At 36.8% G+C, this 72,089-nt stretch overlaps 1 protein-coding gene across 2 annotated transcripts; it reads right to left on the reverse strand.

The window, feature by feature from the left end:
• Window positions 1-27,957: 27,957 nt before the first annotated feature.
• LOC143883619 (auxin-responsive protein IAA16-like) lies at window positions 27,958-32,494 on the reverse strand. 2 transcript variants are annotated; one of them, XM_077386962.1, is made up of 5 exons: window positions 32,074-32,493; window positions 30,310-30,542; window positions 29,631-29,772; window positions 29,339-29,400; window positions 27,958-28,332 (listed from the first exon to the last, which is right to left on the reverse strand). In XM_077386962.1, exons 1-5 carry the CDS (start codon window positions 32,358-32,360, stop codon window positions 28,295-28,297), a joined length of 762 nt encoding a protein of 253 aa, XP_077243077.1. In that variant the 5' UTR covers window positions 32,361-32,493; the 3' UTR covers window positions 27,958-28,294. The 2 variants fall into 2 exon arrangements, with proteins under 2 accessions (XP_077243077.1, XP_077243078.1); XM_077386963.1 differs by lacking the exon at window positions 29,631-29,772 and having other exon boundaries at window positions 32,074-32,494.
• Window positions 32,495-72,089: the final 39,595 nt, after the last annotated feature.

A 72,089-nucleotide genomic window follows, 5' to 3' on the forward strand; every position in this document is an offset into this window, starting at 1 on the left:
GAGGTTATTTAATTCAAGTTGAGGATTTTATTATCCTAGGATTTCATCTAAGATGCTATATGATTCTTATCTAAATGCAAGTTGTTCCTTAGACTAATGCAGGTTAGCCTACATCCTAGTTCACTAGGCTTGTCCTAGGGAAAGATTGGGTGACTAGTGTAACTAGACCTATGGCACGGTTGCTATCTATGGCAAACGTACGTGATGAGGCTGGACTCCTAACTCTAGGACTTCCTAAAACCTGAGACTCCCTAAAACTTAGGACACGACACGACACCAGTGTTCCTAAATTGGGCTCTAATGGTTCTTATGACGGAAACCATAATCCAATGGTTCCGAGAGACACGAGATGAATCGATTTCAGTTCTTGAGGTTAATTAATTTCAGATTTCAAGGATTTTCAGTTTTTGGACATTTAAGGAATACCAGAGGTTCTAGGGTTCACCAATTTCAGCCCAGAATAGCATCCACGGAAGGGAATCATGCGCTCTTTCCTTGTGCAATTTAATACTTAGGTTATAGCATCTTATTGCCTGGCATATCTCAGGATTTCCGTGGACAGTAAGCTCGGAGCCAACAACATGCTATAGCTTAAATATTCAAATTGTCAGAGATCGGTTGCAATTGAGTTACGATTATGGATGCACTGGCCATTTTTCCAGGGAAATCTAATGATCCAAAGATTTCTGTTTCAATGGATTAAGGAGTTAATATGTGACAGAGATTTAAGGTTCTTTAGAGATTTTCAGATGAATTTCAATTAATTTCAATATTTTAATGGATTTTATCAATTTTAAACCATATGAGTGATTTTACAAGTGAAACTGTTGCAAACGAATTCAAAATGAGTTGAAACTTCTACAGCAGCAAGATATGATGAGATGTAGCTTACTGGAAGATTTAACAGATTTTTACATTAAGCTCATATTTAATTTTGATTTAACAATTAATTGACCAGATTACAAAAATAAGACAGAAACTACTAGAAATAGAAATCTAAATTCAATGAAATTTCTACAGTAGTAAGATATAAGTAAAAATAGCATGCTGTGAGATTTCCGTGAATTTTAGGAATTATATACTATCAATTTCGGATTTTTCAATTTTCAGACCAGATTATGAATTAAGACTACATCCCATATGAAACAAGATCCAAATCACTTGAAAATTTTACCAAAACAAGAAATATGGAATATAAGACTACTGTAAAAATTTTGAGAATTTTATCTGTGATCTGATGTCAGTAAAAATTCTCCCAAAATCTGATAATTTTCAAAGAAAGCATATATTTATACCAAAAAAATTCCAAAAATTCTCAAAAATTCATGGTAGAATGTATCAGTATCATATTATTTTCCCATGAACTTTCATTAATTTTGGAATCCGTTTAGTATATAATTTATGTTTCTTCGTCAAAAAGATATTTTTGAAGAGTTTTCTATTTTTAAAACACGATTTTCGAGAAAATTACGACTCCGAAAAATGTCCTTTAATCTTGTTCTGATATGATGAACACAAAAAAAATTTAAAATTCCAAAAAATAGATCATCCTGAGATGGCTATTTTTTCGAATTTCGTAATTTCTAGGCCATTATTTTAAATAAAATTCCACTCTTCACTCAAATTCTAAAAAACCTTTGATCCAATGTCCGATCCGATCCGATAGTTATTTTACTCTATTTAAGTAGAACATTGTATTAAATTTCGGGACGAAACGGATTTGAAGCACTCATGCAGATCATGATTTTTAGCTCACACATATAATATTGAATTAAATTCAATTAAATGCTTAAAAATCATGCAAAATACATAAAAAATACCAAACAATCCTGGAAAAATCTTAGAATCGTGTACCTACCTGTAGTCGAGATCCTCGCCCAATCCAAGAGCCGAAAAATCCAAAAATTCCGCCGACGTGCGATCCGACCTCCTTTCTTTCTCTTTATTTCTTTGCTTTTTTTCTTTATTTTTTCCTTTGTTATCTTCACTGTGGATGGGGAGAGGGAGATAGATGGAGATAGAGAGAGAGGGATAAAGATGAGTGAGGCAGAGAGAGCCCGAATGAGAGACAGAGAGAGTGGGAGAGAAGCCGAGGGAGAGAGGCCGAGAGAGTGTGAGAAATAGATGGGGAAAGAGAATGAGAGAGAGATGGAAAATGACAGAATAGTAAAGAGGGTGGGAGTAAGAGGTTGATGAGAGGAGAGTGAAAAAGAATAGAGAGATTGAGAGAGAGAGAGAGAGAGAGAGAGAGAGCACAAGATGCTCTGTTTTTCTCGTTCTTTTTTTTTTCTTTTTTAAAGGGAGGTGTGAATGAGAGGGAGATGAGATGGTTGAGAGGGAGTGTAAGAAATACCCAGACAGAGGGATAGAGAGAGTGTAGGAGATAAGGGAGGACAGAGGGAGAAGGATGTTCGAAAAATCATAGTGAGGGATTGGATACGTGAAACACAGAGGGAGAAAGAGAAAACCACGGCACTCTGTTTTCGGTTTTTTTCTTTTTTACAGCAGATTCCTCGTTTAGAAAGTGTAGAGGGGATGTGAACGGGAAACAGAGAGTGAGGGATCAAGAGATGGAGGGCGGCCGGCTGAGGAGATATTGCTCGACCACCGAGAGAGAGAGAGGAATGACAGAAACAATCTACGGCACTCTGTTTTTCTCTTTTTTTCTTTTTTTTCTTTGCTACCACAGAGTTGCTGTTAATGGGTGGGAATAGATGAAGGATAGTGATGGGCTGTGGAGGGGATGGAGAGATGGAGGTTAAGCCCCCAGAAAAACATGACCACACCGCAACAGAGCTTTTTTCCTTTTTTTTTTTTTAAAGTCTGCTATTGAGGGAGGTTTAGAGAGGAGATGAGAGAGAAGGAGTTGATGGAGGATTTGATTATGTTGAGGAAGAGGGGAAGATAACTGTTGAAAGAGAGGGAAGATCTCGCCCGCACCGAGTGAGAGAGAGAGGTAAAACTCCCCACCACCCCAACAGAGCCGGTCCTCTCCTCCAGGAGTAGCTTGCCCTTTTTCTTTTTTTTTCTTGAAAGGCTTGCCTTTTTCTTTTCAAGAAAGAAATTGATGCTTGCCTTTTCTATCTCCCCACATCCACCGAATAACCCTTTCTTTTTTTTAATATTTGGATGGCCTTCTCTTTATTTTTAGCATCTCAATATGGGTAAAGGAGAAAGAGAAGATTTGCCATATGAGCCACATTCATATGGAGATAGAATGTTTCCTATAGGGCCAATTTCCCTTAATCAAATTAGCGATTCCTTTGTCATTTCCCATATCCAAGAATATCTTGACTTCTTAAGAATATATTAATTCCACTAGATTCCAAACGAGCGAGGTAGATTCCCATATGTGTCGGGTTCCTAAAATGAATGAACCTTGGATTAGACTAGAGGGCCCACCATATATACAGCGTTTCATAACACCCCCAATTCGTTTTTTCCACCAAATGATCCATACCGCTCACTTGATTGGTCACAATGACAATCGGTTGTGTCTAAAACAGTTCCCATTGGCTGATCAAAGCCACCCATGTAATCAGCTGCGATGTAAACTAATTGTAGCCTTAATACCCCAATATAGTTTTCGTGAGATGATCAGGATCCTCCAATTATTGGGCGCATGCATGGATTATCTCCCCCCATGAAGTCATTTCCATACGATGATCAAAACTGTTCGATTGATGGGCCCACAGAAATTGCATCCCAAAATATTTCCATTGGATGATCTCAGCCGTCCGATTTATGGGTCACGGCCCAAATAGATTGCGCGCCCCAAATCACTTCCATAGAATGGTCTGAACTGTTCATTTGATGCAACATAATGTAGATTGGTTGCGCCCCTCTAAATCATTTCTGTAGGCTTATCCGAATAACTTAACTTGATGATCGTAACAACATTGGTTGTTAAAACGACGTCTCTGAGATCCTGACCGCTCCCTTGATGGACATCTTTATTCATTAGATCGAAGCAGGCTCAAAACTCATTTTTCATTAAAACCATATGCGGGTCTCCTGATTGATCCGAATTTAAACAAATGTTCAATGCGGGCCTACCGACGGGTCCAAGTTCTCCCTTGCTTTAATTCTTGCGAACAACCCCTCTCAATAATTATCAGGACGACGTAAAACATGACAGAAATAACCGAAAAGATCGAGAAAACAAGAGGAGCGGACACGGGAATGGAAAACACTGAAAAAGACTGATAACAAGAACACTAACTTCTTTGTTGATTAAAGCAGAGCGAAATGGGGTGTCTACAGAACTCTATCGTTAAAATCCAGGGGCACCAGATAGGTGCATAATTAAAACAAGAGATTCACACACTGCACATCATATGTTATCATATTGTTTATTCTTTACTTTTTTCCATTGTTTTTCATTATTCTTGGCTCTACGAAAATAGATACAGTGTGTGCCAGACTGGGATGTCACTACCCTGACGGGACTGTTGTATCTATTTTCAAGCTATGCGCCGGTGCTGCAGCCGTAGACATTGGGCGTACTTTTGTCTACAGCAGCCGATGAGTAATGAAGCATACTATGTATAACATGGGGCGTACTTGTGTTATACATGTTAAGTATGTTTCATACGCATAGTACCCGATAGATTGAGTCCAGAGCCCTACTTTGTTTTATATATTATGTATATACTTACTGACCTAGTGAAATCCAACTAGGAAGTACCCGTGTTTATATAAGTATATTGCATTCATATAGGGTCGAACATGTGTTGCTCACACATGTGGAGCCTAGAGTTAGGTGCTTTTGTCCCATTTGTAGACTAAGGTAGCTCATTTTATATGGCTACAACACGGTCCTAGTACACTTATCAGTCTGTCTTGAGTCGATATTTTCTTGACTCAGTTAGATTAGATTAGGGCTGGTGCCCCTGGTTAGGATATATGTGTATGTGTATATACCTATATATACTGATTCTATATATATTAGGGTTCTCCTCTTAGTTAGAGTTCCTTTTTTATTTCAATTGGTTATATCCATTCGTTATTCAGATCTAGATCTAGTCAGTGGCTTTTGATTGCCATTACCTTGGCCAGGTTTAACCCTTGATCTATTGATTATAGGGTTTGACCCGTTATTGTATGTTCTCACCCTTAGTCAGTCCTTCAGTTGATCACCTCTCTCTGGCCACCATCATTCATATACCTTTGGTCGAGTCGTGAGGATCCCTTTTATAGCTGTTATGTTGCCGAATTTTATCCAGAATATTTTAAGCATAACCGCTATTTCTTAGAGTTAGGAGAACCATGAGTTTACCTTACCTTGACTTTCTTGTCTATCGTCGTTATGCTGCCGGATTTTATCCAGAATATTTTTGAGCATGACCGCTGCTTCTTGAGTTAGTTAAACCATGAGTTTATCCTACCTTGACTTTCTTGTTTAGCCGTTGTGCTGCCGAATTTTTCGCAACACATGTTGAGCATGATTGCTATCCTTTGGAGTCAATTTACCTTATCTTGATCCCCTGTATAGCTTTGATAGGAATTTCACTAAACTTTGATGATGTTACAAGAGAATCAATTAGTGTTTATATAGAGTACTTAGATGATAAGTGTAGAATATTCTAATCTAGCCTAATTACTAATCCAATCTAGTTGCCTAATCTAGCTGGGTTGCCTCACTTAACTAACTTGCCTGGTCTACCACAAGAAAATCTAAAGGTCCCAATCTAATGTTGGATCTCACATATTCTAAGATGCCCCCTCAAACGTATGTGAATTGAATGCCCCACCAAATTTTCTGCACGCTGATGAAGGAGATCTTTCTGCACACTGATGAAGATCTCCTGATGATGGTGATATTGATCGCTGAAGAAGATGATGATTCCTGCCTGTCGCTGAAGAATATGTCGCTTGGAAAATGAGCCACGAAGTGGGCTGATGAACCTCATCAAATGATTGCTTCAATGGGCAGAATAGAACTCAAGCCTCGATGGTCATTTTTGGAATATCGATCCTCATAAGAGTGGGTCACTATGGACCAATGCCTGAATGGGCAAAAAGAAAGCCTAGCTGGGCAAGTCATCATGGGCCGATCCTCATGGGATTAGACATCATGGGTTGATCCTCATGGAATTTAAAACACTCTTTCAGTCACTCACTTCAAAAAGTAATAAAGTACCTCAACTGAAAAGAAGAATAATTTCAGGCACGCATCTCAGCTGAAAAAAGAGACTAAATTTGAAAGAGAATAAGATATTTAAGAGAGTGAGAGGATAGAAATAGACGAAAGAGCGACAACTAACGACTAGGATGAGGCGACGACACATCATAGGAAAGAGAACACATTTATGAAGTGATTTCCCTTTTTTTTTTGTGTGTGTGTGTGTGTGATATAAAAAATGGGAGTTTTGCAAAGGGAAGAACAAGGAAATGGAATCAAAGGGGTGTACTTATCAAGATTTACGAGCTAGTCAGATGGTGGGGGTGTGTAATGAGACAATCGAGTGATGTGAGAAATATGAAAAATTAGAATGAAAAGAGGGGTGTCTTTATCTTGGGATAGCTATTTTGCTAAGAACTCAACAGAGGTATAGTGAGATTAAAAACAATGGTGTACTAGTTTCACCTGTTGGGTATATAGTATAACCCTAATTAAGTTCTAATATAAGCCCAATAAGATAATGGACCGGAGTAGTGGGCCTACATGGGCTAGAGTCCATTAACCAGTCAAAAATCCTAGTGTATCTCTATATATAGGGGCTGGAGGCAACAAACTAGGTATTCCAAACTAGATACCTAGGGTGTAATGCTTCAAGCAACCTGACATAACAATCTTGAAGCATTAATCGAATTCCTCTTGCTCGTGGGTTTTTTTTTCCAACTCGTTGGAATAAAAAAAGTTCAAGAAGGGACGATCAAGGACGAGAGATCCGATTACGGAAGGCTTTTTGTTCACCATCTATACAAACTGAAATACTCAAGAGGGGGGGTGAATTGAATTTAACTCAATATTAGGCCTTTTGAAAATTATCTATAAACCCTAATTGGAATTTTTCTTCACTTAAATAAATATTTGGTTAGTGCAAATATAATTGAAAGAACAAAGTGAAATGCCAAACCAAAACAATAATGGAAATGCAAGAGTGAGAAATTGACACACCGATATATAGTGGTTCGGCCAACGGCCTACTCCACTCTACTCAAGGTCGCACTTGAGGGATTCCACTATAGGAGACCTCCACGATGCCCGGCTCCGAGGCGGTTACAAATCCAAGGGATATTAAACAAGGATGCCCTTACACCTTTACAAAGACTCTCCTTCTCCGCCGAGTTCTAAGCGGTTGCTCTCTAGGGAATTAAAAAGGGAATGCCCTAGCCACCTACACTAGATTTGAAAGAGAATAGCTTGGCTTCTTCTTGAAAGCTTGATGCTCTTTGTAGACCCTTGATTGCTCTTCAAAGATGGTGATTTGCAAGTGAAAGCACTACTATATCCAAACTCAAAAGATTCACAAGTGAAAGGCAAGTTTGGGATGAAAAACAAAAACTCAAGCTAAAATGGATTGCAAATGTTTTTGATGCTTAAGGATGTTTTTCAAAGATCAAGAGAGAGTAAAAAACTTCTCTACATGTTGTATATATAACCACACCAAAGAATATGACCGTTTGGGGGTGGACATATCAAAAACCAACAATTAATTTGAATCCCAACGGCTATTTTTTAGTCTGTCGCGAGGTTCTCGGAGTTCCGAGAACCATTCTCGGAGTTCCGAGAAATATTCTCGGAGTTCCGAGACAACGGCCAGAAGAAATAAAATTTCTACTGGACCATTTCTCGGAGTTCCGAGAAATTGTCTCGGAGTTCCGAGAAAGTGTCCAGATGCTACTGGACCTTTTCTCGGAGTTCCGAGGGAACTCTCGGAGTTCCGAGCTCGGAGCTCCGAGAAAAATTCTCGGAGTTCCGAGAAGCCTAAAAATCCGCACTTTTTGATTTTTATTGCAAATTTGATTTTTAGCTTTTGGAACTCAACTCCTATGGTTATTTTGGAATGTTTATGAGGGTCCCAACATGTTGGTCCACCACATAACCATTCACTAATGCATTTTAAGTTCTTAAGTGTTCTTTGAAAAACAAGTTGAAAACACTTTGCCTTGACTTGGAAATCTAAAGAGAAAGGATGTACAATGATACCTATGCAATCTTCAACTTCTCTTTAGTCTTGGTCTTCAATTGATCTTCCATCTTGTGTATGCTTTGCTTGAGAGATGAGGTGAGCTTCACTTAGCTCCTTTGACTCTTGTATGGGATATCTCCAAGCATGACCATGTTGTGTGTTGGTTTCTTCAATGATCAATCCTATCTTAAACACAACACTTCAAAGCAAATTGATTAGTATTCAAAAACACAATCAATTATGTTTAGAATCATCAAAACAAGATAGGAGATTAGACCCTTGGGCTTACAATCTCCCCCTTTTTGATGATGACAAACAAAATTGATTATGAGGTGTGTGTGGAGTGACATAGTAGGCAAGTGAATACTAGAACTCCCCCTCAATATATGCACACATATAAATGATACAAGTTATAAGCAAGTGGTGCATATAGTCAATTGAATAGATAATCAATTTCAAACTTCTCCCCCTTTTGTCATCGACAGAAAGGGTGTAAAAAAAAATAGGAGTGGATAACTCCCCCTGAATCAATGCTTATGGTATAAAATTATATAACCAAGTAATGCACATATACCTGTTCATGATCGAGATGTTGACATATGTCAAGATGTTAGGTATTTTAATTAAGGTGAAGATACCTCTCCAACTTAGAAAAAACTAAGAAGGCTAAGAATATCAATTGAGTGATTTTTAAGATTAAAAATTTGACATCTCATTCATGCAGATACTACCAAACAAAGATTATATATATAAATACTATATAGATAAGCTGGTTAAAGGCACAAAGTATTTATTTGGCAATTTCTTTGATTTGATCCGCACTCCATATGTTTAAGGCACTTCGGATATAGCAAATTCTATCATCACTAAGGGGTTTTGTAAAGATATCCGCTAATTGTTCTTCAGTGTTGATATATTTTAAGCAAATATCCCCTTTTTGTGAGTGATCTCTGATGAAGTGGTGCCTAATCTCAATGTGTTTTGTTCTTGAGTGTTGTATGTGGTTCTTTGTTAAGCTTATAGCACTAGTATTGTCACATTGGATGAGAATATTTTCCATTTTGATTGCATAGTCCATCAATGTGCTTTTCATCCATAGGACTTGAGCACAGCAAGCTCCAGCTGCCACATATTCTGCTTCTGTTGTGGACAGAGCTACTGAATTTTGCTTCTTGCTAAACCATGAAACAAGTGATTTACCCAAGAATTGGCAAGTCCCACTAGTGCTTTTCCTATCTACTCTACATCCAGCAAAGTCTGCATCTGAATATCCGATGAGAGAGAAGGAAGATGATCTTTCATACCACAGTCCTAGACTTTGGGTTCCTTTTAAGTACTTGAAGATCTTCTTAATTGCCGATAGGTGAGATTCTTTAGGATCCGATTGAAATCGAGCACAGAGACAGACAGTAAACATAATGTCTGGTCTGCTGGCTGTCAAATAGAGCAAACTACCTATCATACCCCTATACAATTTCTGATCCACAGATTTGCCAAATTCATCTTTTTCTAGCTTAGCAGTAGTACTCATGGGAATTCTTGATGTCTTACTGCTATCCATGCCATACTTCTTTAATAACTCCTTTGTATATTTTTCTTGATTTAAAAATATTCCATTTTTGTATTATTTAATTTGGAGTCCTAAGAAGTAGGTTAACTCTCCCATCATGCTCATTTCAAATTCATTTTTCATTAAGGTTGCAAATTCATCACACAATTTTTGATTAGTTGAGCCACAGATGGTATCATCCACATAGATTTGGACAAGGAGGATATCATGATTTTCTCTTTTGATAAATAAGGTTTTATCCACCTTTCCCATCTCGAATCCCTTTTCAACTAAGAAAGTGCAAAGCCTCTCATACCAAGCTCTAGGAGCTTGCTTTAATCCATATAAAGCTTTATCAAGCCTGAAGACATGATTTGGATGTTTGAAGTCTTCAAAACCTGGAGGTTGCTCAACATACACTTCCTCTTGGATATAGCCATTTAGGAAGGCACTTTTGACATCCATTTGATATAGTTTAAATCCTTTATGAGATGCATATGCCAAAAGTATCCTAATAGCCTCCATACGGGCAACAGGAGCAAATGTCTCATCATAATCTATCCCTTCCTCCTGATTGTACCCTTGGGCTACAAGCCTAGCTTTATTCCTAGTGATAATTCCATTTTCATCCAATTTATTTCTATACACCCATCTCGTGCCAATGACTGGATGATCACTAGGTCTAGGTACTAGCCTCCATACCTTGTTCCTTTCGAATTGACTCAACTCTTCTTGCATGGCCATCAACCAATATTCATCCTTTTCTGCTTCCTTGATGGATTTTGGTTCTAATTCGGATAGGAATGCCAAATTATTGCTCACACTACGATAGTATGATCTAGTTCTTACTGGCAATGTGGCATCACCTAAGATTTGGGATTCAGGATGATCAACCAATGTTCTCCTATCCCTAGGTAATGAGGCATCATCTTCATTTTCTACTTCCTCACTAGGTGGTGTATGACTAGTAGATGCATGAGGAGGAGCACTCAATTTTGGAAAAAGATGTTCAACGGGTTCATCCTCATCATGTGGCATTTCTTGAGGTGTTGGCTCTCTTTCATCAAATGTCACATGCATGGATTCTTCTACTACTAGGGTTCTCCTATTAAATACTCTATATGCTTTGCTATGAGAAGAATACCCTAAGAATATTCCATCATCCGACTTCTTATCAAATTTATGTAAATTATCTCTAATGTTCAAAATGAAGCATTTACATCCAAACACTCTAAAATAGCTTATATTTGGTTTCAAGTTTTTCCAAAGCTCATAAGGTGTTTTCTTAGAGATTGGCCTTAAGTATACCCTGTTTATGATATAGCAAGCGGTGCTAACCGCTTCCGCCCAAAAATATCTAGGGAGATCATTTTCATGCAACATTGTTCTAGCCATTTCTTGGAGAGTTCGATTCTTTCTTTCTACTACTCCATTTTGTTGAGGTGTTCTAGGTGCGGAAAAATTATGTTTAATGCCATGTTCATTACAGTAAGTGTCAAAGTGTACATTTTCAAATTCCGTTCCATGATCACTTCTAATGTGGGAGATGGCAACACCTTTTTCATTTTGAATTTGATTGCATAATGTTAGGAAGTTTTCATAAGTTTCATCTTTAGGTGCAAAAGAGCTTTTCAATTGTTTTCCTAATTGACAAGTTCTACAAATGTGATCCTTGATGAATTTGAACTTAGGCAATCCTCTAACACTTTCTTTTGAGGAGAGGGTCGAAATGAGATCCATTCCGGCATGACCCAACCTCCTATGCCATAGCCAAGAATCCTCACTAATGGCATTTAGACAAGTCACTTTTTGGAGTCTAAGATCATCTAGTCCAATTGTATAAATGTTATTGTCTCTAGACCCTATGAATTTTACTTCTCCATTTATCTTATTTTTAACAATGCATTTGTCGGGATTGAAGACAACTTCAAAACCATTATCACATAATTGACTAATGCTAATAAGATTATGGGACAAGCCATCAACAAAGAGTACATCATGTATGTGAGAGGTAGAGTTACCTATGGTGCCTTCACCTTTGACTTTTCCTTTCTTGTCATCTCCAAAGGTAACTTCTCCACCATCCTTGAGTGATAGGGATGCGAATTGAGTGAGATCTCCGGTCATGTGTCTAGAGCATCCACTATCAAGGTACCATGTGTTCCTCTTGTTGTGGCTTTTAAGGCATACCTACATAGGAATAGGCAAGTGAGATCCCTTAGGTACCCAAATCTTCCTAATCTTGCTATGTTCATTTGTTTTCACTTTAGAGTTCAATTTGATCTTATCTTGTTTAGCATGCAAGCAAGCAACTTTATAATGACCTAACAATCCACAATAAAAGCAAATTTTGGTACTACTAGAGGAGGTCTTTTCAAGTTTGTTTTTATAGTTAGATATTGTGGTATTCCATATATGTCCAAGTCCACTTTTGTCACTTGACATTCTTTGAAGATTTACAAGTTTATCCAATTTTAATGAACTATTTTCAAATTTTTCAAAGAGTTTCTTGAGTTCATCATATTCAAAAGATAGTTTACCGTTTTCATGCTTTAGTTTGTTATTTTCAATAGAAAGATTTTGTCGATTTTCATTCAAAGTCTTAATGGTAGCATTTAGCTCATGAATCTCTACTTTGCATTTTTCATTTTCATTATCTAAGAATTCATGATCCTTTTTTAACCAACCAAATTCTTTTGTCATGTTAGCAAGAGAATTTTCAAGTGATGCAATTTTATCAAATTGAATTTCAAGTTCATCATTTGCACTTTGTAAGGAATCTAAAACTTCTTGTAAGATAATGACATCATTTAAAGTGTTTACCTCATTGTTGTCATTTGTTGAGGCCATGAAGCACACATTTCTTGCTAATAGGCAATCTTCCCCATCATTTTGTTCGCCTTCGCTTTCAATCTCCTCATCCCATGTGGCGGACATTCCTTTCTTGCCTTCTCTTCTCTTGAAGCGGTTGTTTGAAGTAGGTTCATTGTTGAGTGGACAATCCGGGCGAATGTGTCCAAGCTTCTTGCAACCGTAACATCGGGGTTGAGAAGATCCATCACCAACTTCTTCTTTCTTCTTGAATGGAGGATTGGTCCTTCTATTTCTCATGCCTCCCATGTTTCTTTGCAAGAACTTGATCCTTCTTGTTAGGAGAGCTACTTCATCCTCGATGTCTTCCTTTGCATCTTCACTTTCACCTACATTACAAGCAAAAGCAATTCCTTTTCCTTTTTCGATTTTAGTTTCGATTTCGGGTGCTTTTGTTTTGAAAATCATTTCATGTGTGATCAAGGACCCTATAAGTTCATCTAGGTTCAAAGTGTTCATGTCCTTGGCTTCGGTGATTGCGGAGGTTTTGGATTCCCAAGACAAAGGTAGGGACCTAAGAATTTTAGTTACTAAATCTCTATTGGAAAATTGTTTTCCAAGTCCCCTTAATCCATTTACAAGGTTGGTGAATCTAGTGTACATGTCGGCAATTGTTTCATCGGGTGTCATTTGAAAAAGTTCGTATTGCCGAAAAATATGGTTCATTTTAGATTCTTTAACTTGATTGGTTCCTTCATGGGTGACTTCTAGAGTGTCCCAAATTTCCTTAGCCGAATTCAAATTTGATACTCTATTGAATTCTCCGGGAGATAGAGCACAAATGAGAGAATTCATGGCTTTGGCATTATAATTCGAAGCTTGTTGTTCGGCTTCGGTCCAATCATTTAAATTTCTTGTGGGTAGGATATATTCATTATTAATTGCTCTCCACATTTGATAGTCTTGAGTTAAAAAGATTTTCATTTTAGTTTTCCAAAAACCATAATTTGTACCATCAAAATAGGGTGGCCTAGTGTTTGAATAACCTTCATGATGTTGAGGGTAGTTTGCCATTTTTGAATCTTTACTCTAAACCGGTTAGGGTTTTCAAAAAAAATAGAGACGAGGCTCTGATACCAATTGAAATACTCAAGAGGGGGGGTGAATTGAATTTAACTCAATATTAGGCCTTTTGAAAATTATCTATAAACCCTAATTGGAATTTTTCTTCACTTAAATAAATATTTGGTTAGTGCAAATATAATTGAAAGAACAAAGTGAAATGCCAAACCAAAACAATAATGGAAATGCAAGAGTGAGAAATTGACACACCGATATATAGTGGTTCGGCCAACGGCCTACTCCACTCTACTCAAGGTCGCACTTGAGGGATTCCACTATAGGAGACCTCCACGATGCCCGGCTCCGAGGCGGTTACAAATCCAAGGGATATTAAACAAGGATGCCCTTACACCTTTACAAAGACTCTCCTTCTCCGCCGAGTTCTAAGCGGTTGCTCTCTAGGGAATTAAAAAGGGAATGCCCTAGCCACCTACACTAGATTTGAAAGAGAATAGCTTGGCTTCTTCTTGAAAGCTTGATGCTCTTTGTAGACCCTTGATTGCTCTTCAAAGATGGTGATTTGCAAGTGAAAGCACTACTATATCCAAACTCAAAAGATTCACAAGTGAAAGGCAAGTTTGGGATGAAAAACAAAAACTCAAGCTAAAATTGATTGCAAATGTTTTTGATGCTTAAGGATGTTTTTCAAAGATCAAGAGAGAGTAAAAAACTTCTCTACATGTTGTATATATAACCACACCAAAGAATATGACCGTTTGGGGGTGGACATATCAAAAACCAACAATTAATTTGAATCCCAACGGCTATTTTTTAGTCTGTCGCGAGGTTCTCGGAGTTCCGAGAACCATTCTCGGAGTTCCGAGAAATATTCTCGGAGTTCCGAGACAACGGCCAGAAGAAATAAAATTTCTACTGGACCATTTCTCGGAGTTCCGAGAAATTGTCTCGGAGTTCCGAGAAAGTGTCCAGATGCTACTGGACCTTTTCTCGGAGTTCCGAGGGAACTCTCGGAGTTCCGAGCTCGGAGCTCCGAGAAAAATTCTCGGAGTTCCGAGAAGCCTAAAAATCCGCACTTTTTGATTTTTATTGCAAATTTGATTTTTAGCTTTTGGAACTCAACTCCTATGGTTATTTTGGAATGTTTATGAGGGTCCCAACATGTTGGTCCACCACATAACCATTCACTAATGCATTTTAAGTTCTTAAGTGTTCTTTGAAAAACAAGTTGAAAACACTTTGCCTTGACTTGGAAATCTAAAGAGAAAGGATGTACAATGATACCTATGCAATCTTCAACTTCTCTTTAGTCTTGGTCTTCAATTGATCTTCCATCTTGTGTATGCTTTGCTTGAGAGATGAGGTGAGCTTCACTTAGCTCCTTTGACTCTTGTATGGGATATCTCCAAGCATGACCATGTTGTGTGTTGGTTTCTTCAATGATCAATCCTATCTTAAACACAACACTTCAAAGCAAATTGATTAGTATTCAAAAACACAATCAATTATGTTTAGAATCATCAAAACAAGATAGGAGATTAGACCCTTGGGCTTACACAAACATCCGGCTAGCAACCTTGCTGAGCATTGGAAAATCGATCCTCATGTAATATTCGGCAACTTTATTTTATTGCTTAGAAGGAAAAGGCAACCAGCTCTCTCATGGTGAAGAAAAAGACAGGCAACTCTCTCTCTTCACCCTTCCCCCAAGTTTGGATTTTGACCCAACAGACCTTCTAAATCATTCTTGGAAAATCCGAAACTCAATCTCCGATTCTCTATTGTCCTTTTCACATACACAGATCCTTTGGGTTTCTTTGAAAAAGGCAGCAGCTCTCTCTCTCTCTTTCCCGGGGGTGGTAGAGTAACAAAAGAAGAAAGTGGGGCTGAAGTTTGTTTTGGTCAAAGAATCCTGATCGTCTCACCTTTGGTCGAAAACTCGAAATGCTTTGGATCATGAAGTAATAGCCTTTCTCTCTTTCTACAGGTGGTTCCGACTAAATTAGAGTTGGATCGGATTGAGTTTTGGGCTACAAACTCAGTGAACACGTGCAAGATCTTGGCGTGACCGAACATTTCGGGTGTTGGAGATTGGCGGACTAAATCCCTTGTACGCCAAATTATTCGATGATCGAAAGTGATGGGGTAAATCTTTGAGGCCGAATTAATTTTGGTGGACAGTTCGCAAAATTACCAAACAAGCTTGGATAGGATCTTCATCAAAGGCAGATAGGCAAAACGGGCTCCTTATTTTCTGAAAATCCGGTGCACTCTCTCTTACTATTTCTTTCCTCTTTATATTACGATGGATAAGAACACTATTCCATTTGAGATTATCAAACTTCAATCTTTTGGGGGGTCTGAGGAAATGAGGTATGTGCAGCTGCACAGATAAGCTATATGTGCATGGCTGCTCAAACCATAGTGGGGGCCACATTTTTGGGGGGATCCAAAGCATTCATTTGGAAGGCCCTTACATGGATAGGGTGTGTACCAAAAATCAGCCATTTAAGATCATCCTAATCCTTCATGGAAGCGAAAGACTCAATTCGGTCTGAAACATTTGAATTGCTTCTACACCGTTTTGAGTACCTTTGCTGATAAGGTTGAAGGAGTTGATGAATCTCAATGGCTTAGGGATGAGGATTTCTGCAAAGACTACTTGTTAAATTGTCTTTCAGTTCGTCTTGCAGAAACCTATAGCAAATTTACAACTACTAAAGAAATTTGGGATAATTTAGATGCTCAATTAAAAAAGGAGGAGTTGTCCAAGACCATCTTGTGGACAAATTCATGGATTTCAAGTTTCAAGAAAACAAGAAAATCACTCCTCAAGTGAGTGATCGTGAGAATTTGAGATCTAAATTAAACAATGAGAAAATTGTTGTCTGTGATTTGTTTCTTGTGGTGCAATCATATATAAATTACCATTTGCATGGCACTCTTTTAAAACTGAAATGTATAGAAAAAAGGTGCAAGTGGGACTGGATGATCTCAAACGATTCATTCGAATCAAAGATGAGAATCGAGCCAGGAATAACTTGGAGATGGTTAGACAACACGAGTCTGCTGCTAACGCTGTTACAAATCCCAAGAAATTTCCTAAGAAATCCAAGTCACCTAAAAGTGAACCCAAGTTGGATCCTAAAAAGACTATCTTTACGAAAAAGAAGGGCAAGTGTCACAACATTGGGAAATGGGGTCACTTTGCAGCAGATTGTAGGCTACCTAAGAAGCGAAATCTGACACATCACAGAAGGAAGCTCATATGTTGGTGGGCAAGGCTGAGCCTGATAGATTTGTTGCCATGTTAGGCAATGGTAAGGCACCTCTTCAGACTGGTGGTTAGATACATGAGCCACGTGTCATGTTTGCAACAACAAGAAACTCCTCACTGATGTTGTTGAAGCGAAGGAGACAGTTACATTGGCTAGTGTAGCAGAGGCGGAGGTGACTCACACTAGCACTGCGAACTTGGTCCTTTCTTCAGGTAAACTTCTAACTTTAAAAGATGTTAAAGTAGTTCCTTCTCTTCAAAAGAATTTAATTTCCATTAGTCTTTTAGATAATGCTGGCATGTGCACTTCTTTTTTGGGTGGTAGAATAACTTTATCTGTTAACTCTTATTATTTTGGCTGTGCTTTCTTGATCGACGGTATGTATAGATTGAGTTTAGCAAATGAAACTTTTAGTCAGGTTAGTTCAACTTTTAGTGATCCTAAGTTGTTACATAATCGATTGGGACATGTGAATTATAAGAAAATGGTTCAACTTGTTAAAACTTTTAATATACCTTTAGATACGTCGATTAAATTTGACAGATGTGAAGTGTGTGCACAAACCAAGATCACTAGAAAACCTTTTCATTCAGTTTCTAGAAGCACACAACTTCTTAAACTTATGCATTCTGATCTCTGTGATTTTAAAACTTTCACTACTAGAGGTGGTCGAAAGTATTTAATCACTTTTATAGACGATTTTCAAGATATTGTCATATTTATCTGTTAATACCGAAAGATGAAGCTTTTGATAAATTTAAAATTTTCAAGAATCATGTTGAAAATAAATTGAACTTAAAAATTAAGAGATTTAGGAGTGATAGAGGAGGAGATTACACTATGACAGAGTTCAAGGAATTTTGTGCCTCTCAGGGCATAATACCTAAATCTTGAGCCAGTTGAGACTTGCAGTTTTACAAAGCTTCTTAGTTGTCTACGTAACATTAAGAAGCTCGTACTCGGAAGTGATTTCCTTAAGGTAAAGAGCATTCATGAAGTAATTTGGAATTCATTTACAATCTAAAATACTAATCTTCTCTTTTTTGTTTTGTTTTGGTCCTAGGTTTTTGCTTCTACTGATGTGCCCTTTTACATTTGATCATTTAAAGGAACTCTATTTGGACATAAATCTTGAAGACCCAAATCAGATCTTGGCTGTTTTTTGCTTGTTAAGAAGTTCACATAATGTAAAAAAACTTTGGATCTAGGTGAGCCATATAATTTGTTTTCTTTCATATCGTAGTCTAGAATAGAGATTACTCTGAATGCATTTGATGATACAGCTTAATTCGAATTTGGATAAGATGACTGTAACATTCTAAATGGAAACATGGAATGGTTCTTTTCAAAAGAAATTATTTATGTCTTGTTCTTATATTGAAACTTGACAATGATGCTTATTGATTTTTTATTTTTTTCAGCCAATATGAAATGTACTAAGCTCTTCTGGTAGAACTAGATACTTTAGTATTTTACACAAATGATTGGATTCATGTTTTCATGAAATTCATATTTGGTAATTTACAGGAATTGGCGAAAATGAAGGAGCTTGCCTCGATTTGGATTTTGATGAGGATGACTTACTTGATGAGTGAATCCTTATAGAGCAGTGGGGACTATTATTTTCTTTTCAGTTGAATAAATAGTTCACATACATATGAAATTGCTTTTGTTTGAGTTTAGATTATTTCTAAAACTCTTGGTTATTCTTAAAAGTATTCTCGTTTTCAATTGGATTACGAATCTTTTTTAATATGGTGATATGGATGATTTAATATTTGTTTGGACATCACATTATCTATCTATTGGATTGTGCTTTATGTAGAACATAGGAGGAGATTGTTGGGTATATAGTATAACCCTAATTATGTTCTAATATAATCCCAATAAGATAATGGACCGGTGTAGTGGGCCTACATGGGCTAGAGTCCATTAACCAGTCAATAACCCTAGTGTATCTCTATATATAGGGGCTGGAGGCAACAAACTAGGTATTCCAAACTAGATACCTAGGGTGTAATGCTTCAAGCAACCTTGCTTGACATAACATCACCTTCTTACACATCTCAAGAAGGTTAAAGATATTTGGGTTCTCTTCCTTTAGATATATGTAGCAGGTTAGGATATGACCTGTCACACTTCCCTTTTATAGCTACTAACATGATGCAACATTGATGGGAGAGGACATAAAGGAAAAAGGAACCATTACTAAAAGAGATGGGTGAATTCCTCTCCAGTATTCTCTTCTACACATGACTGGTAACGAAGGTTGAAAATGGTTGCAGATTGATGAGGTGCCATGCCGGTCAGTGAAACTGTTGCCAAGGAGCCGGAGGCAAAGGGAAGACATTGAGATGGTGATTGAAATTCCAATAAGCAACCCAAGAGGGGGGGAGGATGAATTGGTTGTCTTTAAAGATTTTACCCTTTTTGAAATTTTTTGTTTCACCCTAGTGTTAACTTTTCTCAATCAAGTTAGTTTGATTAATTAAGCTTAATAGCAATGATGTGAACTTTATTCCCTAGTTGATTTTATAACTTGATTAGAATGATGAGAAGCCTAATTAGCAAGAGATGAATATGTATTTTCACTTTAAGTGCTAATCACTCACTCAAGCAAGGATATGAATATGAAAGCACATATAAGAGAGAGTAAGAGAGATGTATACCAATCACCAATCAAGAGAAGGGGGTAGAGAGTCAAATAGATGAACACAAGGATTTTAAAGTGGTTCAGGGCAAGCCCTACGTCCACTCTTCCAAGTTTGGCTCCATGGGGATTTCCACTAAATGATACTCCTTTCTTATTGGGATCAATGAACCCTCTTACAATGCGATTCACCTCTCTTAGCGGGCCGAATCGAAGACCCTCTATAAAATACTAGATACTCCTCTTTTAGCTGGCCGAATCGAAGACCCTCTCTGTACAAGCTTGATTCTCCTTTCTTATCGGGCCGAATTGTATACCATCTCCTTACAATGGTTGAAGGAAGGAAGATTGAGCACACTTCTTTAGCCTCTTTGTAGGCTTGATTTACACAAATAAAGCTCACTACAAGACCCTCAAAGAAAATTACAAGTAAAGCCTAATTCACTCTCAAAAGGGTTTAATCAAGATGAAGGCACAAATAAGGTAGAGAGAGTGATTAGGGATCTTTAATGATGCTAAGGTGTATCTTATGATCGAAGAAGGTTAGGCAATGTGTTAGAGAACTTAAATGAACTCTAGGCCTTCATTTATATAGAGGAGACTCAAATATGACCGTTTAGGAGTCTCTAACGACTAGTACGGAGGCATGCAATGGAGCTCCGTAGTGACCATTATGCCTTTTTTTATTTTCCAACAGGTTGCTCCACGGAGCTCCGTGAGGTTCCACGGAGTTTAGTGCACAGAGCTCCGTGGGAACCCACAGAGTTCCGTACCTGGATTTTAGATTTCAGCACCAATCTTGTAAAATTCATATCTCATTCGTTTTTCGTTGGATTTCGATGTTCTTATACTCGATTTGAATGAAAACGATGAGATCTTTCTGTTAAAATATTTTCAAAAATAGTTGAAAATATTATGGACCAGTTGTGATAGGTTTTAAGTGCTGATGTCAATTTGGCCTTCAGAACTCGTTTTTATATCATGTAATGGAATGCCATATGGGTCCCAACATGTTGGTACACCACCATGGTCATTCACTTATCTATTTAAGTCATTTTTAAGGTTGTGAGTCTCTTTGAAAAGATATGTTTGGGGGTTTTAAGATGTGCTTTGATCAAGAGAAAGTCCAAGAGAGAGAGAGAGAGAGAGAGAGAGAAATACATTCTACCATTTTTAACACTATCTTGAATGAACTCTTGAGCCAATCTTCATTTGATCTTCAATATGGTTCTTGGCTTGCTTTTGGGATCCACAACTTGAGTTCTATGCTTGGACATCTTCCAAGGATGATGCCTTCAATATGGGCAAGCTCACTTAGTTCCTTCGTGCATGTTGATCCTCAAGCCATGTGTTGTGTTATATTGTGTAATGGCGATATGACATATCAAGTTCCTGTCTAAGACACAACACTATAAATCAACACAGTAGTCCATAAAGACTAATCAATTTAGGTTTGCTAACATAAAAACAACAAGAAAAAGGTGATTAGTTGAACCCATGGGGAACCCTTGGGCTAATAGTGATGTTGATGGAATTGTAGGGATTGGTATAGAGACGGCACTGAACCGTTTACGGATGTAGCCGAAAGTGAAAAAGTCAAAATAGAGAAACTAGTGATTAACAAGTTTTTTGGAGAAGGTTGTTTGTTGTTTACAGTGGTGGGGATCCTTGGTGGCCGGGCGAACGACGGATTCCCCATCCGCTGGAGGACGGGTTTGCTAGGGTTGTACTTAATATGTGGTCGGATCAACCTGCTCTGATACCATGACAAAATTAGAGATTTCACTGATTCTTGGATGATATTAGAAGAGAATCAAGTAATGCTTATGTAATGCACTTGGATGATAAACATTGACATAAATCAAGATATCTATGGAGAGATAAGTGTAGAATAGTGTAATCTAGCCTAATTACTAGTCCAATCTAGTTGCCTAATCTAGCTGGGTTGCCTCACTTAACTAACTTGTCCAATATACTACAAGAAAATCCAACTGTGAGATCTAAACTCAATTTAACGGTTGGATCTCACATATTCTAACAAAGACAACGGTCCTTACACGCATAGAAAAATATGAGGTAATAGATGTGAAGCCCAGTTATTTCCCCCAACACATGTCATGGACATAGAATGAGACGGCTTTATCAGTATAAATGTAAATGTACATCTAACATACATGAAAACTCAAACACCTCAAACAACCATGGCGAAATCTCGCTTACTCTTTCCTCTGCTTTTCTGCTTTGTTATGCTTTATTGCCATTCAACAACAGCGAATTCAGTACAAGCAGAGGCTTTCCTCATCTGGAAAGCCAGCCTCCTGAATCAAGCTCCTCTCAATTCATGGTAACTTTAGAATTCAACCAATAAAAACCTATGCAATTGGACGGGAATATCATGCAACTATAAAGGGAGCGTCACAGAAATAAACCTAACAAATGTTAACAAATGTAGGTTTGCAAGGTAAACTCGATAACTTCAAATTCTTTTCCTTTAGAAACCTCAACAATCTCGATCTTAGCAACAACGCACTCTTCAGAACTATTCCTTCCACAATAGAAAAATTAACCAACCTTCTCAAATTGCACCTCTTCTCCAATAAGCTCTCTGGATCCATCCCTAAAGAAATAGGTGATTTGAAAATTACGGTTGAATTAGTTCTGCATTCTAACCTTCTAACAGGCTCTATCCCTAAAGAAATAGGATATTTGAAAAATATGAGTGTGATAGACCTTTCTTCCAACCTTCTCACGGATTCCGCCTTCTTTTGGTGATCTTAGAATGCTAAAAGATATACGCATATGTGAAAATCAACTTTTGGGTTCAATACCTAAAGAAATGTCAAATCTAATAAATTTGATCATACTCGATTTGGGATACAACAACCTCTCTGGGTATTTACCCCATCAAATTTGCCAAGGGAGGTCGCTTACAAAATTTTGCATGAACAACAATAAATTTACTGGTCCAATCCCGAAAAGCTTGAGAAACTGCACCACCTTAATCAGAGTTAGGTTTGAAGGAAACCAACTCATTGGAAATGTGACATAAATCTTTGGAGTTTATCCAAATCTAACATACATTGATTTGAGCAACAACCATTTGTCTAGTGAACTTTCTCCAAGTTGGGTAAAGTGTCAAAATTTGACAAGTTTAAATATATCTGGGAACTTGATTACTGGTAAAATACCGCCAGAGTTTGGACAATTGATTCGACTAAGAGTACTCAATCTTTCTTCAAACCACTTAGTAGGAGAGATTTCGAAGGACTTGGGGAGCATGAAATCTTTATTTAACATGAGTTTAAATGATAACCAACTTTCTGGTCAGATACCACCAGAAATCCGAAAACTGTCCAATTTGGAGGTCCTTGACCTATCCACAAACAAGCTTAATGGATCAATACCAGAACAACTAGAAGATTGCTCAAAATTGCATTCCTTGAAATTAAGTAGCAATAATTTGAATGGAAGCATTCCGTAACAAATTGGAAATCTAGAAGAACTACAAAATATGCTAGATCTTAGCTGTAACTTGCTTACAGAAGAAATATCGCACCAATTGGGAAAATTACACATGTTGGAAATTTTAAATCTTTCCGATAATAAGCTTGATGGTTCAATTTCATCTTCTCTAGAAGATATGCCCAGCTTAACTTCTATTGATTTATCGTACAATAATTTAGTGCGTAGTCGTCCTAACAACAAAGCCTTCCAAGAAGGGACATTTGTTGGGAACAAAGGTTTATGCGGCAAATCACAAGATTTGCAACGATGCAATTCCTCGCCGGTAAGTATTGGTGAATCAAAAAAGAGACACAAAGTTATCATATTGATCTTTGTTCTTATTTTAAGTGTACTATTCCTTCTACTTTTAGTTTTTGGCTTTTCTTCCATTTTCTCCATAGAACAAGAAATGCAGAGGAAGAGAGAAATGAAAGGAATAAAGATCTAATTTCCATATGGAATGGGGATGGGTGCATTTCTTATGAAGATATTATCGATGCGACGGAAGACTTTGATGACAAATACTGCACTGGAGAGGGAGGATATGGGAGAGATTACAAAGCATCTCTGCTAACTGGGCAAGTGTTCACTATAAAGAAACTTCACAAATTGGAAGATGGCGAGCAAATTGATCAGAAGAGTTTCAGAAATGAGGTACAAGCGTAAACAAAAATTCATCACCGCAACATTGTTAAGCTCTACGGGTTTTGTTCCCATCGTCGATGTATGTTTCTTGTTTATGAGTATATGGAAAGAGGAAATTTGGCTATCATCTTAAGTAGAGAGGAAGGGGAAATGGAGTTGGATTGGGTGAAGAGGGTGAATATTATTAAAGTTGTGGCACATTATGTCATACATGCACCACAATTATGTCCTACCGATAGTTCATCGAAATATCTCTAGCAAAATATTTTATTAGATTCAGAATTTGAGGCTCATGTCTCTGATTTTTGTTAGTGTAATTTTCAAAACAAATTGGGTTTTTAAAAGTATTTTATAAGTAAAGTGCTTTTATTTGGTAAAAAGGGTTGCTTTTTGAGAAGAGAAAAAAAAAGGTGCTTTGGATGGATAGTCCCAAATCGGATTAGAAAAAGTTGGAGAAGAGTTTAATTAGCTTTTCCCTCTTTTCTCTTTTGTTTTAATAAACAATGGGCTTTAGCCATTGGGTGGACCTGCGGGATGGTGCAACACACCGTTCGCACACGCGCACGCGTGCGGCATGGGCAATGGGCGCTAGTTGCGCTTTTTTAGGCGCACTTTGCACTTCACACGCCGCATCGTAGCGAGGAGCGATTGGAGCCTTAAATATTTCCAGATTTTATCCGAACTGTTGGATCTCGATCAGGTTGGATCGGTCTATGAATGGGCTGAATGGTCCGGTCGGGTAGGGCATTGAGTTCAGGCTTAACGGTTGGCCCAACGGGCCCAGTGCGTTCCAATGGCTACTATAGAAGCGGGTGCAATCTGGTTCTTCAAATTGTGTGGTAACGGCTAGTGATGATCGGGTGTGATGAGGATCGTTAGATCTTTTTCCATTGTCCCAACGGTCATGACCCCAGAAGGTGCGATCCGCACCGTGGATGGTTGATCTAGCGGTTATGGGGTTGAAGGGGTTTTTACACAACCCAACTGTCACTCCAGGGTTGATCTGGACCGTAGAGTCACAGATGGGCGCGATCTGACGGCCAGAATCAAACCCGCTCTAAAGAGGTGCCCTGTAAGGGTGTGTTTTCAACAGAAATGACACCAGTAGCTCTATCAAAAGAGCAGAAACACACCACTGCAGACATAATTCGAAAATACACTTGTGAGATTTATGTTTAACAATTTCCATGCAATTATACTCTCTTGAAAAGCTTTCCAAATTGCTGTTTACGTTTTTCTTCCAGAAACAAAAATTCTAGTTTACTGTTTTCTGTAGAAACAATAACTAGGGGTCTCAAATACTTGTTTGTTCTAAAGGTGATTCTTGGGTTTGTTTCCGCTTAGTGCAAAGCGTCAACAGACATCTTGGTGGTGATTACACCGGGCTTCATTGTGTCTTGGAGGCAAATTCGTGGTACCCCTTGCACACTTACTAGTAGGGGCAAATATTGTCTTAAGGAAAGCGACATCGCGCCTTGAAGCATCTCTTCTCTTCTATTATTTCCCAATCTCCACAGCAGAATTTCCAACAATTTTGATACTGCTAGACTTCTAAAGACCGATTCATCTAATTGGACAGAACTTAAAGGCACTCTTGGATATGTTGGTCCAGGTTAGTTCCTCATATATTCTTACTTTATTGTTCCAGCGTAACTGTTTGGAAAAGTAGTTCTTATTTGGTTTTTATGTTATTGGCTCACCCACCTAAGGACAAAATGTTTTAGCCCATTGGTGTGATTGGCCTCACCTTGGAGATACAATATCCTAAGGCCCTGTATTTTGTGGATTTTAAGAGCCCATTGTGAGTCTAGAAAGGATTGTTGGACTTGAAATTAAACGTATATTTGAGTACAATAACTAGTTTAAGGGTGACAATCGGAGCTCAAAATCCAAAACAATCCGGACCTAATTCTTGCACAACCGAAAAAAACAACCCTAAAATTGGTGAAATTTTTTCTTTTTATGTCATTTTAAGCAAATGACTGGTGACTTGTAATCATCTAAAATTTTGGATATTTCTTACTAGAAGACCTTAGTCAAGGGAGGGGATTTTGTAAAATTTCCAACTTTTAAAATGTTTGATTATGATATGAAGTACCTTAATTTCTAGAGTTTTGATTTGGATTTTTTTTGCAAAATATTAGCCTATTTCTTTATAATTTTGTCTGTCTATTGTGCCCTATGGGCCACCTTTTGTTGGAGCGCTGACCTGATCCAACAGTCCGATGAGCACCAAGGTATGGTTTGCTCGCGTACTGGCTTCAATGCACCTTAAGCAAGGATATATTTGTATTGATGAAAAGGTTAAGGGGCTGTTAGGATCTAGATAAACAACATGGAAAACACTTTCCCTAAAAATTGACTTTCCTAATGCTTGGATACCTCATTTTTAATTGAAAATTTTTTTCCTTGGAATTTTTTCCCGTAGGCTCTATTTCTTTCGACGTAACATGGGCGTAAAACTAATTTTCCATACATTTTCCACTTTAAAATGGGCATAAATTCGTTTTACGCCCATTTTACATCGAAAGAAACAGAGTGATGTTAAAAAAATCCCCATTTTCTTTGGGAAAAAACCATTCTTGCTCCATTCTTTTGGGAACACGTGAGTCTTTTTTCGATGGAAAACTTTTTTCATGAAATTCTTTTTTCCTTGGAAACTTCACCCATGATAATGTTTTTTTTTGGCAGAGCTTGTTTACACAATGAGAGTGACAGAGAAATGTGATGTATATAGCTTTGGTGTTTAAGCACTTGAAGTGATAATGGGAAGGCACCCCGGAGACATATCTCCTCCTTGTCATCATCTGAAGGTGGCCAGAATCTACGGATAAAGGGCTCGTTAGACCCACGGCTCCCAAATCCAGAAGAACAAGTTGGAAATGAAGTCATTCTTGTAGTGTCAGGGGCACCCTCGTGTATAAATGCAAATCCATAAACTCGGCCAACCATGCAACACATCTCTGGAAAGTTCTGTGCTCGAACACCACCTTTTCCAAATTCATTCTACACAATTGAATTATCTCAACTGATGGAATTTCAAGTGTAAATGGGTTGAGACTTCACCTTCTCAGTTATACTGTATATAGGTCAGTGTTTCATGTAGTTGATATAAACAAGAGACGGACTAGGTCGATAGTCACCTTCGAGATCAGTCATGGGTCCCACATGGGGACATGTATGTTTATTTTAGACCGTTGATCATTGTAGCCCACCATGAGGCAACCACTTGGTTTGGACCTTCTGGTCCCATTGCTCAATTGGTAGATGTGTAAGATAACATGCTACAATATTCCTCCAGATTTTGCTTATCTATATTATTCAAAAGATTAAAAAAACCACGAAAATTTCTGTCATATTTTTGTTACGAAAACACCCATTTTGTGGCTCACTTTTTCACAAAAAAAGAAAAAGAAAAAAAGAGAGGTACTAGCAACACATTTTGTCAATTCATTTAATTCATGAGGTGGGTGTTCTCTCATGAAAAAGTGAGCCGTGAAATGGCTTCCTACGAAATTGCCTAGTAAGTCCCCCGCAATTATTTAAGGAAAACACTTCTAAAACTGGATTCCAATTAGAAAATAAACAAGATTGATATGGAGATCTCAAGTATTCTTACAAGTTGAACTTAATTTGAGTTTGTATCTTTAAGTTTTAGGTGACCAAAGTAGAAAAAATGTCTGGACTAAATCCTCACCAGCTTTTTTGCCTCGGCAACTTTGTTATGAAGTAACTAACATTTGGGTTTGTCTCACCCCAAATAGTTATACTTCCTTTATATTCCATAGAGTTCACTTTACATAGGCAACTTTGTTATGAAGTAACTAACATTTGGGTTTGTCTCACCCCAAATAGTTATACTTCCTTTATATTCCATAGAGTTCACTTTACTTTAGTAAGAAAAGGAGCAAGATGGGCACCATCCCACGTCTCTTTGTTCGTTTTTGTTCGTTTTTTAAACGTATTGTGCTTCTAAAGGGAGAAATCTCTCCCCCTCATCATATCCTGGTGAGCTGAAATCTCACATTAGGGGATATGGACATCAGGGATAACTTGTATCTTTCACTGAAAATTTAATTAATCAGCTGGTAGGGGTAATTATAATTAAAGACGATATTCACTTGCCATTAAAATATTATATGTTCAACAATAAGTGAATCGATAAATAAATAATTTAAAAACTAAAAAAATAAATGTCCCATCACCATGCACATGGCTTTCTCCTTCCATCACTTTGTCATGGAAATTATTAATTGGCTCATTGCCAAAAGAAAAATGATTAAAAATACAGAACAAAAAGAATCCCATGAGAAAATACCTTTAGAATTCAAGCAATAAAAGCACACAACAACATCTACAACAGCAATAACAACAATGAAGTGGTTATTAAACATGCCATTAATAAACAAACTACACATAGCAAGCCTTGAAAACGAAGTTCTATAGCTTCTTGTCCATAACAAATATCCCACATTTTTTTTCAATGTTTTTATATATCAAACCATAATATAGACACACCCAGACACCCTGCTCGATCCATCTCGGTTGCCTTCATCTCCTCCAAGCCTTGCCTTAATGGAAACTATGATTTAATGGATGGTTTTCGAGATTGAATGAGAAGGCTGTGGTGCTTGCTTCTTCAGCATCTATTCTTACATTTTTCCACGGCTCTCGGCGCTGAAATTCAAAAATAAAACATTTTAGTTGAAGCTGGCCTGTAACAAACATAAGAAGTAAAAAACCAAAATAAAAAATAATAAAAAATGTGGCAAACTAATGAATTTTACTACAACGAGTCGTCCGACTTGTTAAACTATAAAAGAATAAATAATGCCTTCTCCAACAGCTTAAGCTTTTGGAGTAAAAAGTTGTTTCACTGAGTCTCCTTGATAGCAAAAATCCACTTGCAATGGCCAAACCCAAAAGAGGGGCCACATTTGCCACGTGTAGGCCAACCCTAGAAAAAGGGGCCACATGTGAGGGGGAGTGCAAGTAAAAAGCAATAAATAACGCCTTTCCAACAGCTTAAGTTTTTGGAGTAACTGGCAGTTACACATGACTATCTTAAGGGTTATTTTCAGTGTTTCAAAACGAGGATGCGGGACAAAACATGATCGAAGAAAATCCTAGTTGATTCGGCATGACGCGGTTGAGTAATCGGTTGACGTATGCGGCTGAGTATTCGGTTGATACGGTCATATCTCGGGAGAGTCAAAGGAATTTTTATTGACTCTATAGGGAAAAACGTTGAACGCGGCCAAGGGAAAAAGAGTGTCAACGGGGGAGTCCTCGATGACACGGGGGAGGTTTAAAACTATGGTTATTTTATTCATTTATGACATGGGAAATGGCATTTTCACAACCTTTTCACCATTTTCACCCCTTTATTTGGCACTTCATAAAATGACGGCATTTCCACCTCTTTTTTGTTTTTCTTTTCCTAAGACCGAATTTTTCACCCCTTTATTTGGATACAAGAAAAACTTTTAAGACCGAATTTTTTCTTGGAAATTGAGGGTCCCTCTAAGTATAAATTGAATAGAGTTAGTTCAAGTCTTCTTTTTTCATGCGAAAGATTTTAGAAATATTTTTCCTTTCCAAAAAATTTTGGAAAATTCCTGCAACCCAAGCATGAATTAAAAATGCCTATTAAACTGATGATATGACAAATTAAGCCACTGACCGAGTCCAATGGCTTCCGATCCTTTCATTATGCGTAGGCGCTTGCAAGAATCGACAAACATCCTGCATGTTATCAAAGTAGTGTTATTAATCAGCTTGATTAGAAAGCTTACATCCCTAAGCAAATCCATGATATTAACTAATCATAGGGCTAATAAACCTATGATTTGCTTACATCCCTAAGCAAATCCATTTTATTAACTATTTTCTATTTTATATTTATCGTCTTCTATTATTTCTTGATTTTAGAACACTGCTTCCTTTATTTTGGTAAGAAAATTAAAGAAACTCACTCCCACGGAACATCACCGACGAGCATCCAGTCGCCGTCCTTGTCTTCATATGTGGGCACATATTCGGAACCGTTCAAGAGATCCATCAACTTGCTCTCATTCAAGAAATCCCTCCCATTAATTCCTTGAGACCCACAATTACCTTAAATTTAAAATTAGAAAAAACATACAATTATTGATATGACATAGCAAGATAATAAAACAAGGAAAAAAAAAAAAATATCTAGATTGTTTAGGCATATTTGTGAACTTTGGCTAATATAAAATCCATTAGAATAAGAGTTTTTTTTTTTTTTTTTTAAATTTTCAACAGAAATATATCAGCTTTCAATGTTTTCACTCATGCATGTTCTTGGGTTTTTTTCCCTTTTACTCATTTTATCATCTCATAGAATATATTGGTTATACATAGCATGATATCAAAATAAGAAAAAAAAAAAAAACTAAATATCAAGATTAATTTTTAGGGATATTTATGAACTTTGGCTAATTTAAAAATCATTACAATAAGTTTCTTTTTTCATTTTTCCACAGAAACATATCAGCTTTCAATGTTTTCACTCATGGATGTCTTAGGTTTTTCCTTTTTACTCATTTTATAATTATGTTATATATTATAATAGTCAAATTTTTATTTTTCTTTCTTCTTTTTTTTTTTTTTCAAATTTTATCTTCTTACCAATGGTGAAGGAACTGAACATCTTCTCCAAGGCATTGGAGACGTCTTGGTAGCTCTTGTACATCTTGAGATCTACCTTACGTAAATAAGGTGCGCCGTCCATGCTAACTTTCACGAATGCGGCGCCATTGCTAACCTTCTCCCCTTCCTCCTTGCTGTCCTTCCCAGAGGGTTGGACAGACAGGATGTTCTTCCTAAATGATCGGACGGGTGGCCATCCCACCACCTGTGCCCTAAAAAAGAAATCACAACCCGAAACCCATTATGCATAATTCTATAAATGTTAACCAGAAGAGAAAAAAATTGTATTTAAATATTTAGATCAACCCAAATTGTATCTAAATATTCCCGTTGTTAAAAAATAAAAGTACAGGATTTCTGTTTGTTTTTTGTTTCGTAATTTCTCTTTGTTTAGACCGGAGCATGTGCTTCTAGGAGGAAAATATACATACATAATGATTAATTTGTATATTTTACATGCAAGCTTTCATCCCTGTTGTTTTTTATCTCTCAAAGAAGGTTAACAATTAAATTTTGTAATTTTGACATTTTTCATTGGAAATTTTCAAGTGGGTCTTCGTAACATTATAGGATTATAACTAATTTCTCTCTTTCTAGTGTCCACGTTTTCTTCCACATGAACATAAAAAGTGACTGTCTAAGAGAAACCATACAATACATGAAAGAATACTTTCTTTTATCCATTTTCACAATTTTCTGCCCATCTCAAGTATTATGGTTTGGATGTAATGGTGGCAACTTGGACGTTGAAGATTTGTGCTTCTCTTTTTTTCTTTTTTTTTAGGGCGTACTTTTTTTTTTCCTCTTTTGTGAGGGCAGAAAAAGATCATGGGCTTAATATGAAGATAAAATAAATGAATTTTCATAATTCACAAATATAGATTCTTAAGAACTTTGCTCAAAATCCAAGTTCATCTTTATATTGGCCATGTGGGTTAGGTTCGCTAGGTTAGCCATCTAAAGATCAAATCTGCATCAAAACATTGAATTTTGATGGAAAAAAAAAATGTTTCAACCAAATTCACTAGCTTGCCAGTTGACCAGCCATGGTTCTACGTTGGCAGCTTCATGAACATAGTAAGATCTAGGTTCATGTTCACTTATATTTCATTTTTATAAAAAATGTTGAATTTCTAGTTTCATTTCATTACTTTTAAGAAAAATATAAAAGGGTGGCTAGAATAACCTCATCACCACATAGACATGCCTAAAGCAACAATAAAGGGAAAAAAAAGGGTAATTATAAATTCACCCTCTTCTATGATGAATTCATCCCGCATTTTTCAAAAGGGACTGTACAACCGACACCATACGATGATCCAAACTGCCCATTTGATGGGCCACAACGTAAATAGGTTGTGCCCCAAAAATCACTTCCGTAGGATGATTCTAACCCTCTGATCTAAAGAGGGAATCACATTATGGAAACTTCTATAGATAGGATGGTTGGGATTATCCTATGGAAATTATTTTGGGGGCACAACCTATTTACGTTGTGGCCCATCAAAAGGGCAGTTTGGATCATCCTATGGTGTGGGCTGTACAACCTATTTTGAAAAATAGAGGGTGAATTCAACATAGCAGGGGGGTGAATTTATCACCACCTAAAAAAAGGTAAATTAAAAAAGGAAGAAAAAACCAACTTATGTCCTTAACAAAATGCTTTATAACAACAATTGCAAAAAACAAAAAACACCAAGATAAAGGGTTCAAAGAAGAACAGGAAATGAAGAAAATACTAACTTGGGAGCAGGTGGGTTGGCAGGATTTTTAGTGCATGAAAGAAGATTCTTCTCCTTAGGCAAATTCCTCATCTTCTCATTAGGATCTACACATGGGTCCTTCAAACCGCCCGTCGGAAGGTTAAGCTTCAAATCAACGGTCTCCGCGAAGCCTCTCTTGCCGGAATTCTTCGCCGGAGTCTCCCCTTCTCCGGCTCCGGGCAACCCTAGTCGGAGCTCTGTCTCCTCAAACTTCAAGCTATACTCATTACTTTCCGGCATGTTCGCCATTTTCCGGCAAGTCACCATGAAATTCCGGCAACCAAATCCCTTGGAATCTTATCTATCCTTCTCTTCTTCTTGTTGTTGTTGTTGAGAGCTAAGCAAGCAAAGAGAGAAAATAAAAAATAAGGAAGAAACGTAGAACGTGGTGTTTGGAAGGTGTATTTGGCCTAGTGTATATTAATAGGAAAATGATAAAGTCCCCCCCTTTTCTTCTCCAAGTCACCCCCTTGTAGTGTAAAAGTGTACTCATAAATACAGTAGAGTCAGGTGGGGCATGGAGGAAAGGGGCTAATATATCACATTCCATAATTAATATGATGAGTTACATTTTTCTGCATCGGTTTTCGAACCATAAGATTGTGACACGTGGCAGGATGAATAACAGGATCTTGCCGGAAGGTGACGTCAGCGGTGGAATGACTGTGGTGGGGGAGCGTACAGCCTGGGAGAAAACAAATAATCGCCGATTTGGCCTTGTTTGGTTTGTACGATTTTTCTGGAAAAGTCTGAAAAAATTATTTCTAATGGCTCAGTTCACTTGTTTTTCCGGGAAAGGAAAAGAAAACGTTTCCCAGGAATTTGACGTGGCATTAGGGAAAGAAATCCAGGAAATTAGTAAAGGAAAATGTTTCCCTAGACTGTCACTTGCGCAGGAAAAGGTTTCCAGGGAAACTGCTTGCCCTTCTTTTTGCACTAGTTTTCCAGGGGAACGAAATCCGTGTGTTTTTGGTCGGAAATGAAATCCCTAGGGGGGGAGAGAATGGGCTTTTCCATATCATTTTTTGACTTATTGCAGAAATTCCACATGTGTAATTCTATTTTCACTGGAAAGCAAGTTAACACCAGAATTCTGTCTTGTCAAGGAAAAAAAAGCTGTTTTCCAGGGATTTGCTTTCCAGGGAACGCAAGTGAACAGAGCCATAGATCTTACTTTTTTTTTGCTATAGATGAAAAAAGATTAGTTGAACCAGCCTTATTCAACTTTTCCTTAGACGGCCCTTCAATTTTTTATAGTCTTATTAAAATAATTACAATCATATCATTTCTCTCTAAATAATTGGAAGAAAAAAAAATTTCCCAAGAAAAATTTCCATCAGACATGTTTTTCTTGCCATCCAAACAGGGCCTCAGATTCTAAGAATTTTTCTGGAAAAGTTTTGAAAGGAAAAATATTCCTTAAATTTTCTTAGTTTATTTACGCACAAAAAAAGATGACTTGAGCCAACCCTATTCCAGGATTACTTAAAGGGAGGTTCAATTTATGCTAAGATCCCTCTAAATTAATCATAACCATGTCATTTCTCTCTAAATTGTATAAAGAAAAGATAGTTCTAAGAAAAATATTTCCATCATATTAGAAATTTTTTTCTTGCAACAGGGCCTTGGTAACTTTGTTTTTTCAAGAAAATGGGGAAATTGAGGCATGAAAATGCTAAAAAGAGGGCAACTACGCTCTTTTATAATTGCCACTTTTTGGGCCGGCCCACATGTACCAATAGGATGTGATCAGGTCCATTGATTTGATCTGTGAGCCTAAGTTCGGCCTGACACCCTGGTTTGTGACCTTGGCCTTTTTATCCATCAAGCCATGTTTAGGGTTCGGCCAAGAATAAGCTAAATCATTTAATTTCTGTTTTCGGCATGAGGTGTTTGTTTTCCATGGGACTAAACATGTGCGTTGGCTCATGATGCTCTCTACATGATCAACGGCCGGCACTCTAATAATTACGCAGTTGTATGTTTAATATAAGGAGATTTTATATGGTGGCCGACCTTTACATGTAAAGGTCAGAGAGAGAGAGAGAACCCCTCCTCGATTTTTTATCCAAGAGAAGCCCTATTTTTGACTTTTCCTTAGATCAAAAATCAAAGGTGGCAGGTTTTCTCTCTCCGACCTTGTTACTACACGATTGGCCACCATATAATTTCTCTAATATAAGAGATTAGCTAGGCAATTTTGTGGCTCGCTTTTGCAAGAGAGTTATCACATGCTCGCTTGTTAGTAAATTTGTCTTATTCATTTAATGCATCTGAGGTGGTTGTTCTCTCCTGAAAAAGTGAGCTGTGAAATGGGTTTCCATAAATTTGCCTAGCAAATCACTAATAAAGTAAGGCCATGTTTGGATACCTCATGCTTTTGTATTTGGATTTGGATTTGAGTTTTAGATACAAAATAAATCAATCATCCTCATGGTCATGTTGTAGGAGAGAGAGAGAGAGAGAGAGAGATAGAGAGAGAGAGCTGTGTCGCTGCTGTAGCAAGGTCAAGAAGCAGCGAGGCTGAAGGTAATTGCAACAAATATTGGTTTACAAATAATGTCTTGCAGAACATATTTGAAAAACAGATTTTTTTCACTATTGTATCTGATTTGGAAATTCAAGAATCCGTTCAAGTTCCAAATCTCAACTGCAAATGTGAGAAATCCAAATCTAAATCTTGTGGGTATCCAAACGTGGCGGCCTAATAGAGTATTACCTATTAAATAAGGCATTCATCACCACCGCCCATTAACCTAGCCATGTGGTAATTACTCTTTATCCTTAGTTCCTATTTTGCTGCACCGGATTTTATACCTATCTCTCTGGCATGAAACAAAAAAAAAAGAAAAAAAAATAGTGATGTACATCCTACTGCTAATGCTAGGCCAGAGACCGTTGCTGTTGTTCAACTTGCATCTCGTTGGTGTCTATTGTTGGTTTCACTGCTACTGCCATAACATTAGTGGTACAAACTACAATTTCAAGCTTGGGATTTATGAATTTTGATGCTCATTTTTTGTTTGAATTTCTATCACGCTTGCTTCTCTTGTGTACGTAAATATATTATATATGTTGAACAACATTTTCTAAGAAGGCAATAGCTTATATCTTATTTCATGAAATTTTTATGTTGGTATTAAAAATAAGAGTATAGATTATCGATGCTTGTTTTGGTCTAAGGAATAATATATATATTATAAATTTTTGGAGCATTAATTATAAGAGCTCTAATTGTATGTGTCCCTGACTAGCTAGGACCCAAAAATTAATCTCTAAGATTGATCTTGGCACCCAACTATTAATGGTTAGGATTGATCTTGATGGTGAGTGTCTGGCTAGTATGACTCCATAGAAGTTTCCACTTCCTGTTGGCACCTGTGATGAAACATGTGGGTGGGCCCATATCATATCGATAGAATGTTGGTGTTTCCCCATATATTTAAAGGAGAGATTTAATGTAATTTTCATTTTAATGTTGGACCCACCTTGAATTGCCCATGGCCTAAAAATGAATATGATTAAGCTATCATAGCCATGCAAGAAGGAATTTCTAGCCACTAAATGTGAACTAATCCTTTTTCGTTTTTAATGCTCATTTGTTGAGCATTGATTAGATTAGTTAGGCTTATGGATTCAAGTCGCATTTTAGGTCACGAGGGCTCACCACATGGATAATATAATCAAGGCAGGGCCCACATGTAGGGTTAGAGCCAGGCTCCAATGAATCAGTCTTTATTGAGAACAACTACTCAACAGCTACACTAACTATCAATCTTTTCATCCTACATGGGATTGCTTATGTGCAATCAAGACCGTTGATGTTATGGAACATCTTGAGGTGACCTACCTGATCTCAAGGTTTTAAATTTCGGTTTCGGATAGCGTTTCGGTCTCCACCGAAACCGAAATTTTCCGGCCGAAATCCAGGAAACCATAGAAATTCATATTTTATTACTTAGAAAATTTAGGCAGGAATTATTGAAATTTCGGGAAAGTAATAAATAATTATAAAAACCTACCTATGTCCGTGAAATTCCTTAGATTTCGACCAAAATTTCAGGGAAAACAAAATTTTGAATGAAAAATTGTAACATTTCATGTATATCGAATTTTGGTTTCGGGGTTGACCGAATCCCGAAATTTCAGATTTCTGTCGAAATTTAAAACCTTGCCTGTATCGCAAATAGACATCCCATAATATACTTTATAAAAGGGGAATTGCAAGCGTCCATCACAAAAGGCTTTTCGGTGCTGGTCTGTCGCAATTCAGACCAGCCACCTCGTGAATGGAGACAAGGTTTTATGAATTCCTCGTGAACGGCTGTTGTCTCCATTCACGAGGTGGCTGGTCTGAATTGCAACAGACCAGCTGCGAAAGGCCTTTTGCGATGGAGCTTATCAAATCCCTTATAAAAGATTACAATAATCCTATACCAGGGTGGCTGATCAAGTAGTTAGAATGATCAGATCATAGTGTTATCAACGGCATTTTGGTGGACATGTGGCCATTGGTTGGATCAACGGATCAGATCACTTCCAAGTGGAACATAACGTTCCAAAATGTGACAGTTGGGAAAAGGCCTAACTACCCATTCTTCTCTATGGATCTGAAAGAGAAGTCCTTATCTTGAGACCAAATAACCGAACGAACTCTTTTATTCATTACTTCGGGACAATTGACAAACTCAAGTTTCACCAAAAAAACATCTTTCCGTCCTTGGATCCCGGACAGAAGTCAGATGATTCAACACGGACCGAGTGAATTACCCCGTCACAATCCGCCTCGTCCTCCCCTTTCAGAACCTCTAGTGCTTGTCAGTATGTGGAAGTTCGGAGGTTTGGGATCATCCTATGGAAATGATTTTTAGGGTATAACCTATTTACCTTGTGGCCCATCAAATGGACGGTTTGGATCATCCTATGGTGCGGGCTGTACAGTCTATTTAAAAAAAAAACGGGGTGAATTCATCTAGAATGGGGTGAATTTATCACCGACCAGGGAAAAAAAAAAGAAGCGCTTGTGTAATCGGCGATTTGGAAATCCTGTGACGAGTGTTCTCAAGGCACTTTTATGGAATTGCGGGACCCACTGTGTATAAACTGTTCGTACAAGTCAACCGAGGGAGCATGTGCGAAGATTGAATACGTTGTGGGTCCCACATCCCATGCGACCCTGTTGGCATGTCTCTCAGCCTCAAACCCCCGCCCATGTGCGCCGCTTAAGGGCCTCTTCCTTTCTAAACTTATTAAACACTCTCTCTCTCTCTCTTCCTCTCTCTCAAAATCAAATCTTCACACTAAGTGATTAGGGATTTTAATAATGTTTAAGAAGCACATTATTATAATCCCAACAGTCTTAAAATGCAGATGCCTTAGCACTAAAAAAAGGAAAATCCAAGTAAACATGCTATGATGTGATCTTGATGAGGTTGTAATTCACGAGAATCAAAGGAGTTTTGATTGATCTTGTAGGACAAGAAGTCAACACAACCCAGATGAGAACGCGGCAAAGGTTAAAGGGAGTTGACTCAGATGAGTCAATGATGATGTAGGGGAGTTAGTGAGTAGGGTTGTACCTTGGTTCGGGTCAAGTCAGATCTAACTTTTGCAAAAAAAATATAGGGCGGTGATGAATTCATAGGATGATCCAAACCGTCCATTTGATGGGCCACAATGTAAATAAGTTGTGCCCCAATAATCATTACCATAGGATGATCCTAACCGTCCGATCTCTAGAAGTTTCCATAATGTGAGTCCCTCTTTAGATCGGAGGGGTAGAATCATCCTATGGTAATGATTTTTGGGGCACAACCTATTTACGTTGTGGCCCATCAAATGGACGGTTTGGATTATCCTATGGTGTGGGCTGTTCCGTCCATTTTGAAAAGTATGGGGTGAATTCATTATAGAAGGGGATGAATTTATCACTGCCCAAAAATTATTGGAAACAAACTGAAACCGAACCCAAACCAGAACCCAGCTTGATTTTGTAGCAAAAGCTCAACCGAAATTCCAAAATATCGACCCGAGTTGGAACCTACTTGTGAAACTTGTTAGAAAATGTATGTGCAAATCTGTAATTTAGGATTCGAAAATACCTTATAAGAAATTAATCTCACAACTTGAAGACAGAGATTACTAATACTATTTTCTGCAATAATAATCTGTAAAGGAAAAAGAAATCGTTAGATCACTTATCGAGTTGAGGCACCAAGAATCTTCGCTGTCCTTAAGGCAAATCTCGCCCCCACTATAACGAATCAACGGTGCAGATGGGCGTCTCGGCGTATGCCTCCAGGATACAACAACTCTCGCTCCAGGGGTGTGCACTCACGCAGCCCGGATGCCTAAGAACTTGCTTATATTTGCCAAAAGCCTTGAGCAGAAAACCAGAGAGAAAGCCAGAGAAGAGAAAGAGCAGAAGAAGAATCCGTCAAGGATTATCTTCTGTTTTCTCTAAAGCCGATTTATATAGAAAGGTAATCGATCCGTTAGGATGAAACGTCGCACTCTTTTAGTGCGTGAGAGACGTTTTTCAACCGGTCACTAAACCACGATTAAGGAATCTCAAACGGTAAAAAAAAGAATTAAAACAAAATAAATAAATTCTTGACCGTTAAAAGGAAAAATAAATAATAGAAAAAGAAAAGCCTTGGGTCCACGTGTGCGGCCGGCCGAGCCGCGCCGGGCCGGGCGGCGCGCGTGTGTGGTAAGATCAAAAGCCCACCGGACCCAAGTGGGCGATCCGTGCGCGTAGGATCACCATAACCTCTTGCTCATTTACAAGGTTAAAGAGAGTGAAAGTATATATATGGCCACTCTCATCCTCTCACACTTCCCATCTAGGACTAAAGTTTTCTCATGACTTTAGTCTTTTTGGAGGGAAGCCCAAAAGCATACATAAAATTACTAAAAACACCCCATTGTAAGTTTGAATTACAAAAAGACTTCTTTTCACATAAAAAGTCAACAATCCCCCACTAATTCAAAATTACAAGAAATAAATAAATCATAAATGTAAATAGATTTGATCAAGGCAAGATCTGTTATGCGTCAGTAGAGGTGTCTTTTGGACTTCGGTGAACATACGTCTTGAACCAAGCACTTTTAGTAATAAACTGAGACAACATACCACACACACAACACAGAAGGCATAAGCAAGTTCATACGGTGTCGCACTTTTCGGCCATGTGCTATGTCCTGTTTTCATGAGCGCTCTAGAGAAATTAGCCCATTCTCATAGGAAGCGGCCACACTTCCACACTCATATAGGTGTATCTATCAGGAGTGCCCTGTAACTACGCACCCCACTGACAATCAGCTAGTCAGCTATAGATAACATTAAGAGTCCTACAACTCATCCTCTTTTTGTTACAGGTTGCACCCACATCATAGGGATAGGCTTAGTGAACTTAATTCACATACAACTTGGTGCAAAACAGATCACTCAAATAACTTGTTTTTCCCATTGAACCTACTTCTTGAGATCTCCAGTCAGATAGGTTGGGTTCCTATTATAGGTGATCTAACAAGTGGGCTTCAGCCCCATCCCCCTCGATGTGCTCATGACTAAATTTTAATTTAGTCCTTTTGTAAGACAATCTGATATATTATCACTTGATCTTACATAATCAATGGTTTTCACTCCATTCTTCAACAACTGTCTTATGGAGTTATGTCTCCGACGAATGTGTCGGGATTTACCATTATATACATTATTACCTGCTCTCCCAATAGCAGTTTGACAATCACAGTGGATTGTAATACCCGGTACTGGCTTATTCCAAAATGGAATATCAGTTAGAAGGTTTCTAAGCCATTCAGCTTCCTCACTTGCTTTTTCTAAAGCTATAAACTCAGACTCCATAGTTGATCTGGCTATACACGTTTGCTTGGTTGATTTCCAAGAAACTGCTGCACTTCCTAGAGTGAAAACATATCCACTCCTTGATTTGGTCTCAAATCCAGATACCCAATTTGCATCGCTATACCCTTCTAGTACAACAGGATATTTAGTGAAATGCAAACCATAGACTATGGTTCCTTTAAGATATTTCAATACTCTAATTAGAGCTTCCCAATGATCACTACCAGGATTACTGGTATAGCTGCTGAGTCTACCTACTGCATAGGCTATGTCTGGCCTAGTGCAGTTCATCAAATACATTAGACTCCCTATAACTCTAGAGTATTCAAGTGGATTTACTCCACTTCCTTTATTCTTACATAATCTTATACTAGAATCATATGGGGTAGCCACAGGTTTACAATCAAATTGATTAAACCTTCTAAGAATTTTTTCTACATAATGAGACTGAGATAGAATTATTTCTTCTGGGTTTCTTTTAATTTTGATACCCAAGATAACATCTGTCTTTCCCAGATCTTTCATATCAAAATTATTCGATAAAATTTTTTTAGTGCCTTTAATTACACTAATGTCTGTTCCGATGATTAACATATCATCTACATACAGACAAACAATAACACCACTATCCCCACTAAATTTGCTGTATACACATTTATCTGATTCATTTATTATGAATCCATTTGATAGCATCACACTATCAAACTTCTCATGCCATTATTTTGGGGCTTGTTTCAAACCATATAGAGATTTTATAAGTTTACACACCTTTTGCTCTTGGCCTTGGATTACAAAGCCTTCAGGTTGATCCATATAGATCTCCTCATCTAATTCACCATTCAAAAATGCAGTTTTGACATCCATTTGATGGATTTCCAGGTTATAGATTGCAGTTATGGCAATTAAAATTCTTATTGTAGTTATTCTGGTTACAGGTGAATAGGTGTCAAAGAAGTCCATTCCTTCTTTTTGCTTGAACCCTTTAGCTACTAATCTAGATTTATATTTATCTATAGTTCCATCAGTTTTTAATTTCTTCATAAAGATCCACTTGCAACCAATAGGTTTGCAACTAGGAGGCAGATCTGTCAAGATCCATGTCCCATTACTCAAAATGAAGTCTATTTCACTCTTGGCAGCTTCTTTCCAGAATGAAGAATCTGTAAGGGACATTGCCTCTTTATAGATCTCCTTCTAGAAGATAGGCAATGAACTCTGGACCAAAGTTTTTCTCTACTCTTGCCCTTTTACTTCTTCTAGGCTCTATTGATTTTTCAGACACTAGATGGTCTTTATTTATAGATTCATTGGGTCTTTTAAGTGTGTTCTCATTTAGACTAGTCTTATAAGGGAATAAGGTTTCAAAGAATTCAGCATCTCTGGATTCTATTATAGTGTTAGGTTGCATATCAACATGATCTGACCTATAAATCAAGAACCTATATGCACTACTGTTTTGTGCATATCCAATGAATGCACAATCAACAGTCTTAGGACCTAACTTAGTACTCTTAGGATCTGGAATCCTAACTTTAGCTAAGCACCCCCACACTTTAAGGTATTCATAATGTGGTTTTCTATTCTTCCATAACTCGTAAGGAGTTTTGTCAGAATCTTTAAAAGTTATCTTGTTCAGAATATAACAAGCAGAGAGAAGAGCCTCTCCCCATAAAATTTGAGGTAATCCTGAACTTCCTAACATAGAATTTACCATGTTCATTAGAGTTCTGTTTTTACGTTCAGCAACTCCATTTTGCTGTGGAGAGTATGGTCCAGTAACTTGATGTATTATGCCTTGTTTTTCACAAAATTCATTAAAAGCATTAGACGTGTATTTACCACCTCTATCAGATCTTAAAATTTTGATCTTCTTTTCTAACTGATTTTCTACTTCAGTTTTATATGTAATGAGTTTATCAAAAGATTCATCTTTATTTCTAATAAGATAAACAGTACAATATCTAGAGAAATCATCTATAAATGTAATAAAATACCTTTTACCTCCTCTAGTTAAAACATTGTTTAAGTCACATACATCACTGTGAATTAAATTTAATAGTTTTGTTTTTCTTTCTTCTAATTTGTGAAAAGGCTTCTTAGAGTACTTTGATTGCACACATACTTCACATTTCTCTACTACTTGATCACTTTTAGGAATTAAACCTATTGTCATCATTTTCTTTAAAGATGCATAGTTAACATGACCTAGTCTACCATGCCATAAACAAGAAGAATCAGTAATATAAGTAGAAGAAGATGAAGCTTTATTCATAATGTTCTCAGTTACATTCAGTTTGAATAAGCCCTCACTAGAGTAACCCTTTCCTACAAATTCACCACTTTTAGTGATTACAAATTTATCAGCCTCAAAAACCAGTTTAAATCCTTTCTTGATCAGAAGTGACCTAGACACCAGATTCTTTCTTATATCTGGTACATGAAGGACATCACAGAGCTTCAGAACTTTTCCAGATGTAAGCTTCAACAGCACTGTTCCTTTACCCGTCACAACAGATGAGGACGAGTTTCCCATGAAAAGCTGCTCTCCATCCCCTACAAGCTCGTAGGAAGAAAATACACTTCTGTCACTACAGATGTGTCTGGTGGCACCAGTGTCCACCCACCAGTCCTTCACGTTACTAACCAGGTTCACTTCAGATACTACAGCCGACAGATATTGATCTTCAGCCACATTAGCCTGAGGCGCAATGTTTCCTTGAGGGTTTTTCTTCTTATCATTTTTCCGACAGTTTTTAGCATAGTGACCTGCTTTCCCACACACAAAGCAGTTACCCTTCTTTTTCTTGAAATCCTTATCATTTTTCTTAAAATGATCTTTTCCTGATCCAGATGCAGGTTTAGAAAAAGTTTTCTTTCCAGATGAAGATTCAGTGAGATTTGCCTTAGAGTTAAACTCATAGGCCTTAGAGTTCAGTTTTCTGAAACGATTTTCATCTTCAGTTCTAAGATAAACAAACAAGTCTTGAAGAGAAAAATCATTTCTGTCATGCAATAATGTGTCTTGGAATTTCTCCCATGAAGGTGGTAGTTTTTCAATAATTGCACCAATTTGGATCTGTTCTTCTATTTTGATCCCTCTAGTAAGAATGTCAGAAACAATCAATTGGATCTCATTCACTTGATCCATAATGAATTTTCCATCTATCATCTGATATCGAAAATATTTTCCAATTAGATGTTTCTTAGAACCCGCTGCTTCGACTAGGTATTTCTTCTCTAGAGTTTCCCACAACACTTTTGCAGACTCAATTCTAAAAAATACATCAAATAATTGATTACTGAGACAACTCAGTATATGACCTTTACAGAGATAGTTATCTCTTTTTCTTTTCTCAGTGAGATGAGTTCTTGCAGGTTCTTCCTCATCAGGTAATGAGTCAGGATCCTTCAAGATATAGTCTAGGTTTAGAAAAGTCAGAAAGAATCGCATTTTTTCCTGCCATCTACCGAAATCCGATCCGTCAAATTTCTCCGGTCTTTCGGTTTGGGAAGCCATGATGAGTAATTTCCAATAATCGAAATCCAAAAAATTACAGATCACAGATCGAAGATTTGCCTTAAGAATGTTAGAAAATGTATGTGCAAATCTGTAATCTGGATTCAAAAATACCTTATAAGAAATTAATCTCACAACTTGAAGACATAGATTACTAATACTATTTTCTGCAATAATAATCTGTAAAGGAAAAAGAAATCGTTAGATCACTTATCGAGTTGAGGTACGAAGAATCTTCGCTGTCCTTAAGGCAAATCTCGCCCCCACTATAACGAATCAACGGTGCAGATGGGCGTCTCGGCGTATGCCTCCAGGATACAACAACTTTCGCTCCAGGGGTGTGCACTCACGCAGCCCGGATGCCTAAGAACTTGCTTATATTTGCCAAAAGCCTTGAGCAGAAAACCAGAGAGAATTCAGAGAAGAGAAAGAGCAGAAGAAGAATCCGTCAAGGATTATCTTCTGTTTTCTCTAAAGCCGATTTATATAGAAAGGTAATCGATCCGTTAGGATGAAACGTCGCACTCTTTTAGTGCGTGAGAGACGTTTTCCAAACGGTCACTAAACTACGATTAAGGAATCTCAAACGGTAAAAAAAGAATTAAAACAAAATAAATAAATTCTTGACCGTTAAAAGGAAAAATAAATAATAGAAAAAAAAATCCTTAGGTCCACGCGCGCGGCCGGCCGAGCCGCGCCGGGCCGGGCGGCGCGCGTGTGTGGTAAGATCAAAAGCCCACCGGAGCCAAGTGGGTGATCCGTGCGCGTAGGATCCCCATAACCTCTTGCTCATTTACAAGGTTAAGAGAGTGAAAGTATATATATGGCCACTCTCATCATCTCACACTTCCCATCTAGGACTAAAGTTTTCTCATGACTTTAGTCTTTTTGGAGGGAAGCCCAAAAGCATATATAAAATTACTAAAAACACCCCATTGTAAGTTTGAATTACAAAAAGACTTCTTTTCACATAAAAAGTCAACAAAACTATCATAATCTTGGTAGACCACATTCTCTCTTATGAGTGGGAAATGAAATTTCCACCTGTGTCTTTTCTTGAAACTGTATGTATTTCCTCTCCTTTTTTGTTCCATTGAAAAAAGTCATTTTCAATAAAAGACAAACAAATGGGGTGGAAATGATGAAAAAGGGTGTAAAAATATCATCTTTGATGAGAAATTTCCTCTAACGTGCCTTTGAATTTGAAATAACTGAACCACTCTTGATATTCCTTTAGCTTGTGTCTACTCTCCTCTGGCGTTTGCTTAGGTTTTGATGGGACTTTCTTTGTCTCGGATGTTTTTGTCTGCTCCCATCATGTGTTGGTAGCATTTTTTTTAGCCATTTTCATCTTGTTTGTGCAAGTCATCTATATATATTAACGCATAATATGAGTTTTTTTCCATTATGGGCTTTGTATACCATGAGAATTGATCCTTATTTGCAAATAACATTATCTCGAGTTAATTAATTTTTCAAGAGATATTAAGGTGTCTTTGAAAGTCATTGACTACATAGTTTTTGAAGATAGATATAAAACTTCTACAACTATCATTTGCATTTTGTTGAGAAAATCCGCCGGACAAATCCGATACGATCATGCACAATTAAATGGAAAAATAAAATTAACCACAAGCCACAAGATGAACAGCAAGATTTACATGGTTCGACAAAGCCTACTCCACGGGCGAGAAACACGATCTTTCACTATGAGAAAAAACAATTTACATGGATTACAACGGATTTAACCCAAAACCCGAAACCCGCAACCCTTTCCTTGTCCTCTCAACCCAATACCATACACAAGAGATAACCCGAGAAGAAACCTGAGAAAAGCCTAAGAGAATACCCAAGGCTATGTTTGATTGATTTTGGTGGCTGGGGTTTGGGTGGAATTAGAAGTCAAACGGGATTTGGGTGGGATGTCTGTCAAAAAGGAGAGAGGTGGCGTCTTTGAAAAGTGGTGTTTGGTTGTAAAGGCAAAAGGTGGAAGTTTGTTGGAAATGACATAAATTCCTACATTTGGTTGCGAGAATATGTTGATGAGAGATGTGGAAAAGTTCTAAAAGTTGCATTTGGTTGTCTGAATAAGTAGAGGAGCTTTATGGAGAAGTTGTAAAAGTTGCATTTGGTTGCTTAAATATAGGTGAAAGACTTTTCAATGTTATGTTTATTTTCAGTGCTTGGGCTTGGTTATTTAAAAATATACTGGCCAAACTACAGGATGATCCAAGCTGTCCATTTGATGGGCCACACCATAAATAGGTTGTAGGTTGTGCCCAATAATTCATTTCTATAGGATGATCCTAGCCCTCCCATCTATAAATGAACAACATATTATGGAAACGTCCATGTATCAGATGGCTAGGATCATCCTACGGAAATGAATTTTTGGCCACAACCTATTTGCGTTTTGGCCCATCAAATGGATGGTTTGGATCATCCTGGCCCATCAAACGGACATTTTAGATCATCCAATGACTTTTCAATGTTATGTTTATTTTCAGCAAATTTGGGCTTGGTTAATTGAAAAAATACGGACCACAATACAGGATGATCCAACCCGTCAATTTGATGGGCCACAACATAAATAGGTTGTAGGCTGTGCCGAATAACTCATTTCTATAGGATGATCCTAGACCTCCCATCTATAAATGAACAACATATTATGTAAACCTCCATGTATCGGAAGGCTAGGATAATCCTACGGAAATGAAATTTCGGCCACAACCTATTTACGTTTTGGCCGATCAAATGGACGGTTTGGATCATCCTGGCCCATCAAATGGACATTTTAGATCATCCAATGATGTGGCACCTACAATACTTTTTGAAAAATTGTGGGCGAGGTGTTGGTTGTGGGTGACCCATCAGAACATGAGTTGTGAGATAGCTGCAAATAGTGGGTGGTGTAAATTGTGGGCTCCACCTATCAAACATGAAGTGTAAAATGGTGGGCCCCAACATGCTATAACAACCAATCTTATTCTTTGCCCCTCCTGGATCAAATTCATGGGGAAGCCCCTGTTTTTTGCCCTACATGTAGAACTACTTATGTTGGGGTACGAACTACTTATGTTGTGGAGTGCAGTGGGCTTCCTTTGGTTGATCTCAATATCTGGATTAAATTGCCCATTTGATGCACCTGTATCTCTTCAATTGACGATTCATATCAATGACCCATTCTTCTTTCACAGTCAGATTACTATTTAAGCATAGTGCAGTGGGCTTCATTTGGTTTGTCTCAATATTCAACGAATCAACCAAATACAATATTGAAGCGACTTTATATAGCAGAAGTCAACCTAATACAATATTCAACTGACTTTATAGCGCAAATCAACTAAAAACATTCATCTAAAAAGTGAGAGAGAGTAATGCCATAGATGGAAATTTAGCATTCCTAAACCACATTTACTAGTACTACATAGGAAAGTCTAGCTGCCAAATAACATCCGTGAAATAGATCATACAGTTTACATGTTCAGAAACCCACTACAAGAAAAGTGAGATTTACCGACGGTCATGACCATCCGTGCATATGCCAATGAATACCGACGGTCATGACCCATTCTTAAAGCCGCTTGTGTTATTGGAATGAAATTACGTAGCGACGTTTTAACTAATAAACGTCGGTAAATAAATATTTTAGTGACGTTCACAAAACGTAGGTACATAACTACGGATTTTTTCCAGGGCAGGAGAACTTAGTGGCCTTCACCGTCGTTTAAATTATGAATGTCGGTGCATATAGACTATTAGGGACATTTTTGGGAAACGTCGGTAAAGGAACGCCGGTAATAACCCATTTTCTTGTAGTGACCACATCAACGCAATAGCCATGATCAGAAAAAGTACAAACATCACCCAGCTGATGCAAGTGCAAACTAGTCCTGCAAAAGCGATGTTCCTCCACTTCAAGCGATCCTTCAGTAAAGTGTGATAATTGGGATCCCTTGTTATCACTGCAGTAAGATGAGTCATGTACTCATCGTACAAAATAAATGATCGGTGGTGTTCCTACGTAGAGGAAGACAAAAAATATTTCATATATTTACAGTTAGAAAGAATAATGCATAATTGAAATATAGGTACCAGGCTGAATGGGCATCTGTAAAACCATCTTCCATTGTTCTTATCAGTCCTTTGACATCTTTAGAATCATGTATCCCGCATGAGCATCTAGGAGCCTTTCCGGCCATTCCTTTGAACAAAATGTTAGCGGAAAACCTGTCCGTCTAAAAATAGAACAAATGAGAACATATTCATGGATACATACATATCTTGTAATGCAGTGGTAATGACTTGACAGTTAATAAGATGGTGGTTCTATGTGATGACCCAAACTTCCTGTGTGAATCAACATTACAACCACATCCGATTGACAACAATAAATCCTACTAGAAGAAATTACATTCTGAAATGGCCACTTTGTAAATAATGATTCCTCACAGCATTTTGCACAATCAGTACGCATTCAATACTCTTCTCAACCAATGCAAAATGTGCATTCTATCAATATTGGAATGCATTCTCATATAGGAATTCAAGGCTAAGCTTTGAAAGAGTAAATTTAACACAAGTAATCACGACATAGGCAACCATCCTGATTTATAAGATGCAAAAAAAAAAAAAACAGTACTCCAGAACTGATATAGGGACGTCCAATAGCACAACCCGAATGAATTTTCGGAGTTGGAGTTACTCCGTTGTACTAACCCCTTGCAACTACTCTGAAATGATAATGGATCCAATTCATTCCTGCACTTGAAGAAACGAAGATACTTCCAACGTCATGAAGAAGAATTGGCTATGCTAAGAACCATTGACCTGTTCCAATGCCTCTCTTTCTAAACAATAGTTATAATCTGAGCATGTAGAGACATTGTAAGCCCAATGGTTCCCATGGGTTCAATCATTCACTTTATCCTTCTTGTTTTGATGTTAGCAAAGCCAAGTTGATTAGTCTTTATGAACTAATGTGTTGTCTTTGAGTGTTGTGCCTTAGACAGGAACTTGACTTGTCATATCGCCATTACACAACTCAACACAACACATGGCTTACGGATCAACATGCACAATGGACCAAAGAGCATGTACACACATGGAAGAGATCATCTTTGGAAGTTGTCCAAGCGTAGAGCTCAAGTTGAGGATCCCACAAGCATGCCTAGCATATGCCAAGAGGAGCTTGAAGTTGAACAAAGTGTTGGTGACTTTCTCATGCCTCAGAAGTGAAGATTCATTCCAGAAGAGAAGTCACATGTACCAAAGCATTCTCAAGTGTTCACTTACAAGCCAAAAGACCAAGGAAGACCTTTGAAGCCAATACGATCAAGGTGCTAAGTAGTTTTATATTTATAAATTGTATTGGAGATCTTTTTCATATGGTTTTGCACTTTAAAGTGTTTTTTAAACATCCATCAAAACCAAACATGAAACTTATTTGTATTTCATGAAAAACCATTTTCAAAGGTTCTAAACATTAGTAAAACAAAAGTCCATAGCCCAAGGAACCAAACCCAAGTGCCATCCAAAGTTTACAAATAAAAAAGAATGACAATAGCACTTGAATTGTGAAAACAACACTTTAAAACTGATTTAAATGATTCAAATTATTTTCAAATATTTTTAAAAATATTTTTAACACATAGCTCTCATTTTTCTAATGTCCGTAGAGTATAAGAATATCAAAATCCGATAAGAAACGAGGGAGATATGAATTTTACAAGAAGCGACTGAAAATTATTTTTTGCTGAAACAGCAGACCAGTGGCGGGCTACCGTCGAGCCCCGGTCGACCGGGACAGTAAAAATTCTATTTTTTTTAATTCCAGATGACCCTCGGAGGTCAACCGCCCTACCCCGGTCGACCGCCACGGCGCGAGAAACTAGCCGTTGGGGCATAACAACTAGTTCCTTTTTTGACTCGTTTTTTGTCTTTTCTTGCCCAAACCCCCAAACGGTCATGAATCATTATGGGCTATAAATATGATATTTTCTCATGGATTCTAAGACTTTTGGACTTATTAAAAACCTCATTTGAGCTTTAACATTCAAATCCATTGATTTCTTCAAAGAGCTTTGAACTTACATATTTCATTTTGAAGAAGATCTCCATAGGGCTTTTATTTGTGTTATCTTTTGGAGAGTTTTGAGAGCTATTATCTTTGTATCAAGCCTATCAAGAGGCTAAAGAGAGTTTTTCTTTATTTGTTCTTCTTTGTATTGAGAGTCTCCGATTCGGCCCGATAAGAAAGGTAAATCTAGGAGTTGTGAGAGGGGTTTCCACTTCGGTCTTAAGGAGAAGCTTGATTGTAAGAGGGTCGTCGATTCGGCCCATTAAAAAAGGTGAATCCGGAGCTAGAGGGTTTGTCCCCTCGGAGGTGGAGAAGGCGTGTGTAAAGCTTTCAACATTAGTGGAGAAATCCCAAGGAAAGACCAAGTACTTGGGTAGTGGAGTAGGTCCGTTAGTGACCGAACCACTATAAATCTTTGTGTGGTCTTCTTCCTCTTCTCTTAGCTCTTTGTGGTGATTGGTGGTAAATTCTAACCTTTCTTGTGTTTATGTTTTTATTGAACAAGGGTTAGAAAATATAAATGATAAGAAATATGTAAACCTTAATTGTGTTATCTTGATTACTTGAGCTAGGGTTTGATATAAATAGCTTAAAATTGGCAAATTGATTTTAACCTTCACACCTAATTAAGCCAAAATTTCTAATTGACCAATTCACCTCCCTCTTGGGTTGCCACACTTGCATTTCATTTGGTATTAAAGCATAGGCTCTTAAAGAGATTTTTTTAATCTAGAAATCTACAAGAAAAAAGATCTAAGGCAACCTAATGGCATATAGACTACCTTGCTTTGATGGAACCAATTATAAATCTTGGTCGATTCGAATGAAGTCCTATCTTAAAGGTCTAGATGGGGATTTATTAAAAGTAATTGAAAATAGATTCACCCTATATAAATATAAGAGAGTAAATGAATATGACAAAAAATTATTTTTCTTAAACTCTAAAGCTACGAGTGCCATATGTTGTGCTTTACCGGCATATTTTTTTGATAGCATTTCTACTTGTAAAAATGCTAATGAAATATGGTCTAAACTTGAAAATAATTTTGATTTAACATGTCTCATTGTTTTGGAGAATTCAAATGATAGCATATCTAATGAAACTCTAAACATTAAAGAACTTATTGATAAATGTAAAGAATTAAAGAATGCTTTAAATGTTTAAAACTTTCTAAAAATAAAAAACTAAAATACTCTCTTACCTCTATTTCTAATGAATTATTAGAATCGGAAAAAGACTATCAAGACTTATTAGATGAAGAAAATGATTTAATTGAAAATAATAAGAAATTGCAAAAAGAAATAGAGGAATGAAAATTAAAAGAAGAAGAAATTAGAACAATCTCATCTCATGATTTAAATGCTCTAAAAGAAGAAATTAATGAGATGAAAATTAAAAATGAAGAACTCTCTCAAAATAACCATAAGTTACAAGAAGAAAGAGGTAAACATATATGTGATCATTCTTGTGATTCATCATGTTCATCTACCTATTCTCTTATATCTTGTGATTATTGTGGTAGATTTAGACATTACAAATCTAGATGTAAGTTTAGATTTGTAAAAGGTTCCAAGTTTGTAGGGATAAAAAATAATTCATTATATAAAACAAACTTGAATGGGCCCAAGATGGTTTGGGTTCCAAAACCCCCTACTTGAGGCATTTTATATGCTTAGTAGATTTAGGGGTATGTGCTAAAATTAAAAATCTTTTGAAAATTGCTTGTGCTTAAAAGTTATATCTTTTGATCTTGTTTCCTAGATATTATATCTTAATAATGATATAAAGAAATCATTGTATCTAGACAATTGTGCTGATTTTCATATCTATTGGAGAAGGCTCCCTAGATGTCCCATGTTGATATTTAGTTTATGTGTGCACTTTAATTTGAATATCAATTGATAAATATGTTTGTATAGATACTATGTGCCTATTCTTGTTTGATTCCATGTATCTATGCATGATTGTGCTAAAATGATAAATCATTTGAAATCCACTCTAGACATGTTGTCATTATTGAAAATTATATGTCTAGATGTTAAGTGCTTAAAGATCACATATTTTTTAAAATATATTATAGATACACATACTTATTTTGGTTTATCTATATGTATCTATAAAGTGATGGTCATACCATTGATAATATGATATAGTATATTGATATTTATAAACCCATGTTATGGTGCATATACTCTCTTATTTTGGTATGATCATGTTCATTGGTCTAAGTGTTTAGTATATTACTTGAAATATGTTCATGCACTTAGTACCTTAAGTGACCCATGGGATTAGTCTAGTTGATTTAAGAAAAATATCTAAATTTAGATATAATTGAAACTTAGGTTCAAATAGGTCAAATATATTGTGAAATGAACAAAAATGGGTCTAAACATAAAACTTAATGAATCTCCATACATCTTGTTAAAATATTAAGGAGTTCATAAGTGAAAAGAATTGCATTTCCCCAAGGTATCTATTTTCCATGATTATTCATGAAAATCCTTAGCCCTTAAGACCATGTCTCATTCTTGATAAGGGAAATTGCAAATGCAACTTAGTTCAATGAAGAAATCTTGATTCATCCTAATTGAACATATGAAGCATGTCCATAATCTTAATTTATCATTCATCCATGACATGCAATTCATATGAGAAAATCACTTGTTGAAAAGAACTCCAAACTTAAGTTAAAACATCAAACAAGTGAATTTGATTAAAGGATGATAAGTGCTAAGAAACCTTGATTATCTTAAATCCTTCACACCAATCTTATGTACACTAGAAAAATAAAAATCTACTTAAAATCTACATAAGTGTGCACATTGGATCACATTGTCATTATGGAGTATGTTTGATATTTATCATCTATATATATTATCCATATGACATTGTTGAGTTCACAAAATAATTTAACTTCAAACATTCTATTCTTGTGAGCTTCAAAACTAAAGTGGAATCATTAAAATATTATGATTATTAAAATCCACTCAATAAAAGGCATACGATTAGAATTGATAAATGTTTTGCCTATTATATGTGATTTATGGATATCAACACTTAACTATTCTTGAGATAGATCATTATAAAGTTTGGAGTGATTAAATAATATGAGAAATCGTAAGTCACTTAAATTTATATCTCATGAGTTCATTTCAAATTGTGAAAATTATGAAATCATGAGATTATGCCTAAAAAGCTAAAAGCATGCTTAAAATTGAATTATGTGCATAATTGGCTTTGAAAGGAAAAATTAAAACGAAATGTATTTTGATAATCACAGTTAATCATTTACTTAAATTTAATCCATCAAAACACATCTTATAAGCTAATAGGGAACGTGAAAATAAAAATAAAAATGTACATTCCCTTAATAGTTGAAAACTAGTTTGCATTTATAGGAAATCTCAAAGAACTAGTTTCCTTTACAATAGAATAGAGTTGCTTATCCTAGGATAAATTTTTAATCACTTGTCATCATTTGCTATCCCTGATATGCTTATATTTGCTTATTTTTAGCACTATATATATATATATATATATATATATATATATATATATATATATATATTTTTTTTTTCCCTTGTGTGGTATTAGCGACATGGTAAGATGTTAAACCCTAAAGTTAAAAGCTACTCAATTGGTACTCTTAGTCCTCTTACTTAGTAAGTTGGAGAGTGTACCGTCACCTTTTAATTAAAACACCTAATCGTTTTGGCTTCCAACCAACATCTTAACCATGATTAGCCATATGTACTTTGATGTATTATATATATATATATATATATACCATATATGCACATAGTTATGGGGAGCATGGTCTGCTAGGTTGTCATCTCATTTGGTATCACCTGATTATCCCTAGCAAACATGCTTTAGTAGCCCAGGGGTTATTTTTCAATCATTCACTTCAAAATCCCTTGGTGACTTAGTTTGGACAACACTTTAGATTCATACACTATATGACTCTTTAACAAAAGGGGAGCTTTACATGTCATATATGTCCTTCTTCCATCTTATCATATGTTGGTTGATATGGTTATTACATTCCATATGATAAGAGCACTCATTTGGAGCCTCATTGCTCAATTTGTGGTGTAGTTGGGTCTTGTCTTATGCTTTCATTCTGATATCATCTTTCAGTTATGACAAGAACCTTAGCCTAAGCCTTAGTGTCATATCCTGTTAGGCTTTAGACTTATCTTGGATGAACTCATATGGTATCATCACTTCCAATGATAAGTATATTGTTCTAGGGTTTGAAAACTCTCTAGAACTATTCTTCATAGGATTGTGCTCAAATTGATCATCTTGCTTCCTATGAATTCTTACTTATCATGTGCATTATAATTCCTTTGTACCCAATCTTTATGATAAGTTTCCTTTGCTATGGCCTCATTGTCATATCTTTAGCCATTGTGTATTGTCATGCCTTGCCTTATAGGTTTCATCATAGGCCAATGACAAATACTTAGGGGGAAAGCTAAATTGTCGTATTGTCCATTGCCCCATTAGTTGTGCTTAAAATAAAAATCTTCTACATCGAATATAAAAAAATGCTTGTCTTGCACTATACTTGCTAAAACTCTATGATAAGCATTAAGAGTGCTCAAATGTCAAAATATTTTCACTCATAAACTTCTTAGGGTTGTATTTAGAATGTCCATGCTTAATATCACCCTTTAATTGTGATTAAATTGCATATATTTACTTGCCTTATAAAAAAAACCGGGTTATCACTTCAGTTTCATATGTTACTTCATTCTTATCATGCATGTTTCACTTTAAGCATCTTCTAATCATGATAAGTAGATATAGGGAGTGCTTATTAGACATCTTGGCATATTAGTTTGAGCTTTTAGTATTGAAACCTCCCTTTTTGCTGCTGCCAAAAGGGGGAGTCCCTTTTTGCTGCTGCCAAAAGGGGGAGAATTTTTGGAATTGATTAGGCAGTCCATAACTTATTTGCATCACTTGCTTTACATTTATATATTACACTTGTGCATATGGTGTGGGGGAGCTATGCTATATTATTATATCAATTTATGTCTATTTATTTATTGATGCAGTGCCAACATGGCAGCCATGTGTGGGACCCGATCCCGCGAGAGAGGTGAGGCGCGAGCCGCCATGCTCTCTCTTGGTCTCTCGTACCCATGCGAATGGCGTGTGCTTTTTTATTATTGATTTTAATTACCCAACCAAACAGGCAGCAACTAAGCCATAACGTGCAAACAAACGTGCAACCCAGTACCCATTAGGGCAGGGGTAAGCCGCCGAGCCTAGCAAGGTGTGATTTAATTCATCTTTTTCGTGAACTTTGGATCACTAAGGCAATCCGAATTCCACACAAAAGAGAGTGACAGAGTCGCCACCTAGATGAGGGATCTAGGACCCATTATTGACCAGAAATCTAGACTCGTTACTTGGTTACGAGAATGGAAGGTATGGGGAGTTACCACCACATGCACCATTCTTGCCCGATAATCGGTCTTCAATTCCAAAAGTTAACTCTTTTGAATTTCTTTTAAATGGCTCATTTAACTCTATATTAATGTGCGAACTACATGACATGCATCCTAAGATCTAATTTTAGTGTAATTTCTAAATGTGTATCTTGATTTTCTTAATTTGTTTGAATTCAATCTAAGTGAAAGTTCTCCTAAAATTCTAATTTCATGGAAAATCCTAAGTGATTTAATTACTTTTAATTTAAGGATTAATGTACAAAATCCCACCACTTATGTGTGGAGCCGACTCGGGCTTGGTATGCCACTCAAGTATCCAAGTTGCCTACGTATCCCAGCCTCACTGGAATCAGAGTCGATCGTAGTTCGGTGCACCTGAACTAAGCTACTTATGCCTAACTCATCTAGGACACCGACCTAGACTGGATTGACTGTTTTAACAGTTTAAGAGAAATTATTTAATTCAAGTTGAAGATTTTATTATCCTAGGACTTCATCTAAGATGCTATATGGTCCTATCTAAGACTAATGCGGGTTAACTTACATCCTAGGTAACTAGGTTTGTCCTAGGGAAAAATTAGGTGACTAGTGTAACTAGATCTATGGCACGGTTGCTATCCATAGCAAACGCCCGTGATGAGGCTGGACTCTTTACTCTAGGACTCCCTAAAATTTAGGACACAACGTGACGTAAGTGTCCTAAGGGGCCCTAAAGGTTCCTACGATAGGAGACCGTAATCCAACGGCTCCTAAGACGCGGATCGAGTTAATTCAATTTGTTGAACTTAATGATTTTCGATTTTTGAGAATTTTTTATTCCTAAACATCTAAGGAATACCAAAGGCTCTATGGTTCGCAAGTTTCGGCCTCGAATCGCAACAATAGAAGGGAATCGTGCTCTCAACCCTTGTATAATTTAGCACGTAAGTTATAGTATCTTATTGCCTGGCATGTTTCTCAGGATTTCCGTGGACAGTGTACCTCGGAGCCAATAACATACTATAATTTACGCACTCCAATTATGCTGGATCGATCGCAATTAGTATACGATTATGGTTACGATCTCGGCAGTTAAATTGTCACAGCATAGCCAATTTACAAAGGCAATCTATGAACCCTAAGGTTTCTGTTTCAAAAAAGTTTGGGATTGAATTTATGATGAAAAGTTAAGATTTATTGAAGATTTTTACTGACTTTTGTATTGATTTGCTATTAAATTGTTATTTAATATCATTAAGGTCAGATTGCTAGGATTACACAGTAACCCTAAGCAATCAAACTTCAACTCAATTGAAACTTTTCCAGTAACAAGATATGGATGATTGTGGCTTACTGGAAAATTTTCATGAATTATCATTAAGATTTGATATCAATTTCTGAGTTTTCAAAATTCAAATCAAATTATAGATTAACACAGTAACCTATATCATATCAATTTTAAATTACTCCAAACGTTTACAGAATAAAGATATAGATGATTAAATTTTACTGAAAAATTTGCATGAATTAGCATTAAGATGAGATATCAATTTCTAATTTTTCAAAATTCAAATCAGATTATAGATTAACACAACAACCTATAGCATATCAATTTAAAATCAACTTAAACTCTTACAGTATAGAGATAATCATGATCTTAGACTACTGTATGACTTTCATGGATTTTTATTACGATTTGATGCCCATTTAAATTCACACAAAAATCAGATGAAACCAAAGAATTACTTAAAAAGCAAACCTAATGGTATCCTAAAATCAAATAAAAACTTCCAGTAGATATATAATAGATTATAAATTTTTTTATCAAAATTTTAAAACTTAAAAATTAAATCTCAACCATAAAATTGGTTTTTAAATATAAGAGATCAATTTGTTTCCTAGGCGTTAAAATCCGTTTATTAAAATAAATTATAAAACCTTATCAAATCTTTGCAAAATTAATTGAAAATATTTCTCTAACATTCCAGTAACCTAAGTTAGTGGTTTGTAAAGAAAAAGTTTGAAAATATATTAATTTAATAAGAAAAAGAATTACGGCACGTAAAACGGGGGAAGCAATTAGAAAATAGTAAAAACCATATTTGTTTTAAAATATTTTTCAATGGAAACTTCCATTTATTATTAGGATTTAATTCTGAAAAGTTTCATCAATTTATAAAATGATTTGATATTTATTAAAAATAGCCGAAATTTAAAATAATTAATAATCCGATTAAATAAACTCTAAAAAATATGAAAATTTTTGGGTGATCTAAAAACCTTGTAAAAATACTGGAAACAAACTTTCACTAAATTTGGACATTATTTAATATACTTTTGGCTCCAGTCATCAAGAAATAACCCTTTTCGGGGTTATTCTTTGAAAAATAGAATGAAAAATAAAACGGCCGAACCGCGGTTGGAAATTAAGTTTCCAATAGTTTTGTATTATATATAAAACCCAGAAAATATCAGTTTTTAAAAAGAAATATGTTTTCAAATACTTGCTTTGATAATCTAATTTAAATCCATATTGAATAAAAACAAAAGAAAACTATTTTTAAATGGAAGAAAATTATTTTTTGGATCAAATTTTGGATTTTGAAAACTCATAATCTATATTATAACATACTGGAATTTCAAAGAAAAACTCGTTGATTTGATCCATGAAAATTAAAACCCTAGCATGCTTTTTCTACTTCACAAAGATGAGGAATCCTTACCGTTGATCGCGATCCTTGTCTCTAGGGTTGGTGATCCAAGATATACGCTTTGTCCAACCCTTTTATACGCTAAAAAAGATCCAAAGAACACTCCAATAATCCTTGATTGTGTGATGCCTTGGAGAAGAAGAAGGAATTCAAGAATTCATTTTGTGAAGAACACTTCAGAAAGAGATGAACACACTTAAAGAGAGAGGAGGTTTTTTTCTCTTTTTTTTTTTGGAGGAGAGAAAAAAATGACGAATTTGGATTTTTTTGGATCCTTCATAGGATTCTTTGCTTTGATTTTTATACAAAAAAGCTAGGGTTAAGAGAGAAATAGTAGTTTTCAATGTGAGAGGCTTGTTTCCAATTTTCCCCTTTCGCTTTCTTTCTTTCTTGTTTCCAAATTGGACTTGATTCCAATATTAATTTCTTGTCAATCAAGATATGCTATTATCATTCCACATTGCTTCTTTGGAAGAAAACCTTTTTAAGCAATCATTCCTCTTTTCCTTATTTCCTTATTTTCTTTTTTTATTCTTTTTATTTTTCTTTTAACAAATATGATGTCACCATTGTGATATCATCAAGGTGGGTGCTTAACTCATGTGGGTCAGCCATGTGGGGAGCCCACCATGGTGGTCGACCCATATGGGTGAACCCACATGAGCTCCATCTTTGCGGGCTTTAGCCCAATGGGCCATTTCACACGGGTTTCGGGTTTTTTCATAAAAATTCAATAAAATCTTTCTAAATTCAACATTCTATATATGGACCCAACCCATTTGACATTTATGGTGCATCCCTCACACATGATCGGACCATCTTTTTAGGAAAATAACTTTTTGGACCAAAATGCCCCTATTTGACTGTTAGACATCCAAATGCGACCAAAATACCCTCAGATTGGTTCACCCCTAAAGGCAAAATTAAAAAGGGAAAGTCTTTGTGGTAAAACTTCAAAAATAGAAACTTTTAAAATTGGGTCCTTTCGGTGAGTAATATTAAACAGGATCATTTGGTATCCCCTGAAAATACCCAAAATGCCCTCAACACTTAGAATTTTCAAACAAAACGAAGCCCCTGAGAAATTCTAAATTTAGCAGGTTTTCCAAAATTTAGGAAATCATTCATAATCTCTCAGACATATTTCGGGGATTAAAAGAATTATACAGGAAAAGACCAAATTACCCCGAGGTGCTAGAATTTGGCGAGACTAGGGAAAACCCTGAGAAATTCCAAAAATAACAGATTTTCAAAAATTTATGAACGGACTCAAGATTTCTTAGACACAACTTAGGGACCAAATATGATATATTGGAAATGTCTAAAATACCCTCGAAGTGGAAGACTAAGACAAATTCTTGAGAGATCTAAATTTAGCAGGTTTTCCAAATCTTACGAAATTACTCCTAATCCATCAGCCGTACCCTCAAGATGGTTTTGAATATATGAGAAATGATTGAAATATCAATAAGATGATGAAAATGTGGAAGCCCCATGAGTGTCTAAAAATAACAGCTTTTTCAAAATTTGTAAAATCACTCAAGATTTCTCAAATATAACTCGGGGCTGAAACGAGACACATCGGGAATGACCAAAATACCCCTGCAGTGCAAAATAGGCAAAAATGAGGGAAACCCTGAAAATTCTAAAAATAGCAGGTTTTTTCATTTGCTTGGAAACTTGAACTTTCATCTTTCAGAGGCCAAAAGAACCCCCTAGAGACCTTCAGGATCGCGTATCAACTTCAAAACTCCCATAATGAAATGAAATCTACCCTAAAATGCATGGATGTCTAATCCTAGGTGGAATACGGACTCAAAACTTGACAAACTACCAAATCTTTTACTTTTTTAAAGTCTAGCAAAATGGGGGTGTCTACACCATGTCATGCTTAAGTGGTTTTGGTGGAGTTCCAAGGTGCAAGCATGCAGTAATGTTGCTGGCCCGTTTTTTAAACTCATTTTTGGGCAAGTAAATGACAGAAGTAGGGAACATGGTAAATTACAAAGTTTTAGGTATTTGTGAGATATTTCCAACAAGTACTCATGGTGGAAATTTGGAGCAGTGGTTAAAATGTTATGGCAGTTTTAGTGGACTGTGTCTGTAGGTGTCCAAAACAGTCAAAGTTAGTGAGTTCCAATGCAATTAATGTTATGTTAGTCCCTAAGCTAGCTAGTGGAGGAGGTTGAACGAATTTGCTTTGGTTTTATTTTATTTAAAGAGTTAGAAACCATCTTTAGATGGGATTTTGGATGTTGATTAACTTATGTAATTGATGGAATATCAATTGGGTTGAGCTTTGTCCCATTTTCTTCTTCTTCTTCTTCTTCTCTAAGTTGTGTTCTTGATTTCTAATTTCTCTTATTCTTCCCTCTTAAGCACCTTCATTATCTTGTATCAAAGCCAACAATACTCTCTTGGGCTAGCTTTGATTTGATTTTCATGGCGACACGAAGAGGTAGAGGAAGGCGTGGTAACCAAATGATGGAAGATTTGAGAGATGAAAGAGATGATGAACTTCAAGTGCTTCAAAGACAAGTTGAACAACTTACCATGCATCTTGAATGCCGAGAGGCTCGTAGTGAGCGTGGTAGATCAAGCCCTGGAGGTTCTAGTGATGAATCCGATGTGAATCCCTTCGCCAATACTTGTGAGGAGGTCAGGTTGGGAAGGTTCTATCGTGATTTCGACACCGTCAAGATTGACTTGCTGGAGTTTTATGGTCGTCTACAACCCGAAGAGTTTCTTGAATGGCTTAGTGCCATTGAGAAGTTCTTTTATAAACACCCGAAAGCCAACGTGTCAAGCTTGTGAGAAAAGGAAAGCGTAAGATCTCTTCTTGGGAGAAAATGAAGTCAAAGCTTAAGGAGAAATTTCTTCCGTTGGATTTTTTTCAAATTATCTTTTCTCAATTCAACAACCTATGCCAAGAATCCAAGAGTGTATTGGACTACACCGAAGAATTCTACAAACTCATGGCTCGTAATGATATTCAAGAGGGTGAAGATCAATTTGTGGCAAGGTATGTTGATGGTTTGAAGTCTTCTATTCGTGATGGGGTAGAAATGCACCGATCATTGAGTGTCAATGATGCATATAAACTAGCCTTGAAGGTGGAGGCTAAACTTGGTTGTCATGGTATGAAGAAGTTTGTTGATGTTCATAGCCTCTATCCTTCTTCTGACGACGTATCTTCACATGGTAGAGGTGCACATTCGAAATCCGAACATTACAATGAGACTCCTACAAAATCAGCCCCTAAACATCAAGTTGGAAATTTGCCCAATCGTCCCAACAATTCAAATGCTTGTTTCAAGTGTGGTCAAGTTAGCCATCGTTTCAAAGATTGTCCAAAGAGGCAAGTAGTGGCCTTCGGTGATGAAGAAAATGATGAGGATCTTGTTGATGATTCAAATCAGCGCATATATGATGAGGATCTTGTTGACTATTCAAATCAGCCCATATATGATGAGGAAGATGGCATACAACATGAAGAAATCGAATCAGAAGAAGGAGAAAGTTTGGTGATCCAAAGAGCACTTGCTACACCAAAGGTGGAATTCGATGATGATTGGCTTCGTTCCAATATTTTCAAGACTAGATACAAATCTCTTGATTAGGTTTGCACCATTGTGATCGATGGTGGGAGTTGTGAAAATAATATTCCTTATGAAATGGTAAACAAGCACAACCTCCAAATCGAGCTTCATCTAAAGCCCCATCGGATTGCATGGTTCAAGGAGAGTAACTTCTTTCTTTCCAAGAATGAATTTGATCAAGGGACCAAGGACAACGGTAAATTCGGTGCTCTACTTGTTGTTGAAAGTAACGAGGAGTATGAGGAACTTCAACAACAATTTAATGAATTCATCACCAAAAAAAATGGATCCGATTTCATATTAGGTGAACCGATGGATATTGAAGAGATGAGTGAATTACATTGAATTTTTCATCTAATTACATCGATCCATTTTTATTTGATCCTACATTGAATCTCACAGTGGATATTTGCGTATTCAAACATGTTCAAAATCTAGACAAATTATCACTTCTTCATGTAGATTATGAAGCCGAGTTTGATCTTTGGAAGTTTCAATTGATGATCATTCTTCGATATTTCATAGTTCGAGGGCGAGTTTTCTTGAACCAAGGAAGTTTGGAAAATTTCAAGATCGTGCGGATGCCCCTTTCAAGTGCTTTAGAAAATTGGGGATAATGCATTCAAGGTTGAGCTCCCTCCAAATATCAATACTCATCCAATTTTCAATGTTAAAGACTTGACCACTTATTATCATGGAGAGCTTAATGAGAACTCGTGGGCAAGTTCTTTCTCACCCGGAGATAATGATGCGGTGCCAACATGGCAGCCCTGTCATGCTTAAGTGGTTTTGGTGGAGTTCTAAGGTGCATTCATGTAGTAATGTTGTTGGCCCGTTTTTTAAAATCATTTTTGGGCTAGTAAATGACAGAAGTAGGAAACATGGTAAACTATAAAGTTTTAGGTATTTGTGATATCTTTCCAACAAGTACTCATGGTCAACATTTGGAGCCGTAGTTGAAAAGTTATGGCAGTTTTAGTGAACTGTGTTTGTAGGTGCCTAAAACAGTCAAAGTTAGTGAGTTCCAATGCAATTAATGTTATGTTAGTCTCTAAGCTAGCTAGTGGAGGAGTTTGAATAAATTTGCTTTGGTTTTATTTTATTTAAAGAGTTAGAAACCATCTTTAGAGGGGATTTTGGATGTTGATTAACTTATGTAATTGATGGAATATCAATTGGGTTGAGCTTTGCTCCCATTTTCTTCTTCTTCTCTAAGTTGTGTTCTTGATTTCTAATTTCTCTTCTTCTTGCCTCTTAAGCACCCACATTATTTATCATTTTGATATCTCCTGCCTCCTAATAAATTTTTGTTTGCCATCATAAAAAATGGGAAGAATTTAAGCCCAATGGTTCCCATGAGTTCAATCATTCACCTTTTCTTTCTTGTTTTGATGCTAGCAAACTCAGATTGATTAGTATTTATGGACTAATGTGTTGTCTTTGAGTGTTGTGCCTTAGACAGGAACTTGACATGTCATATTGCCATTACACAACTCAACACAACACATGACTTGCGGATCAACATGCACAATGGACCAAAGAGCTTGTACACGCATGGAAGAGATCATCTTTGGAAGATGTCCAAGCATAGAGCTCAAGTTGAGGATCCCACAAGCATGCCTAGCATATGCCAAGAAGAGCTTGAAGTTGAACAAAATGTTGGTGACCTTCTCATGCCTCAAAAGTGAAGATTCATTCTAGAAGAAAAGTCACATGTACCAAAGCATTCTCAAGAGTTCACTTACAAGTCAAAAGACCAAGGAAGACCTTTGAAGCCAATACGAACAAGGAGCTAAGTAGTTTTACATTTCTAGATTGTATTGGAGATCTTTTTCATGTGGTTTTGCACTTCAAAGTATTTTTTAAACATCCATCAAAACCAAACTTGAAACCTATTTGTATTTCATGAAAAACTATTTTTAAAGGTCCTAAACATTAGTAAAATAAAAGTCCATAGCCCAAGGAACCAAAGCCCAAGTGCCAACCAAAGTTTACAAATAAAAAAGAATGACATTAGCATTTGAATTGTGAAAACTTCACTTTAAAACTGATTTAAATAGTTCAAACATTTTTAAATATTTTTGAAAATATTTTTAACAGATAGCTCTGATTTTTCTAATGTCCGTAGAGTACAAGAACATCAAAATCCGATAAGAAACGATGGACATATGAATTTTACAAGAAACGGTTGAAATCTGTTTTTTACTGAAACAACAGACTAGTGGCGGGCTACCGCCGAGCCCTGGTCGATAGGAACAGTAAAAATTCTGTTTTTTTTTTTAATTCTATATTACCCTCGGAGGTCGACCGTCACGGCGCGAGAAACTAGCAGTTGGGGCATAACGGCTAGTTGTTTTTTTGACCAATTTTTTATCTTTTCTTTCCCAAACTACCCCCAAATGGTCATGAATCATTGTGGGCTATAAATATAATGTTTTCTCATGGATTCTAAGACTTTTGGCCTTATTAAAATCCTCATTTGAGCTTTAACCTTCAAATCCATTGATTTCTTCAAAGAGCTTTGAACTTCCATATTTCATTTTGAAGAAGATCTCCTAGGGCTTTCATTTATGTTATCTTTTGGAGAGTTTTGAGAGCTATTATCTTTGTATCAAGCCTATCAAGAGGCTAAATAGAGTTTTTCTTTATTTGTTCTTCTTTGTATTGAGGGTCTCCGATTCGGCCCGATAACAAAGGTGAATCTAATAGTTGTGAGAGGGGTTTCTGCTTCGGTCTTAAGGAGAAGCTTGATTATAAGAGGGTCTTTGATTCGGCCCATTAAGAAAGGTGAATTCAGAGCTAGAGGGTTTGTCCCCTCGGAGGTGGAGAAGGCGTGTGTAAGGCTTTCAACATTAGTGGAGAAATCCTAAGGAAAGACCAAGTACTTGAGTAGTGGAGTAGCTCCGTTAGTGACCGAACTACTATAAATCTTTGTGTAGTTGCCTTCCTCTTCTCTTACCTCTTTGTGGTGAATGGTAAATTCTAACCTTTCTTGTGTTTATGTTTTTATTGAACAAGGGTTAGAAAATATAAATGATAAGAAATATCTAAACCCTAATTGTGTTATCTTGATTACTTGAACTAGGGTTTGATATAAATAGCTTAAAATTGGCAAATTGATTTTAACCTTCACACCTAATTAATCCAAAATTTCTAATTGACCAATTTACCTCCCTCTTAGGTTGCTACACTTGCATTTCAGACATAAATTAAGAAATGGCTGCATAGAGACAGGAAATGAATAGAGAAATAAACACCCTTAATGTCATACATTGACATAGCATAAAATATTACTTCTACAAATCCAAAAGGTAGAGTACTTAGTTCAGTTCGATTATGGCGAAGCATAACCAAAGCAATGGTTACACAGGCCATATCATAAAATATTACTTCTACAATTCCCAGCATTTAATAAAAAAGTTACAACCAAGTTCGTTGTCATAGTAGCAACAACTTCAAAAAACCGACATATCCTACAACACGAACAATGTCGGTCCATAATATGAAGATAACCCTTACAACCCATAGTTGGAGGAATGTTGGACATTTGAGCGATGTTGGAGGAACCTGTTGACAAACAACACACGCATATCTTAGGGACGGTTTAAAAAGCCGCGCCCCTCTTTCTTGTTTATGACGAAATAGTCGAAAATATCATATATGTCATCACGGGTGAGCCCATCTACCTCCTGTAATGCTTCCATCACTTTCCTACATTGGATATCACCTTTCTCAGTCCTAGCATGAAGAGCAGAAGCGTCCTCCTTCAATATTTGAGTGAAATCCACTACACATTCCTTCAATTGAAAAACAGGTCTCTTCTTGCGTCATGATGAACCAATAGATTGACTGGCACCTGCAGCAGCACTGGTTTCCATCATAGTAGTTGCCGCCGGAGTAGGGTGCGACCTCTAACTCTCCTCTGGTGGTGAAGCCGTATGAGGGGAAGGTACATGAGGCTCTTCTTACATCGGAAAATCAATATTAATATAGTCGTATTGAGATCAAGTACTGTGGAGAACGAGGTGGCAAGATCTCATCCCGCCGTACCCCCCTTTACTAGGTAGCTTAGATCTTAAGCTATGTTATTCCCTGACTCGGATAAAGCACTCCCCTTCTGGCTCAAGTGTATGGATAACTGGCTAGTACACTCTCCTTTTGGCAATGTGATGCAAACTCGGCTCTTCGTATTAGGTAATTTTTGTCCGATTTTTCTGAAATTTTGCAGGGACCTTATTAGGATCCTAAGCTACCCTCGGGTCAATTTTGGGGCTTTAATTCAATCAAATTCGGGATTTTTATTCAAAAAAGGTTTATTTAGGGTCCGGTCAAAATGGGGTGACTACAAGTACCCATATAGTCGAATTGACACCCGTTTTCTGGGAGGTCTTCATGCTCGTCATTAGCGACATTGACGATGTACGACTCTTCTTCAACTGACCATGCAACATTCCTGTTAAGTTTTTTGAAAGAACCATGTGCGTTTAGAGATTTGATCAGTTAATATAAGATTAGATTTGACACTACAGCGATCTGCGATTCCTGAAATCTAGATTCGTTACCTGATTACAAGAATGGAAGGTATGGAGGATTACCATCATATGCACCATTCTTGCCAGATAATCCGGCCTTCAATTCCAGTGAATAACTCATTTAAATTTATTTTAAAAGTCTCATTTAAACTCCCTCATGTGATCGATGTGACATGCACCCTAAAAATCTAATCTCGATGTGGTTCCTAGATGTGTCTTTTGATTCACTTAAATTGATTTGATTCGATCTATGTGAAAGCTCTCCTAAAATCTAATTTTGGAAAAAAACTTATGTGATTTAATCAATTTAATTTAGGGTTTGAAAAATGATAAAGAAATAAACAAAATAAAACCCTAAAAACCCTACTGAAGTGTGTAGGGCCGACTTGTGCTTGGAATGCCATCCAAGCATCCAAGCTGCCTACCTACCCAAGCCTCACTGGGATCAGAGTCGACGTAGTTCGATGGCCTACACTAAGCTATATGCCTAAGACATTTAGGACACCGATAAAAACCTGATAGACTGTGTCAACAGTTTTAGACAAATTATTTAATTCAACTTTGTAGACCCCCATCCGAGAGAGAGGTGGGGGACGAGCCCCCAGCGGCCTCTAGGATCATCCACGTGTGAAGGAGATCTCTACCAAGGAACTCTCGAAACCGTGCCACCCTCATAGCATAGCACGAGTAGCGATAAAAAAAGAAAGAGATACTTCTTGATCCAGAGCCAAGGCTCGAAACTAAGACGCACCTAAAATAACTCAGAGTCGCCATTCATGGATAGGCCATGGAACCCCAAAATCAAATCCCCTGTGCAATGGATAACTAGAAATATATATGAGCTCGTGCCTGATTAAGAATGGAGAAGGTCCAAAGAGCACCCCAAATTCGTCCGAGTGCAAGCACTTGGTCTCTTATGCCATTTATTATTAACTCCAAAGAGTTTTGGGCAAAATCATGTGAAATGGGAACAAATATCCCCGAGTGGATGTCTACCTATAGACACCCCCATTTTGCTAGGCTTTAAAAAGCAAAAGATTCGGTAATATCATCAATTTTTATATCCGTATTCAGCATTAGATTAGGCATCCATGCATTTTAGGGTATATTTCATTTCATTATGAGAGTTTTGAAGTTGATTCGCAATCCTGAAAGTCTCTAGGGGATTCATTTGGCCTCTGAAAGATGAAAGTTTAAGTTTCCAAGCAAATGAAAAAACCTGCTATTTTTAGAATTTTCAGGGTTTCCCTCATTTTTGCCTATTTTGCACTGCAGGGGTATTTTGGTCATTCCCGATGTGTCTCGTTTGACCTTCGAGTTATATTTGAGAAATCTTGAGTGATTTTACAAATTTTGAAAAAGCTGCTATTTTTAGAAACTCATGGGGCTTCCACATTTTCATTATCTTATGGATATTTCAATCATTTCTCATATGTCCAAAACCATCTCGAGGGTACGGCTGATGGATTATGAGTAATTTCGTAAGTTTTGGAAAACCTGCTAACTTTAGATATCTCAAGAGTTTCTCTTAATCTTGCACTTCGGGGGTATTTTAGACATTTCCAAACATATCATATTTGGTCCCTAAGTTGTGTCTAAGAAATCTTGAGTCCGTTCATAAATTTTCGAAAATCTACTATTTTTAGAATTTCTCAGGGTTTTCCTTAGTCTCACCAAAATTCTAGCACCTTGGGGTAATTTGGTCTTTTCCTGTGTAATTCTTTTGATCCCCGAAATATGTCTGAGAGATTATGAATGATTTTCTGAATTTTGGAAAACCTGCTAAATTTAGAATTTCTCAGGAATTTCGCTTAATTTGGAAATTTTAAGTGTTGAGGGCATTTTGGGTATTTTCAGGGGATACCAAATGATTCTGTTTAATATTGCTCACCGAAATGACCCAATTGTAAAAGTTTTTATTTTTGAAGTTTGACCACAAAGACTTTCCATTTTTAATTTTTCCCTTTAGGGGTGAACCAATCTGAGGGTATTTTGGTCGCATTTGGATGTCTAACAGTCAAGTAGGGGCATTTTGGTCTGAAAAGTTATTTCCGAAAAAAAGGATGGTCCGATCATGTGTGAGGGATGCACCATAAATGTCAAATGGGTTGGGTCCATATATAGAATGTTGAATTTAGAAAGATTTTATTGATTTTTTACGGAAAAACCCGAAACCTGTGTGAAATGGCCCATTGGGCTAAAGCCCGCAAAGATGGAGCTCATGTGGGTTCACGCATATGGGTCAACCACCATGGTGGGCGGCCCACATGGTTGACCCACATGAGTTGAGCACCCACCTTGATGATGTCACAATGGTGACATCATATTTGTTAAAAGAAAAATAAAAAGAATAAAAAATGAAAAGAAGGAAAGAAGGAAAAGAGGAATGAATGCTTAAAAAGGTTTTCTTCCAAAGAAGCAATGTGGAATGAGAATAACATGTCTTGACTGACAAGAAATTAAGATTGGAATCAAATCCAATTTGGAAACAAGAAAGAAAGAAAGCAAGAGGGGAAAATTGGAAACAAGCCAAAAAGGGAGCTCTCACATTGGAAATTGTTATTTCTCTCTTAACCCTAACTTTTTTTTATATAAAAATCAAAGCAAACAATCCAGAAAAGGGGGAAAAATCCAAATTCGTCCATTTTCTCTCTCCTCCCAAGAATTTTTTTTTCTTTTCTCCCTTGAAGTGTGATCTCTCTCTCAAGTATTCTTCAAAAAAGGAATTCTTGAATTCTTTCTTCTTCTCCAAGGCATCATACAATCAAGAATTATTGGAGTGTTCTTTGGGTCTTTTTCATCATAAAAAAGGGTGCGACAAAGCGTATACCTCGGATCTACGCACCCTAAAGACAAGGAGCGCGATCAACGTGGTGGAAATAAAAAAAAGCAATGAAAGAAAGGGAAGAAAGGACGCAGGATCGAGCGTCGGCGAGATTTTTCGGAATTTTTGGCTTTTGGATTCGACGAGGATCTCCATCACAGGTAGGTGCACTATTCTCCGATTTTTCCAGGATTATTTGGTATTCTTTATATATTTTTGCATGGTTTTTAGCATTAAATTGAATTTAATTCGATATTATATGTGTGTGCTCAAAATCATGATCTACATGAGTGTTTCAATTCCGATTCGTCCCGAAATTTAATACACTGATCTATTTAAATAGACTAAAATAACCATCGGATCGGATCGGACATTGAATCAAAGGATTTTGAAAATTTGAGTGAAGAGTGGAATTTCATTTAAAATAATGGCTGAGAAATTACAAAAGTTGAAAAAATAGCTATCTCAGGATGATTTGTTTTGTGGAATTTTAAAATTTTCTTGTGTTCATCACATCAGAACAAGGTTAAAGGAGATTTTCCGGAGTCATAATTTTCTCGAAAATCGTGTTTTAAAAATAGAAAACTCTTCAAAAACATCTTTTTGACGAAGAAAAATAAAATATATACTAAACAGATTCCAAAATTAATTAAATTTCGTGAAAAAATAATATGATACTGATACATTCTACCATGAAGTTTTGAGAATGTTTGGATTTTGTTTGATATATTATTTAATATTTTCTTTGAAAATTATCAGATTTTGTGAGAATTGTTACTGACATCAGATCACAATTAAAATTCTCAAAATTTTTACAGTAGTCTTATATTTCATATTTCTTACTTCTGTAAAATTTTCAAGTGATTTGGATTTTTTTTCCTAAGGGTTGTAGTGTAAATCCATAATCTGGTCTTAAAATTGAAAAATCCGAAATTGGTAGTAAATGATTTTTAAAATTCATGAAAATCTCAGAGCATACTATGTTTACTCATATCTTATTTTTTGTAGAAATTTAAATGAATTTAGATTTCTATTTCTAGTAGTGTCTGTGTTATTTTAACAATCTGGTCATATTATTGTTAAATCAAAATTAAATAGGAGCTTAATGTAAAAATCTGCAAAACTTTTCTAGTAAGCTACATACATTCCCATCTTGCTGCTGTGGAAATTTCAATCTATTTTGAATTCGTTTGCAATAAATTCACTTGTAAAATCACTCATGCGGTTTAAAATTGATAAAATCCACTCAAAATTGAAATTAATTAAAAATCATTATCAAAATTTCTAAAGAACCTTAAATTTTTGTTACATATTAATTCTTTAATCCATTGAAACAGAAATCTTAGGATCTTTAGATTTCCCTGGTAAAATGGCCAGTGCATCCATAATCGTATCCCAATTGCAACCGATCTTTGACAATTTGAATATTTAAGCTATATCATGTTATTGGCTCCGAGATTACTGTCCACGGAAATCCTGAGATATGCCAGGCAATAAGGTGCTATAACCTAAGTATTAAATTACACAAGGAAAGAGCGCACGATTCCCTTCCTCGGATGCCATTCGAGGCCGAAATTAGAGAACCCTAGAACCTTTGGTATTCCTTAAATGTCCAGAAACCGAAAATCCTTAAAATCTGAAATTAATTAACTTCAAGAACTTGAATCAATTTATCTCATGTCTTTCGGAACCATTGGATTATGCTTTCCGATATAAGAACCATTAGAGCCCAACTTAGGAACACTTATGTCAGGTCGTGTCCTAGGTCTTAGGGAGTCTTAGGTTTTAGGGAGTCCTAGAGTTAGGAGTCCAGCCTCATCACGGACGTTTGCTATGGATAGCAACCGTGCCATAGGTCTAGTTACACTAGTCACCCAAATTTTTCCTAGGACAAGCCTAGTTACCTAGGATGTAGGTTAACCTGCATTAGTCTAAGGGACAACTTGCACTTAGATAGGATCATATAGCATCTTAGATGAAATCATAGGATAATAAAATCTTCAACTTGAATTAAATAACTTCTCTTAAAACTGTTGAAACAGTCAATCCAGTCTAGATCGGTGTCTTAGTTGAGTTAGGCATAAGTAGCTTAGCTTAGGTGCACCGACCTACGTCGACTCTGATCCCAGTGAGGCTTGGGTACGTAGGCAGCTTGGATGTCTGATGGCATACCAATTGCGAGTCGGCTCCACAATAAATTGTGGAGTTTTGTATATTAATTTTCTTATAAATGCTTAATTAAATCACTTAGGATTTTTCCATGAAATTAGAATTTTAGGAGAACTTTCACTTAGATTGAATTCAAACAAATTAAGAAATCAAGATACACATTTAGGATCTACATTGAAATTAGATCATAGGATGCATGTCACATAGTTCGCATATTAACAAAGAGTTGAATGAGCCATTTAAAATAAATTTAAAAGAGTTAACTTTTGGAATTGAAGACCGATTATCGGGCAGGAATTGTGCATGTGGTGGATAACTCTCCATACCTTCCATTCTTGTAACCAGGTAACGAGTCTAGATTTCTGGTTAATTATGGGTCCTAGATCCCACATCTAGGTGGCGACTCTGTCACTCTCATTTGTGTGGAATTCGGATTGCCTTAGTGATCCCAAGTTCACATAAAAGATGAATTAAAATCAATAACAAAAATGCACACGCCAATCGCGTGGGTACGAGAGACCAAGAGAGAGTGTGGCGGCTCGCGCCCCACCCCTCTCGCGGGATCGGGTCCCACACTACCAAATCATGCATGACTCGGGGATGAAATAAGAAGCACACACAAAATAAAATAAAAGATGCCTCACCTAAGCACAACTAGGTTATGAGTGACATGCCTAACTGGTGTCTAAGTTCTGGTGGACAAACGCATGCATGCTACAGCTAAAGGTATAAGGTATGAACATGAAAGTAAGAGAACACAACAAAATACACAACATGACAACACAACAAATCCTAAGACTCTAAACGATTTAGCCCGAGTCCTTGGATGGTCTGATGTTCATCCAAAGAAGCCTACGTATCCCCGCCTCCCCAAGAATCAAGGCAACGTAGTTCTTCGCACCTATTCTAAACTACGATGCCTAAGACACCTAGACCTCTATCCTAGACTCGATCTAAAAGATCAGACTAGTTATTAAAGCTTCATAAGCGATCATTTAGATTCCAGTGAATTGTGAATTTTAGGACACCCTATATGCCCTAACTAAATGCAGGTTAGCCCTAAGCTAATGCAGGTGGTTCCTACAACCTATGTGTAACTAGGCTGTGTATCCTGAGAAAAATAATGAGATCACTAACGCATCCTAGACCTAGTCATCAGTCAGCAATATGAATCACCGACTGACAGGACGGATGCGTTCCTATAACTCTAGGACAAACCCCTAACTCTAAAACTAGCACACAACAAACAA

Source organism: Tasmannia lanceolata, unplaced genomic scaffold (genome assembly GCF_043159265.1).
Source record: "Tasmannia lanceolata isolate RefF3 unplaced genomic scaffold, GAP_Taslan_0.1 ptg000008l, whole genome shotgun sequence".
Taxonomy (NCBI): domain Eukaryota; kingdom Viridiplantae; phylum Streptophyta; class Magnoliopsida; order Canellales; family Winteraceae; genus Tasmannia; species Tasmannia lanceolata.

Bases quoted from the DNA above. Each gene is read 5' to 3' on its own strand.
- LOC143883619 (XM_077386962.1), bottom strand. From the start codon at position 32,360: ATGGTGACTTGCCGGAAAATGGCGAACATGCCGGAAAGTAATGAGTAT. The intron at 29,773-30,309 runs GTAAGAAGATAA...TTTAAATTTAAG, and splicing joins GTTCAGTTCCTTCACCATTG to GTAATTGTGGGTCTCAAGGA. The intron at 29,401-29,630 runs GTGAGTTTCTTT...GATAACATGCAG, and splicing joins GTCGGTGATGTTCCGTGGGA to GATGTTTGTCGATTCTTGCA.